A 71,605-nucleotide genomic window follows, 5' to 3' on the forward strand; every position below is an offset into this window, starting at 1 on the left:
CAATCTGCAAGGGGTCGCACTGTCATACTTGAACCCATATAAACCCGGTAGTCCATCGAGTACCACGATGGGTCTCGATAAACGATTTACAACAACCAAGATCGTATAGGATTCAACATACATGCCACATATTTCATAAAGTTCACAGATACCTTTCATCATCAGAGTACGAATAAGAGTTATTACAAACCGAGTTTGATAAATAAAGCGGAAGCAAATAAGTTCGAAGATAAAGTTTCCAACATAGTTTGATATAGTGCCAAGCCAGATCATGGTCCACAAAAGCAAAGATAGGAGTTATTTAAAGAAGCCTGCCCAAGGCTTACTCCTCATCCACAGCGGGATAGAAGCAACTCTTGCAATAACCATGATACACAGTGCCATCTGCAACAATGGGAAAATAAACCCTGAGTACGAGAAGGTACTCAGCTAGACTTACCCATCATGAACCAGAAATAAAATGACTCCAAGGATTATGCAAGGCTGTATAAGTGGACGTAACTTGACAATATTTTGCGTAAAAGGCAATTTACCCGTTGTACAATTATGATTCTTTTATCAAGTTAATTATAACTATCCATTTCTAGATTAGCAACTATCCTGTGCCAAACATGTGGTATAACATTTAGAAGCATACAATAGTAACCATAGCAGGTATTGTAATTCCATTTTCATCCGAACCATCGTGTTTCATAACACAATTACTACGATGTTGGGACTAGCCAAGTTTCTCACTATCCGGGAGAGACGGCGATTCAAATCGATTTCAACCAGCTGGGAATTTATTCCTAACACAAATCCAGGTCTACCAGCCACGATAGCCTTAGGTCACCTTTGGTACAACTCCGGTACACACTTCGCGGGTCCGTACTGTGCCGCACAATCTGGAACACCAGATGCCAGGATGCTCAGGCCAAGCCTACCCTTAGGCTCAGTCTGATCGTTCCCCAGAAGGAGCGCACAACAGAACGATTCCCGGCCTGAGTTGAATTACTCGGCTTCGCGGTCGGAACGAGTTATCCGGCCAGCTAAGTGAGAGGCATGCGTTCAATCTTGTCAGAAGCACCAACAACGGTACGGTCCTTAATCGACACAGACGGGGATAAATCCACACCCAAGACCTCCATGTCTTGTCGCTTCTCTATCGACTTCCCGTCCAGTCTCGATTTACTTTTACCCCATGGTTCTTGTTCCACGATAGCAAATATAGCCAACCGTGCTCCGGTATCCACCTATATCTCGTAGGTGACAGGACATCACCCGACTTCTATCGGTCTAAGCATGGCTAAGCATATATATTCGATCCTAGACCTATACCGGTTAAAGGTGTAACATTTGGACAAGGAATGTACATGCATCAAGTGGTTTCATTCAACTCTTATAACCTAATGCAGCAATCATAAGTACTTAAGTAAACATTTGTAAATTACTGGGAGACTTATAATGCTCCGGGGCTTGCCTCACAGAAAGGAAGTAGGGTGGTGGTCAGGACACTCTGGAAGCTCTTCAGGGTTCTGCTCCACGCCTTCGGGAGCTGCGGCTTGCGGATCCTCCTGCTGATTCCCTTCCTCTGCTTCTTTGAATTCCAGCAACGTGATCTCTTCCTCCAATCCTAGATGCATGAGTATGGCATAAGTATTACGAATGCATGTATGTTAACAAGTGCATCATGTTCATTGAGTAGGTGCATATCTCTTCTCAGTTATTTAATTATCTACTTCCATAATGCATCGATTATACCATAAAATAGCAGCTACTTGTTTCACTCATAACTGGCGTTCTACAAATCCAAATCCAGTGATCTTGGCCTTTCTGGAAAGCTTATCAAATTCTCTACAACTTTGTTATTAACCATTTTTTACAGTCACATCAGTTTCAACATGCAACTCATCAAACTCTAGAATCAGCCCGGAAACTATTTAATATGCAATATAAAGTAATAATACTTCTACTTCATGTAATCATTCAAAATTTGACAACATAAAATCTACCAATAGTTTAAGCATACTAAGTACATTTAATGTAATGTAATGGTGAAGCCTAAACTATTTATTTAATTGCCTTTATTATTTTATTTAGATATCTAGGTTAAATAATAAACATATATCAGATATACTTAATAAATTCTCAAAAATTTACAGTGCCTTACTAATGCTATCAAAGGACTACTATAAAAATTTCATATCATTTTACTAAGTAGAACATTCTATACAAAAATGATAAGGCAGCAAGGCTTGAAATAGCATAAATGGAAAACCCTATTGAAAAGTGTCAAGCAACAGATTTCCTATTTTTCTTAGCATCCATATGGTACTAGGATTACCTCCAACAAATTTCATGAATTTTGGACTCATAAATAATTTATAAAAATTCATGCAAGGATTGACTATTCATAAAAGAAAAATCTATAACTATAAATCTACCCATGCACTGGTCCTAAAATTTTTACCAGAGTTCATATATGACGAGAATAGCTTACCACAAAAATTTCATAATTTTTGGAGCATAGGAACTCTAGATATAAAATAAACAAATTTAAATGCATTCAAAAGCACATTTCAAATCCCTATTTAAATCTCCAAAACTTTCTACTGTAGATGTTAAAAACATATTTTTACTAAATACTACACTTCCTAAGGAACACTACAAAATTTATTTCACAAATTTAGGAGCTACCAAACTGAAGATACAAAATTCACAAAACAAATCAAAATCTGGAATATTTGAACTAGCCCTCAACACTGCTGTCGCTGACCGGTGGGACCCGCTGGTCAGGGGACCCCACGCGTCAGTGACACGAAACAGGGCAGCGGCGCTGCACAGCGCTGGCGCGGCCAGAGCTCGCCGACAGCGAGGTCGCCGATGGTGACATCATCACACGATGATCTACATGACCTAGCGCATCGATTGAGCTACTTGGGTGGCCTTCTCGTCGGAGCTAGCGGCTACGGCGGCTACAATGGCGGCACGGCGGGGCGGAACGACGGCGGCACATCGGAGTAGGCCATGGTGACTCAAATTAACGCGTGGACAAGCATCAGTGGACTACAAGGAAGCTATTGCTCGCGCTATCGTGGCCTACGGTGGTCGGGTTGGGCCTGGCCACGGCGACGGAGGGTGGCGGAGGAGCTCCGGCGAGGCGTTGCACGGCGCTGGGGCTTACCGAACTCAGACAGCGGGCACTGGGAGAAACAATGTGGTGCTAGGGAGACGGTGGAGCTATTGCAGTGATGGAGGAGCAGCGAGGATGAGCTGTCGTCGGCGATGGCGACGGCGGAGGTGCGGGCCAAGCTCGGCTATCGCTGCGGCGAGGAAGACGGAGCAGAAAATGGGAAATGAGGCGTGGGATGGCTCGGGCGGACGCTGGCGGGGTTAAGGCCGCGCCCAGGCGTGTCGTGGCCTACGCGGACAGACCGGCGGCGACGCGCGGCCGTTTCTCCTCCATGCGGCGGCCAAGGCCTGACGGCGGTCGGCCACTGAATTAGTCGATTCAGTCGGTTCAGACGCGAACGGGACGCCTGACAACGTGATTTCAAGTCGACTTATCTGCTAAACCGTGGCTCCAACTCGTAAACCGCCTTAACAAAAATCCTAGCCCTATGTACCAGCTTCAACTCTTGTTCAATAATCATGTTGCAATTCTCAACCGAATTCAAGTTATATTGCCATGAAGGTCAGCTTGTCAGGCTGTCAGTGTTCATGACTTAGCGAAATTTGCTAAGTGCTGAATTCATTGATTTGATGATTTTTGAAATCCAATTTCACACATGTTAGGAGCTGAATCAGTCAAAGACCCAAAAATAAAAGTTGTTCCTTATGTCAAACACTACAACTTTGATTTAGTGAACTCCTCCATGCAAGGTCTCTAACACCTAGTTCCAAATTGGTCAAACATGTCACATTTAAAAGATGAAACACATCAAAGCATGGCTTAATGACCAAACTAGCCCTAGCCCTAAATACCAAAGTTGTTCATGATGATATCCTAAGCATGTTTAATCAATTTGCAAGGTCATTCCATCATTTTATGTAGTGGTCACTCATAGAGCTAGTTAGGGCAATCACATGAAACATGCCTTAAAGGCTTGATTTTGAAAAGTGACTTTCATGAACAATGTTCTAATTGCTAACCCAAGTGTGGTTACATGTTTTTGTGACTCACTTCTACCAAGCACATGTTTTCATTCATGATCATTTGCAGATACACATGGAGACATGAAATAACGAGAAAGATTGCATATGATAATGAAACATGCGATAACAAGTAAATGTTGCAAATGTTTCAATCAGATGTTTCAATTGTAAATGCTTGTTTATGAATGCATGATGATCATGCTCATGTTATGCAATTCAAGTTATGCAAGGCTAACACCTGAGGTGTTACAACAACCAAATTGGACTAATGAATTTGTAAGTGTTTATTTTGTAGTTCAATAGGGTGCAAGACGTGACTTGGACGAAGGCGACGTGGTGATCCGATGATCAACACCTTAAGAAAGACCTTAGAAGTACAAGAGAAGACCCAAGATATCAAGCAAAGTCCAAGCACGAAGATTGGAACCAAGCCGTACGCAAGATCGCGAAGAAACGAGCTCACTGAGGTGACCGAACGCTGGACAAGCGACCGGACGCTAGGTAGAGGACTCGGCAGACAGGCGACCGGACACTGGACCAGACGCTGGCGGCAACCAACCGGACGTAGGACAGCAGCGTCCGATCAAGTACAGTAAGGTTCCAGAGCGGCAAATCTGTGACCGAACGCGTCCGGTGGTAGGCGACCAGATGCTGGCCAGCGTCTGATTAGTATATTGCTGGCTCAACGGTCGGGATGACCAGACGCGTCCGGTCAGGACGATTCAGCGTCCGATCATTAGCAGTTTCATGGGAATTCGACCCCAACGGCTACTTTCTCAGTGGGGCTTATAAATACAACCTCCAACCGGCCATTTGGAGTGTGTGGAGCTGAGGAAACATACCAAGGGTGTTGATACACCATTTTAGTGATCTCCACGGATCAAAAGAGCCTTAAATATATTTTCACTCAGTCCGAGCTAAACATGAGGCAACAGAGATGGCTAGAGCTAATCAAGGATTATAATCTGGAGGTTCATTACCATCCTAGAAAAGCTAATGTGGTAGCTGATGCTTTGAGCCAGAAGTTGTATCAAGTTGAAGAAGCACCCTTGTCTCTCAACCATACTAAGGTGCTAGCCCATATTGTTCTAGTCTTAGATTTACTCGAGCAAATTATTATAGAGCAAAGGCATGATGCTTTAGAAATCCCGCACATCAATAAGTTAATTGCCGAAGGGCGTGGTCCTCATTTTAGTATTGATGAGCAAGGTGTAGTGAGGTTTAAGAATAGATTGGTTGTTCCCTCAAGTGATGAGCTTAGAAGAAAGGTTTTGGATGAAGCTCATCATTCCAAGTTGTCCATCCATCTAGGAAGTAATAAAATGTACCATGATTTGCACCATTTGTATTGGTGGTCAAATATGAAGCAAGATATCACCAAGTACGCTGTGGAGTGTGAGACTTGTGGAAGAGTGAAGGCAGACCATATGCGTACCCCGGGATTTTTGCAGCCCTTGCCTATTCCTGTTTAGAAATAGGAGGAGATTTCCATGGATTTCATTGTGGGTTTACCCCACACGTCCAAGGGCTATAACTCTATTTGGGTCATTGTGGATCGCCTTACCAAGTTTGCTCATTTTCTCCTGGTGGATACTAGATATTCAGCCAAGAAGTATGACAAGTTGTATTTTGACCGGATTGTGACCCTGCATGGAGTTCCTGTTACTATCATCTCTAATAGAGGGTCAGTCTTTGTCTCTCGTTTTTGGGAGCAACTTCAGTAATGTCTTAGTACTAGTCTTCTCAGAAGTTCAGCTTATCATCCACAAACTGACGGTCAGACAGAAAGTGTAAATTAGGTACTTGAGGATATGTTGAGAGCTTGTGTCATTTCCTTTCCTGAGAAGTGGGACGAATGCTTGAACTTAGCTGAGTTTTCTTACAACAATAGCTATCAAGAAAGCATTCGTATGGCACCCTTTAAAGCTCTGTATGGAAAGAAATGTAGGACACCACTTAACTGGGTTGAAGTGGAAGACCATGGATATTTTGGGCCTGATTTTATCAAAGAAGCTCGAGAGCAAGTTAGTATTATTCAGAGCCATTTGAAGGCAGCTCAAAGTCATCAGAAAACTTATACGGACAAGAGAAGAAGGCCCTTGCAATTTGAAGTTGGTGATCATGTGTATCTCAAAGTGTCTCCCATGAGAGGTGTGCATCGATTTGGTGTCATTGGGAAGCTATCCCCTCATTATGTTGGGCCTTATATGGTTTTGGAGAGATGTGGTCATGTTGCTTATCGTCTCTAGCTCCCGGATATTTTGTCAGCGGTGCATAATATCTTCCATGTTTCACAGTTAAAGAAATATTTTGGGGTTCCCGATGAAGCTGTGGAAATTGAAGGACTTTTCCTCCAGCCCGATTTGTCGTATATTGAGCTTCTTGTCAAGATCTTGGGCGAAAAAAGAAAGAGTGACTAGAAACAATGTGGTGAAGTTTTACAAAGTTCAGTGGCAAAATCACTCAGAGGACAAAGCAACGTGGGAGCAAGAAAGCTATATCTTGAAGCATTATCCCCACCTTCTTTCTAGTTGATCGAGGTAATTGTTTAAATCAGAATTTATTTCTTATCTCTTTTCCCACACTAGGCACATAAAATCGCAGGACAAGATTTTGTTTGAGGGGAAGAGCTGTAACACCCTTGGTGTTACACCCTAAATCATTTACTAAAACACATCATGAGCATCATACTTATGGGGTAATGCATGTGATGAAATGAATAGGTGAAGTATTTCAACTAAAATGATCAATAAGAATGCAAAACGAAAAGTTACTCCACGACTCGTACAATTATCAAGTATGGTTGTAAAGCAATTTTTATTGAGTAAAATTACTATAGAACTTATATATGGGGCTTAAATAAAGTTTGGAGTGTGAACTTTGTAGAAGCTGATGAAATACTTGCTGTTGAAAAATAACCTTGCTAGCTAATATTTCTAATAGCTTAGAAATGCAATTTGAAATAGAGTTCAACTCAAAACTTAGAAAAATTTCCAAGTCTGTTGACAGTTAGACATTGCTATGTTTAGCCAACTATTTTGAGGAATTGGGTTAAAGAGCAATGTAGTGTTATAGCTTGATTAAGTAGCCTCATATACTATCTTGAGTGTAGTGAAGATCGTCTATGTTTAGGAGTAACGGTTTGGTCGTGGTAGAAGCTTTAAAATCCATGCACAACACGTTTTCGGTTTGCTTCCCCCGTGTGGACGTGGTCACCGCGCGTCAGTGGTCGATGTCGCCGCGTCGGTGCGCCTCACGCGCGCCCACGTGCTGCCGCGCTGGGCTAGCTATGTGTCGTGGGAATAGTCATGGGCGCTGCCGTGTGAGGCCGCCGTTGCTGCCGCGCGGCTGAAGGGTCGAGATGGCGACTAGAGGGGGGGTGAATAGTCTTTTCTAAAACTTAATCGTGTCAGCTAACTGATACAAATGCGGATTTAAAACTATCGGTCTAGCCAAGACTATACCCCACTATATATGTTCACTAGCACCTTGCAAAGATAACAATTATGCAACAAAGGTGTCAGGCTAGCTAGAGCTCTCCTAACCAATTCTAGGAGCAAGGTCACACAAACCTATGCCGCTAGTACTTTAAGCAACAAGGGAGCTCCTACACATGCTAGTAAGCTAAAGCACAAAGCCAACTAAGCTCACTAGCAAAGCTCAATAACAAGGCAACCAATGCCTAATTAGAGAGCGCAAATACTTAGCTACACAAACTAAGCGATGTGACTAACAAGGTTACTAAAACCAAATTAGCCACACAAGGGAGCTACTTCTATGCTACACAAGCAAGAAGGTAATTAGCAAGCTACACAAGCTATCTAATTACAAGAGCAACTATACAAGCTTAATATGTATAAAAGTAATTGCAAGCTTGTGTAACGGGGATGCAAACCAACGGGAAGAATAAGGTTGACACGATGATTTTTCTCCCGAGGTTCACGTGTTTGCCAACACGCTAGTCTCCATTGTGTCGACCGCTCACTTGGTGGTTCGGCGGCTAATTAGCATCACCCGCTAAGCCCGCACGTCGGGCGCCGCAAGAACCTACCCCTTGAGTAAGGGTAGCTCAATGACACGCTTTACTAGAGTTGCTCTTCGCGGCTCCCGCGGGGCGAGCACAATGCCCCTCACAAGCACTTCTCTAGAGCGCCGCACAAGCTTCTTGCGCGCTTCGACGGAGACCACCACCAAGCCGTCTAGGAGGTGGCAACCTCCAAGAGTAACAAGCACCATCGGCTTGCAACTCGATCACCTAGTGCCACTCGATGCAACCTCACGATGCAATCGCACTAGAATAGCTCACTCACACAATTGGATGATCACTATCAAGTATGTGTGTGATAGAGGGCTCCCAAGCACTCACAAGCATGGACACTAAGTCCCTTGAGGTGCTCAGCACCAGCCATGGCCGAAGGCCACTTCTATTTATAGCCCCAAGGGCTAAACTAGCCGTTACCCCTTCACTGGGCAATGGTCGGGCCGACCGGACGCTCCGGTCGTGTTGACCGGACGCTGGACCTCAGCGTCTGGTCGCTCACAGACGACCACGTGTCCTGATTCCAACGGTCACTTGACCTGACCGAACGCAGCAGCTTCAACTGACCAGACGCTAGACCCTCAACGTCCGGTCATTTCCAGTAAGCTCCCGAGCATGACCGGACGCGTCCGGTCGAACGCGATCGGACGCAGCACCAGTGTCCGGTCACTGTCCAACTACTGCTATACTCCACGTCAGCGCGACCGGACACAGGCAGTCAGCGTCCGGTGCATTTGGATCTAGCGTCCGATCACTTGACCAACGCTGGCATCTCCTCCATTTTCTTCACCCTTGCTCAAGTGTGCTAACCACAAGAATTTGCATCCGGCGCAATAGAAAATAAACATTCCATTTTCCTGAAAGCGCCGAATCCCACCGAGCAAGCTCGGCGGGAGGGAGAGAGGGACCCAAAACCCATCTCACCCCTGCAAACACCACCTCCTTTGTAAATGTGCCAACACCACCAAGTGTACACCATCATGTGTATGTGTGTTAGCATTTTCACAATCATTTCCCAAAGGATGTTAGCCACTCAACTTGCCACGCCACTCGATCCTAGCGACAATGCAAAGTTAGATCACTCGAGTGGCACTAGATGACCGATATGCAAACAAGTTTGCCCCTCTTGATAGTACGGCCATCTATCCTAAACCCGGTCATAAACTTCTCTACACACCTATGACCGGTGAAATGAAATGCCCTAGGTTATACCTTTGCCTTGCGCATTCCATTCCATCTCCTTCAATGTTGATGCAACACATGCACCAACATGATCAACAATGATATGATCCACTTCATATCATCATGTGATCATATTTGTTCATCGATCTTGACTTTACTTGCTCTTCACCGTTGCCATCGTCCATCGGCGCCAAGTCTTGCTCAAGCTTCACCGCCACGCGGTCCATCACTCCAAAGCCTTTGACTTGCCCTTCACGCTTGCAACCGGTCCATCAAGCCAAGTCTTGTCTTGATCTTCTCCACCTTGATCACATGACTCAATGTCATGTCTCATGTGCAATAAGCTCCTTTATCATCACATGTGTGAGCTTTGCAATATCTCCAAGCCATTTTCACTTTCATGGCATATGTTGCTCACACACATGTACCTGTGGACTAATCACATGTGTATCTCACATAAACACAATTAGTCCACCTAAGTTATCACTCAATTACCAAAACCAAACAAGGACCTTTCAGCGGCCGTGCCGCGCTACCGCCCGCCCAGCGTGCTGCCGTGCTGCCAAGTCCGTCGTGCATCACGACACACCTACTGCCGCTGCCGTCGTACCCTCGCTCTCGTGTCTGTGCCCTGGCCCGGTTTGATTCCGTGCACATGGTTGCACCCGTCGTCGTCACACCATTGATGGCGTTGCGGCGCGTGGGCTAGGCCAGCGTGAACACGTGCGTGCTTGTTCGCTAGTGGCTAGACTGGGTCGCTGCGGTTACATCAATCACGTCCCGCCAAGGTGTGTCACAGCAGAGCCTTGGCCGTATTCCACCGTCCTCGCTCTGCCTCCCATCTCTCTGCCACCGCCGTCGCCTTGCGCCCACGTGTGCGCCAGAGGTAGGTCACCTCTATTCAATTCGGCTCGTCCGCACCTCCGCCCTCATGTCTCCTCATCGCCCGACCATGCACCACCTTGATGACGGCCCGACCAGGCACCAATTTGGCGTCTTCCCACTGATGCGCCATTAAGGCCACGCCATGGCCACAACCGAGGGCAGACCTCCCATCCCTCCACTCAAACCCAATTGCCCACGCCAATAGGTGTGCCTTGCATTCCTTTTCATTATGCGTGCCTCATTGCTCAATTGTTGTGGGTTTCGGCTCTTTCTGAATCGACTGATTGGAGGTGGGGATGTTGGAGGTCTAAGCACTACACTAAGTCCAGGATTCAGGTGTGGGGGCTTGGAGTCCAAGTTTGGACGGGGACCTAGACCCCTTGACAAGAGAGTGATGGGTTGGTCCTGCTTGTGCCTAGGGTACAAGCAGGACGTATGTTTCGGGTTACCCAACTGGGTACATTGATTCGCGAATCGTTAGGTAATCTGGTACGACTTATCTACAGTCTAGCACCGTAGTAAGAACTAGAAGATGAAAGATGCTAAAATAGATCTGTTTGCTCAACTCTTGCTTGAAAGCAGAACACGTGCTTACATAGAATGGTTAGATAATTAACTAATCATGACTGTTAATAAGAAACATACATAAGGATTCACTACTAGTATTACTTTTTTTTGCAAAAAGGAAACCCAGCAAACCATAAAGCTTATCATATCCTTTGGAGTCAGGAAATTATTCTCACTAGTCGGGTAAGTCTTGCGAGTACATTGTGTACTCAGGGTTTATTTACCCATGTTGCAGGTGCAGTTTAAAGAGTAGCTGTTGTGTGGAGTATTCTTCTGGTGGGCACAGATGAATCCTTGTATTATACCGTTAGATGTTTATTGTAATTCTACTGTTTAAATTCTGTACTCTAAACTTAGTATTGTAATAATGTATTTCTAAGAACTCTTGTTATATAAAATGGACTAAGTATTGTAAACTCGTTCTCATTATTGGATCCTGGAGGAAAAACGTAGATTATTCGAGTTCTCCCTTGGGGTGTGCTCGACGGAATCCGTTTGATGTAACTTGCTTTTAGGGTGCTTAGTGTCTGGTAGAAGACGAGCGCCTCCGAAGGTGTGTTATTTTGGGCGGTTCTGCCACATCAATATCTACAATTTTTATTTTGGTTATTTCTTCATCCGACAAAGTGATAGTAACATTGATCACAAATTTTGCATATCTCTTTTATAGTTCGTGAAACTATAAGAGAGATATGTAACTTTTGTGAACAATGTATAGTACCACTTTATCAGATGAACAAATGACCAAAATAAAAGTTGTAGATCTTGATGAGTTCTACAACTTTTATGTTGATGACTTTTTCAGCTGAAATCATTTACTCTTTCAAAATATTGTTTCAAGTTGATATTTTTTAAATTCAAATTTTGAAGTCATGAAACAAAGTCATATGAAAAGATGATAAAAAATAAAAGTTGTAGATCTTGAAAATCTATAGAACTTTGTTGTTGACAACTTTTTTATTTTAAATTATTTTGTCAACAAAAACTATGTTTGAATTTCTCAAATTTGAAATTTAAATTTTTCAAACTTCCTCGGATGGAGAAACAACCAAAATGAAAGTTGTAGATCTTGAAAAGCTATAGAACTTTGTAGTTGACAACCTTTTCATTTGAAACCATTTTGTCAAGAAAAACTACGTTTGAATTTCTCAAATTTTAAATTTTAATTTTTCAAACGACATCGGATGGAGAAACAACCAAAATAAAAGTTGTAGATCTCGAAAAGTTATAAAACTTTGTAGTTGACAACTTTTTGATTTGAGATCATCTTGTCAAGAAAAACTAGATTTGAATTTCTTAAATTTGAAATTCAAAATTTTTAAACGACCTCGGATAGAGAAACTACCAAAATGAAATTGTAGATCTCAAAAAGTTATACAACTTTGTAATTTATAACTTTTTTATTTGAATTTATTTAAGGCCTCAAACAATCAAAGTACTAACATTTATGATACAAAATTAGTACCATTAAATTAATTGTGAAATATATTTCGTATTAAACCTAGTTCGAGACATAATTGTTAATTAAATTTATTATAAATTCGATCAAACTTAAGTTAGTTTAACTTGCATAAATTCCATAGTTATATGTTTTTTGGGACGGATGTATTGGATATCTGTGATCATGCATCTGAATGTGTTCATATTTGTTAGTTTCGTCATGTAATAATGCATTGGTCAAGATTTGTATGTTCATTTTTAAGGAAAACTGCTATTTACCGTCGTTGGATTTTCAAGAAGAAATATGTGGAATTTATTGTCAAATGTTTTGTCCAGATTTATTCATACTTGCCATCTTAAGTCTACTTGTCCATTTATTCAGTGAGATTTAGGTCAGGAATTGGGGCTGTCGGGTTGATGAGGTTTTATTTCAGTGGTGGTGATGACGGTGCTTCCCGAACCCCACAAAAGAAGAACAGTAATAGGGTTGACGGGACAAGTCAACCACGCATTTGAGACGGGCATACTCCTCTGTCCAAATTATTTGTCGTTTTTTTTTTCCATGCCACAAGTTTGACTTGATTTATAAAAAATACGTACAACATTTATATCTCAAAATAAATTTATTAAAAAACTAGATTTAAAGGTTCTTCCAATGATACTAATTATGTACCATAAATTTTAATTTTAATATTTTTTAATACATATTTTGTCAAAGTTGTTTCTCGGGAAATGAAAACGATAGATATTTGGGACGGAGGAAGTACTGTACAGCTCTGGAAGTTGCTGAATAAAAAAAAAGATGGGGCAAGGGAGTCTCTATGGAGTTGAAAAGGAAATTAAAAGCATGCGAGAGCATCACAAACGCATGGCAAAGTAAAAAAGCACAAAAAAGAAAAACACCAGCAAAATATGGATGAAGTTGATCATGTTTGGTTAGTTGACTGAAAGCTACGACGTCAATTCCTAGCACAGGAGGGGCCGGAGCCCCTACTGAAGATGGATTAAAAAGAAAACAAACAAGACGTTAAACAAAAGGAGTGGACAACAAACTCTATGCATTATTGATTACCGATCGATATCGACATGACATAATACTGGTGTCCTATTTGTTCATGGCAATATCGTTTTCAATTTCGTTTCCATGAAAAAAATATGAAAATGTAAAATAATTTAAGTTTCTTCCCATCATTTCTGACCGTTTTAATCCCTTTTAAAGGTTCATGATGCGACGTCTTTTGTCAACTGGGGCCTTGTTTAGATGAGCCCCAAATTCCAAGTTTTTTCACTCTCTCTCCATCACATCAATTTTTAGCCGCTTGCATGGAGCATTAAATGTAGGTAAAAAAAATAACTAATTGCACAGTTTAGTTGGAAATCACGAGATGAATCTTTTGAGCTTAGTTGGTCCACGATTGGACAATATTTACCAAATAAGACGAAAGTGCTACTATTCATCGGGTTGAAATTATTTCCAATCTAAACAAGGCCTGGTTTTCCCCAACCATATCCTTGCATATGCTACTGGTATGCACTCAGAAACAAATTGAAGCTAACAAGGTACCTTTCAGCTGTTCAGCATACTACCATACTGACAGAGCACGCAAGAGATGCCGATATGATAGGTCATCTCTCTTGAGCAATCAGACCCAGCAGAGGCAAACGTTCGGCTCTCAGATTCTCATCCCCAGCTGCCCAACGATGATGCGTTGCCAACTCGCACCAATAGACGCGTTCGGTGTTCCTCCATTACTCCAAGAAACAGGTTGGGAGAATGCAGGAGGAGGTTTGCAAAGCTGGTCGAAGTAGAGCTCCAGGCAGCGTTCAGGAAAAGCAATGCTTATAGTTAAGCATGTTTGGATACTAATCACTAGCTAGCTAAGAATTAGTTTAAATTAGCTCTAGTGCATCCAAACATAAGAGTTAATAGGTGGGCTAATTTTTTAGACAAGTCTTCAACTAGTTGTTAGACTAACTAGCCAACCTTAGTAATTTGAGCTACTTCCTTCATTCCTAATTATAAGTCATTCTAAGAATCTCGGAGAGTCAAAGTATCTCAAATTTGACCAAAATTATAGAGAGAATTACAAAGATTTATGACATCAAATATGTATACTATAGAAATATGATTAATGAAGAATCTGACGATACTTATGTGGTATCATAAATGTTGTTATGTTATTATATAAATTTGGTCAAACTTGAGATGTTTCGACTCTCCAAGATTCTTAAAATGACTTATAATTTGATATGGATAGAGTAATTTTTAGCCCAATTAGTAACTAACCCTTGCTCATCTAAATATGCCCTTAGACAAATTACTCTTATGTAGTTACCAAATGTTTTAGTTGTTTTTCTTAGGACATTTTTGATAAGCCAAGGCTAGTTACTAGTTGGGCTAAAAACTAACACAAACACAAATTGGTTGGGGGTTGGCTAGCTAATTAGCTAACTATTTGAAGGCTTGGTTAAAAAATAGCCTATCTATTAACCTAGTAATTTTAGCTAATGTTTAGCTACCTAGTAATTAACTCTTGTATCTAAATAGACCCTTAGTTTATCAAAACCAAAATAAAAAACACGCGAGACAATTTTATTTTACCTATTTTACTACTTAGACCCCATTTGGAGCACACGAACTTCACGGGAATCAACAGGAAACAGGGGGGGGGGGGGGGGGGGGGGGGGAATCCAGCATTCCAAAGAAGGGAGATATGCAGTCAACACATAGTCACACTGATGCCATTTCTGAGAAATCACCAGGCAAGTATAACAACAATCGCCTGCATGTAATCCAATAACATTTTAACCCAATTGAGAACAAAAGAAAAACCCAGTCCAATCGTGAGTAAAATGGCATTTAATAAGAGAAATATATATATAGTTCCTTTTGCATCTGGGATAGATTGTTTACACAGATTAAATTAAATACACTAACACACTAAATAAAAAAACGTAGCCTTGGCATATATTTACAAAGATAGCATGGATGGATCCAACAATGAAGTTCTACAGTGGAATGCTTCCATCAGTAGTGACTTCTGTGCGTGTACCGCAGCCGCTGCCGCCTGCTTGGCACCACCGACGGATTTAGGCTCCTGCCAGTCCCTGAATCTCGGGCACCAGCATAGGACCTACGATGTCCACGATAGTTGCTGCGGTGTCCAGACTGATGATTTGAGAAGCCCCGTTGCAGTAGACTCCGTGTGCTTGACCGACGACCCGCCTGCCAACCTGAATGCAAGGTTCGCCTACTGCCTAATGAAAGCCTGGGTGAAACTCTGTTGTTCTGTGGCAGCCTTGCCAAATTACGCCTTTCATTTGACCAAATGCTAGGTGACCCTAGCGCTTCATTTGGCCAAACCCTTGGGGAATCAAGTATATTATCTGGTGATTCAACATGGTCTGAGTACCATTCACTACTTTCATCGCCGGAGTCTATGTCTGGGGACATATCATCTCTAGTCTCAATAACATAGTCACCAACTATTATTGCCCCAGGTACCTGGGACCTGATTGCACTGATGACATCGCCGACCTCCTGCTCATGCTCAAGGCGATCCCAAGTTCTTTTTCTTGACAGATCTACATGAGCAGGCTTTGTAAGCACGTGTGCAGTCCTTGCATGTTCACGCAGTTGCTCATAGTTTCCAGTAAATTTGCAGGAATCATGAGAGCAAGTTCTCAACTTATTGTCTAGATACTGTCTCACATCTCCAGCAGGAATCCAGCCAGATACAGATCCTCTACAGAGAGGACATTTCATTTCAGCAGAACTTTGCATGGCATCATGGCATTCCCCCAATACAATACTTCCTTCAACAGGTAAGGTTGAGTTTTCAAATTCTTGATAGTTAGTGAAATCAGATTCAGGTCTAGATATGTCATCTGGATTTGGACCACTGTTTACATTGGTATGATAAGATCCTTCATTATCAACATGTCTTCTGAGTCTTGGGCTCCGTGAACGTCTAGAAATCATATTATAGTGAGCTCTTGGTTGGACAGTTCTGATATTGGAGTTTGAAAGCACCGAATAGGTTGAGTGTGAAGCACGGACCTTACTATCACCATTCATTTTTCTGAACCGGTCAAGGCAATTAGAGTGTCGATGGCTTGTGTTACAAATGTAACATCTGCAGCCATTCTTGTATGAACTGCATATAAGTAAAACGGCATTGTGGGGTTGCTCCATACAAATAGGGCAAGAAAGCCTGTCCCATTCCATATGCAGAGCAGTGCGTGATGTGACTGTAGATTTGTTACTTTTCTTACTTGTCATCTTGAAACCAACTGTGTTAAATTGACTTAACCGTTAGAATTGTTGAAAAAAGTAAGTTGTTGTGTCAAGTTAAAAAGTTAAGCAGTTTAGGCAAAAAGAAATTGTGAAAACATAATTTTCTGTACTCATCAAAAACAGATAAATTTTTCTATATAAACACAAAAGCAAGTGCCCAGACCAAGAAAGAAGATAAGTCAATACTAAGTATCAAGTATTCCACTGTGAAGCTTATTAAATTAATATTTGAGATCATTTAAGGGACAATTTTGGTTTCCAACAGATATTTTAGTTTCAAAAAGAGGGCATTCTGGTTCAAAGGATCTCCCACCTTGAAAACATATACCAGCCATATATTTCTAAAAAGGTAGTAGGGCATAAACATTCAGATAAGTATCAAAGCCCAACGAAAGTTGAAGAGAATATGCACAACTCGATATAACAAATACAATATTAAAACAAATCATGAGTTACTGGCTGTGAATCACAATATATATTGTTCCAAAAGACATAATGGCAACATTAAATAAGGCTCCTCTACAAGGCAAATATAGTACTTCTACCCAAGGAAATGTCATTCCCTGAAAGTTCACATTAGCTTCCCAATGGCATGTTAGAAATGATAAAGTAGGTTGACTATAAAAAGTGGCCTAACTGAGCACATCTTATATAACAAAAAGAAGCAAATGGCACGTCAGGAAAAACCTATGAGACCTGAAGCACATAATTAATATGTTCATTTGATATTTACACAAAAAGTTGGTACTAACCTACAAGAAGCAGTTGTATGTACTGAATACTTCAAGTGGATCAAGATCTGGGATCATATGTCACAGTTAACCCTGAAATCATTAGTAGAGTACTATATGTCAGCAAAAGCTAGAACATGAAAAAACAGATTGCATGAACTTTATTTCACTCAATTCTAACACTAGTACTATATAATTGACAGAATAACATGAACAGCCAAAAGTCATTGGAGAGTCTACTACAAAAGTCAAAAACGCATTGATCATTTTCACAAAATCAGGAAACCACACTTCACCATATCAAGGGTTTTCATGTGTCAACAATTGACCCATAATTCTATCAGTGGAACCCCATAACATTTTGCTTCTAGTATTGCCATGCCTCTCATCTCATTTGCAGATATAAAATTAATCAGTTGACAGTTGTCAGAAAAGGCATCACATAGGCTGTAAAAGGATCCCTTAAGCCCGCAAAGAAAATGAAACACAGGCTAATTCGCATATTGGCGACGGAAATTGCATCCTATTTAACACCAAGTTTTTTGGACATACTAAACAGGAAGTTAGTGCCAAGATGCGTATGCGGTGAATGAACACCAATTAAGTACATTTGGCTTGGTCCTAAATTATTCCAGGTTCGCGGGCCGATGATGAACAATCGCCGGCACCCCAAAAGTCGACGCCCTCAGACCGTCGTCAGAACCAACGAACTCGCAATCCCCCCAACTACCACGGCAAGGATCACGAACCGGATCGGCACCAACCCAGCAGCGCCTGCCTCCCCGAATCGAAACCCTACGCATCCACCCAAATCGAGAAGGGGCACGCCACCACCAGGGGTAAGATGAACAACCCCGATCGCAGCGGCGTACGCAGCACTTACCGCCACCATCCCCCCACGCAATCGATCTACCGACACGGACGGAAGCCGCGGCGGAATCGAGCAAAGACAAGAGACGAGAGAGGCGCCTAAATCGACGGACGGCGAACTGAAAAACAGAGACAAAAAGGTGGAATTTTTACGGGGGGTTTGACGAGCGAGCGGCTGCGCCGGATCGGACGGGGCTCCTCCCCCGCACACAGTTGCCTTTTCTCGGAAGGCTTTCCGATTTCTTTTGCTTTCTTTGCTCGCGGAACGGGGGCGCGCCTGGCCGCCTGCTCCTGCGCTTATATTGGTGGGTGATCGCTAGGCGTGCGTCGTCGTGGTCCCCGGCCGGTCTCGGTCGCCAGCCGTGCTCTCTTCTTTTTCCGTCTCCGTCGGGCCCGGGCCAGGGCCCGGCCCGTCCTCCTCGCGTCGGTCCAGTGGGCCCCACATGCCAGTGAGCGCGGTCCATGGCCGGCTGCTACGGTTTGTGTTTTTCAATTTTGTAGAAAAAAAAAACGTACGGGAGGGACGACTTCAGAGTTCAAATCCGGAACTTTGGCGTGCACACAGACAGCAGACCGTTCCAAACAAGAAAACATGCATAGACAATGCTTGCTTGCTTTTCTTTTCTATACGTACTGGTTCATTCAAATGAGTTATTTCTTTTAACCTTGATGAAACGCTTAGAACGATATCTATCTTATATTAACATCTACATGTGTTCAAATAAATGCAATATCAAAACATATTGCATGAAGGCTTGAATAGAAGTAATTTGATATTGCAAATGTCCATGTCCTTTTCTTCAATAAATTTGGTTAAAGTTAAAAAGATTGACTTAGAGCAAAGTCAAAGTGAAGTTTGATTTGAACGAAGAATTGTGCCCATGCAAAAATGTATATCGGGAGCTTAAATGTAAATAAATGAATCTAAGGCTCGATGTGATGTCTATATACAAAGTATTCCTCTGTTTTTTCATGTCCTAAATCAAACATTTGTATCTTTTAACCATTAATTATTTTTTAAAAAAATTATATAGTTAACAACATAAAATTTATGTTTTTTTTACCTAGTATGAAAAATACTTTCATAATATATAATTCACATGTTGTGAAACTATATATATTTTTTGAAATCGATGGTCAAACCAGATATGACATGCAAAAAGACGGAACCCCTTGAAATTCACGAGCTAGCCGCTCCCACAAGCTGCAGCCATGCTTAGATCGTAGGTTTGCATTACGTATATTGAATTATTGATGGACCCGTTCTTTTCTTGATTTCTTCGTTGGATTCCCTATTACAGCTGGTCGCCTTTCATACCCCACCTTTGATATTACTGGGTCATGCATACTGTCATACTGACATTGCTCCACGAAGGTTTGACCAGATATTTTCTCCACGCGGGCACACGGTAAAGGTGACAACTGACAATTTTACTGGCTGGAGGCAAACAAAATACTAGCACCATGTCAGTTGTTCACAGAGGAGCTCAACTAGAAGATCACATACACAATCGACAGCTATATGAACATCTCGATTGACCAAATCTCCACATGCAACATCGACAGCGGGGACAGCTATAAACATTTGAACTTGTCATGTCGTATTCAATATTCGCTACAGTGCTACTCCGAAACGTATATATATTTGTAAAATGTAATTGGAGTCAGCCAACCGATTGCTTTGTAAAATATGCACATGTAAATTCAGCAGCAATCGGCTTCAGATCAAATAATTGGGTGGACAAAAGTTTGGATGAAATTCCGTAACAAACCAAAGGCCAGCGGTTACCGATCCCGCTTAATTCTGTAATATATATACAGTTGTGAGGAGCCGAAGTCTCAAGTTACCGTATTGTATGCACACTGACCACAAGCTATATACATATATATATATATATTCAAAAACTTAGTATATGAATAATTAGTAGCCCTACCTACATTCTTTAATCTTTATATAGGATGAAACGACTGGCGACAGATGTTGGTACTTCCCCTTCTTTAGAATGTGGTGCAACTTGTTCCAATGATGCCACAAAATCAAAGCAGGTGCTTGGAAATGCAGGGTTAGGATGCCATGCCAAAACACCTCTTTACAGGGAGAAGCAGCGGTCGCATGAATGTTGACTGTGGTGCCGTTTGCGTCGTCTCGGAATCCCTTTTCTGTGGAAGATGTTTTAAAAAGGATTTTACAGCCCCATCAACACCATCTTCTGATTCGATTGCCTTTGCTAGCTCAACAGCTCGTTCCTTTACCTGCAGTCAAACATAGCGAAACAACTCAATACGAATTGCAACTTATTGCTTTCACATTTTTAGAAACATAGACACTAAAGATTGCAGGTAATATCTGCATTATTTTCAAACACCTCCTTTATATACAACAACAAAGCCTTTAAGTCCCAAACAAGTTGGGGTAGGCTAGAGTTGAAACCCAGCAGAAGCAATTTTTCTTTCGGGTTTCATCTCCATTAGAATGGTTAGATTTAACGTTGGCTCGCCACGCCTATCACAACCCTCCTCTTTTACCAGGGTTTGGGACCTGCTATGTTGAGACAACATAGGCGGAGTTTACCTTTGGATCAATCATAAATTTGATTGCATCAATCAGTGAATGCAATTGTAATTGCTCCACAGGTATAGGTGGCGCCCCCAATCCTCTGGCATGCACCATGCTGCCCCAAAAGAATTGATCGCCAAAGAATGGTATGATGGTAGTGGGGCACTACAAAATTTAGCGGTAAACACATCAGTCGGAAAACACACACACATAAATAGGAAGAGAGGAGGGAATACCCCAGCCTTAAGACCAGCAGCAGTAGTGCCAGCACCACCATGGTGTACCTGAAAAGGACAAAGGCCATATTACAAGTCGTTAATTCCAAGATAACGTAAGAGTTCTTTTCTATATGAAGTTCCTCTATTAACAGCCAGTTTGTCTCCTTACGTTGATCGACTGCCATTCCTGGGTCTGAACTGTTTTTACATAGCACAGCAATATCACACTCTCAGAACAAAAATAGAAGAAACCAAACTCAACAATGAAGATCAGTGCACTATCGCCAGTGTTCAGACACAGCACATAACACAGCCAGAGCTATTGTCAGAGGTAGAGCTAACAAAGGAAATGTCAAGCACTTCCATTGTCACAGCCTCACCAGGCATGACTTCTTTCAGTCTCTCACAAGTCCGCAAAAATACAAGGAACCACTTGCATTTCACTACCTCTGTTCAATAACATGATCAGAATCCCATTGATTCTGTACGTATTCCTAATCTTTGCGTATTTATTTATTCAACTCCATTAGTTCCAAATCCAAATTCTTCTATATTTTGATTAGAATCCCAATTATGAATTCCAGGACAACACAGCCTAACATGCAATGAGGAATGCAACTATACACATGATTTGCAATCAGCAAAGCTCATCTCTAATTCTTCTCAAACTTCATCTGCATAAGCTTTCCTCCATGTTAAACCATCATACTTGATTTTTGGCATATAAGCATCTGAGAAAGAAAAACAGGTCTTACCACAGCTTTGCATTGCAAAAAGAGCCAATCATGTGGAACATTATCAAGTACATACACAAATTCCTTCGATTCTTCCACTGCAAATAAAACAGTTAGACATGCACATGCTATTATTATTTTTGACATGCAAAGCCTCTGAAAGTGAAGAACATGGTAACATATCAAAAGTTAAAGAACTCTTATAACTTACAATTTCCAAGCCCGCCCCAACCCTTGTTAATGATACCTCTCTGTCCAGTAATTTCAAGTGCTTGGACAATGATTCTTGTTAACTTATCTGGTTCTGGAATTGGCTGGAAATAGGAGTCATCAGTAATAAACTAAAACAGAAGACAAACAAAAAAAATGTGTAGCAGCTACTTATCAGGAAGGCCAAAATGTCACAAAATAATTAAAACACAGCTGTAGGGAGATTTTATCTTGATATCAGTGATAAATTATTGCAGATAGGAATTGTACAGCAACAACTGTAGGCCAAAATGGTCGAGGCAACATTTAGCCTCAACAACTTTGTAGATGAGATTTGACTTATAGTAGTGGAACCAAAATGTAAGCATGTTTGAGATCCTTGCTATAAGATAAGAAAGCCTCATAGAGTATTGAAATGTCTTCTAATGTCAAACTTCATCTGAACATTTCAAAGAAATTCAGCTTAAGGTTCAAGTTCATGTCAACTACTCAAAGAAACTAAGCCCATGCTTTTGTTGGGCAAATTAAGGTTATTTTTTTTCTCAAACAACGGAGGAGAGCTGCGTGTCATTTCATTAAGAGGAAAAAACAAGGGAGAGGCTGACCCTACACGCCGAACACCCATATACAAGATCATTTGCGCCACACCCTAGTTTACACATGACCACGACCCAGCAAATTACTCCTAATAAGTTTATAACATAGTAAGTTTTGAGTCAATTTCTAATATACAGAAAATAAGGACTTTCATTGCAGACTAAAACTGAGCTATGCTTTTGTGAGGCAATTAATTTTAACCAGTGCCATAACTGGACAGAATAATCTTTGAACTATAAAATGTCACTGTAAATCATACAGTTATCAGAAATACCAACTATAAGGCCGAGTGACTGACATATGATCCTACCATCCTTGATCCCAAAATGAGTCATACAATTGCATTTCCAAACCTCAACACCAAGTTCCATTTTTATGGTTCACTGGAGTGCTCATGGGCACATCTTTATTTCACAAAAAATTATTACATGTCAGTTCCATCTAATAACAAACCTACAAACTCTATTTTCCATTTTTTCCACACGAACACAATAGAGAACGAAGAATGGACCAACATAGAATAAACAGTATATATACGGCATTTAGCCAGATATAAATGTAACACAATTTAAAGCATAATCGTGGCTTACATGTAGAAAGAAAAGTAAACGCATCAAAATACATTAGTTCTGAGCACTAAATAAAACTTACAAGGCTACCAAATCCAATATAAATAGGACTGTCACCACTCCCTAACCACCTCAAAAGGGGCTCGGGAGGCTCATAATTTGAAGCAAGATCAAGGAAACAAAATCCAACAACATCAATTTTAGGTCCCCAGTCTGTAAAAGAGGCACAGATTAATTTTTCAGCAATAAAAAAATCAGTTATTAACATCAGTAATAGTAACTATGACTCAGCGAAGTTTAGTTCCCGAAATTGACAGAAGTATTCAGATATTTAAGGAAGCACATTAAATACAAATAAATAGTGACCATGCTTTGCTTTGATTTCCAAAATTGTATGACTAGTTTATGCACAATAATCTTGATGAAGTAAAAGAAAAGGTACCAAGGCATTTTCAAAATCCTGTTAACTTTGATTGGGGTATTACAAGGCATGAGGTACCGACCTTTTGGTTTGGGGACAAGGTAAGGACTCCAGATATATGCATGAGGAATATCATTCGAATAAGCATGTGTACCACTTAGGTATGTAACTGGTCTCAATTTCAGCTTCCGTTTTCGGAGATCATTTATCATATCCCTTATGCCAAGCCAGACAAAAGAGTCAACAATCTGGTATGAAAGCTGCAACCCAAAGTAATAGTCAAACGGGTGCCACATGATAGTCTTTGATATGTAATGGAACTGTTTCACAAGAAACAGTGAGGAAGTTTCCTTTAAAGATAGAATGTCTACTTGTTGTATTATCATATTTGTCAAATATTTTTTTGATATTAGGTATTATGAGGAAGTTTCACATTTAAAGTAATAGTCTTTACAACTAATAGACATTCTATCTTCTGATGATTACTTCATGCAACAACAATCAACTTACTCTATATCCAGCAGGTTGCTTCACATGAGAGAAAGGATGCGGAAATTCACAGGTAGGCCTGGCAATAAAATAAAAATCATCACTGATGCGCTTGAAGTTAAAATCTAGGCCATATTGGTCCATGCGAGAGAGAGAGAGAGAGAGAGAGAGAGATCTTACGTCCACGGCATTGTGAAAATTATGTGAATCGGTATATTGAGAGCCTCTGCCACATGTACATGTCCTGTATAGGCACTCATTTAGGTCAGCAGTTGAACTAAGATAACAAACAAAATGCGGTAAGTGTAAAGGCTATTCCTTCAGAGCCAAAAGAATGCCTTATAATTTACTTATTAGAAGTTTAACAAATCAAACAGAAATGTAAAATAAAGTAGGAATAATAAGAGGATTACCATATGCTGCTGGATTAGCTATTATGGCGTCCGCACTAAAAGAAACACCAGTATCAATGTCCGGATCCTTGCAAGCAGGAAGCAAGGAGAATATGATGTCCCTAATCTGCTTGCGCTGGATAGGAATTTCTGATGGAGTTGCAGGCAAGAATCCTTTGTTCTTAACCATGTCTGCTCAAATTACCAACCCTGTACTGTTATGCAAGATATATTTATAGCAAACTCCAAGGTGAAAGCACAAAAACAATCAAGCATTACACTCACATACATCCAGCAAGAATTTTTGGATCTCCACCAAGGGGATAAAACTCCAACCCAGTAGTCATCACGAAGTCCTTGAAGTTGGCATGGGTTGCTAATCTAACACGATGACCGTAGTCCTGCTAACAGAAGTAATTGTTACTCATCTTGAACAAAACATAAAACAATTAGCATGTTGCAGTTCCATTTGGTGAAAAATTCAACAATTGGTATACTGGCTCCCTTATGCTGTGCTGGACCCTCAAATATTTGCTGCCAGCCAGTTATAACATGCACATAGCAATAACATTCTACAGCCTATTTTATCATGACATGCTCTTAATGCTTCGTTAGCTTATCGTAAATAAATTGGTCCACATGCTGATCCTCTACAGGCACATTTCACAATCTTTTAACTAACCACCATGAAAAAATCTAAATAATAGCGAAAGGATCATATCGTATCAAAAGAATTCGATAACATGCTCACCTGCAAACGTTTTCCTATAGCTATGAATGGCTGCACATCCCCTCTTGTACCAACAATCAGCATAGCAATTTGCATTGGTGGCCTGTGCTGAAGATCTGAAGAGTCCAATGGTTCACCACCAAAGGCCACATTGTGGTGATCCCCTGAAGGAAGATCAAGTGATGCAGCTTCAATATTAGTGGGGATATCGACAACTACAGTTCCATCATCTTTTAGTGTAGCCATTCGACTGAACAATTTTAGCTGCAATAAATTCAAAACAAGATGCAACAGGTAGAAACTGTCATTTAATTAAAAAATTGTAGAAAGGAATAAAAGTACACACATAACTAACTGATAGTGAATTGCAAATTCGCGAGCTTTGTGTTGTGTGAGTGTGGGGCGTGTGCTGTGTTTGTGAGGATTTGATGGGGCTTGTTTTTTATTAACCTTTTTTCTTCTTAATATAATGACATGCAGCTCTAAGCTGGTTTGAGGGGGGAAAAAATGGTGTTAGAAACTCGGCGATGATTACAGCTATCCGCTGCTAATTTTTCTACATTCATGGCTATGTAATACAATACATTAGCAGTGCAACCATTAAATGTAGAATATGTTCCCTTAGAAAAACATTTTGCATGTAAACAGTGGCAAAAGACAAAAGCTACATATTTTTTGTCAAAAGCATGAATAATGAACCACAATAGCATGGGCGAGCAAACATGATAGTTTAGATTACCTTCTTTTTAATAGATATCTTCTTATCAAGTACGGAAGATGCTTTTTTGCTATCTTCAGGTCTTGTTCTTTCAGAACCCGACACCTCTGAGGGCGTCTCAGAGCATTCAGTATTGTCCATTTCGCTGGAGCTTATACCCTCATCTTGTGGGAAACAATTGTTGGACACTAGAAGTACAAAATTTCAAACAATTACATAAGAATAAAGTCAAGTTTCAGCGAAGCAGTGAAATGAATAAATACAACCAGCTCACCAGACAAAACAAATCAATAAAAAAACTTCAACAACTCTAGGAGCTAACATACTGTTTGCCCTAATCTCTTTCCATTGCAATAAACAACTATTGATCTATCAAATTATGCATTATTCGAGATGGGATAGAATCATAAAAATCATGACATAAAGCAAGCAACAGAATAGGTTTATGAAGAATCACATAACTAAGAATTAGAAGGTTAATCTATTAAACCACGAGGAAATCAAAACCACAACTAACAAGCAGTAACAAACATTGCAAGGCAAAACTTCAATAAATCCTAACAACTGCCTAGTGGAACACTTAGTTTTAGTCACTAGAAAATATAATAGAATAATGGCCATAGCAAGAGGAAAAGGTGACATTTTAGTCTTGGGTAAAGTCAAATTTTCAACCTCCAACAACATGCACGGAGTTCGATTTTCAACATTGAACTATGAATTGTCAAAGCGGCCAAATTTCATCCTCTGGTTAGTTTCAAAGATGGTCTTCTATTTTCTAAAAAAATAAAAATCCAATTTAATCTCTAAAAAATCATAATTAATTTATTTTAAATAAAAAAATCTAAAATTACTACCAATTTTCTTCTAAAAATGGTATCTATCTGTTGCTACTCTATTTTTAGTTATTTTAATCTGATTTATTTCAAATAAATAATGAGGACGACTATGAGCAATAAAGCAATAGGAACATATAAATACATAAGTTATCAATAACTCCAAATAGAGCAGCAACATATATAACATTTTTAAAAAAAAAATGGTACTAGTTTCACACTTTTCTGATTTAAAATAAATTAGTAATGATTTTTTAGAGATTAAACCAGATTTTATTATTTTTAGAAAATAGAAAACCTCCTTTAAAAACCGCTAGAGGACTAAATTTATCCGGAGAGGCCGTCTAGGACCAGACTGCCGTATAAGTTGGAGATTAAAAAATAGATTTTACCTTTCTACTAGTCTTTGAAGACAAAATGTCAAAGTCTCAAGCACTGTGCAGTCAAAGGAACCAGGGGACCACGGATCAGGCAGGAAAATTCCCTTAGTCCCCAAATCCGTCCACTTCTACTAGTTTGCTGACCCAAACTGAAATTACACCGGAACACAAGAAAATCAAAACATTGGCCCGCCTCAACCTCCCCTCTTCTTCGAATCAGGACGACTATCCCACCAGAATTCACCAGAAAGCTAGCAATGAGCCTGCTGCCTGCATATATAAACCCTAACGCCTCCCTCGAAATCGGCCACTAGAAGTCTAGAACCAACCTTGGACGCGACAATGCCACACCGCGACGCCATCGCTACCAAGTCCTAAGACCAACGCGGATAAAATCGCTTCGTAGAATACCGCTACGATGGAGGACACGACACGGAACGGAACCAGATTGGCTATGAATTTGACGATGGAGGAAGAAACAAGAAACTCCTATAATCATGGGTCGGACTATCGGAAAAGGGACCAAAGGGGCTCACCGGACGAGGAACCGATGTCCTCAGCGCCGGCGCCGGCGACACGGCCGCTGCTGGCTTCCTTCATCGGCCGCGGGAAAGGCTTCTAGAAGTTTCCTTCCCTCCCTCCCTCCCGAGGGGGAAGGCCTCCTCTAGAAGACCAGAACCACAAAGCGGGCACGCCACGAGAGTCGAGGTCGTCGGAGGCTCGGAGCCAGAGGAGAGAGAAACGGGGAACGCGGACGGAGGCTTCTCAAGGCCATTGGGCAATTGGGTAGGGGACACGTGGCGGAATCTGGAAGCGAAGACGTGCGCACCAGGTGCGGACGGACGGTCCGGATGCGTGGTGTACCAGGTCTGCGGGTGATCGAATTGCCGTTGAAAGCGGTTGAGCGACCTTCTGTTGTCCAGAGGCGGAAGACCATACATAGCGCTGGGCTGCTGCTATACGCACCGTCTCTAACCACTTATTTTCACCACGCTATTTTTTTACAACATTTTTCACCTCTCTCTCTCACCATATTTGTCGTTTGGACCTACACCCAGATACACGATCGAATCTCATCAGGACACACGTAACATCTAGATACGTAAAATGTGCTCTGAATCTGGATAGCGCTGATCTCAGGTACATCCCATCCCGTTCCATATCGTCCTCCCAACCAAACAGCGCTGATTTCGGGTCCATCCCATCCCGTCCCACATCGTCCTCACAACCAAACGCATGTCATCCCGTCCCACATCGTCCTCACAACAAAACACGGTAAGGGCTGCAGCAGCATGCGGGTGCACTGTGACACCATGGGTGCAACACTCTGGGCGACCACGGCTACCTTCGCCATAGCCTAGGAAGAAGATGACCTCACCTTGGGCCAGCGCACGCCTGCCGTAGGTCGGAGCCAGGCCCTAGGCTGGGTCGTTGCCCTTGGCCGCTCTCGCTCCTCCGCGCTCGCCAGGAATGTGTCACCAATGTGTTTGAGTAATTGAGTTGCAGCCCGCCAGCCTCGAGAGGCATGTTGCACGGACGCGGCACGAGTAGGAGTGGACGAGCACGATCGACAGGCCATGTGGACGAGCACGAGTGCATGCGTGTGCCCACGGTGGTAGAAAGCTCGAGCACAGCACGCGAGGTCGATAGGCAGTGTGTGAGCCCGGTACACCTTTTTAGAGCTTTTAGAAGAGAACACTCACTCCTACATGTCATGGCCAGATTTACAACATTGAGGAAAACATATCATCGAGAAACTTATCGAGAACTTAGCCAACTATAGGAAACAAATCAAGTACACTCCCCTCGTCCAAAAATATCAGCAAATCTCGTTTTTCAACGAGTAAACCTTTTTAGAATTAACTAGAATTATAGAAAATATCATCAATATTGTTATGAAAATATATTTTATTACTAATATAATAATACTTATTATGTATTATACATATTAGCCTACCTTTGTGTAGGCAAAATTGAAAAAGTTTGACTTATAAAAAATAACGAGATGTGCAATTATTCTAGGTTAAAAAGTGATATTTACAAATATTTTGGGATAAAGGGGCAGTGGCTAATTAGTTTTGTATCGTCGCAATATACGGAACTACTAACGCCCGGACATCCTAACGGACGCCCACGTTCGGACGCTCACGGCTGTTGGGCTGTTGCGCTGCTCGCCTGCCTACTTGCTCGCCTGCCTGCCCGCTAGCTCGCCCGCGCCGCTCAGTGGGGACCACCCTCGCCTGCCTTGCTTCTCACGCGCACATGGGGACTGCCTACGGCCGCGGGACCACCTCCGCCTGTGCTCGCTTCTTGCGCCTGCTCGCAACATGTGCAATTTTGATAAGCTTTTGCAACATCCAGTTGAAACACATGCAACATACATCAGAAACAGCTGAAACACTTGCAACATACGTCAGAAACAGCTGAAACACTTGCAACATAGGTGTGAAACACATAAAAACACTTGAAAACCATTGCAAACATATGCAACATCCAGATAAAATATGTGCGACATATGTGTGAAACATATACAACATCCAGATAACACACACTTGCAACATACGTTTGGGAACAGAAGCTTGCAATATACGTGTGCAACCATTGCAACATATGCAACTGATCTACTTTTGCAACATCCATTTGAAACACTTGAAACATACATCTGAAACAATTGAACCACTTGAAATATAGGCTTGCAACATGACTGAAAATACCTGAAACACTTCAACACAACGTCATCGGCGGCCATGGCCTACCTGATGGGGAACTACAATAGCCAGCAAACTCCGATCAGGAGGACGTCAAGAACAACGGCTCAACCTACACCTCGCCACCGGACTTCCCTTTATGCCGTGGTGTCTTCGGCTGGCTGCAAGAGACGATGTCTAGGTCGACGACGACCTCCTACTGGTGACATCGGGTTGGTGGTGGCCCGGTGACGCCGTGGCCACGTGACCGGCGAGGTGGAGTGGAGTGCGTAGGGGATGTGGCGTGTGCGCAGCCGGCGATGGGGTGCAACATGATATAGGGAAGCACAGGGCACGGTGAGAGGAGGCGCGGCGGGATGGAGTGGGGCGAGCAGATGCTAGTAAAGACGAGGCAGGCAGGAGGTGGTGTTGGTGGAGGCTAAGAAATGAGTGAATAAGAATTAACATAGAGAATGAGTAGTTGAGGTGAGCCTGGAATCCGTCGGACGCTCGGGTTGCAGCGTTTCCGCGCAACATTCTCTCGGTTGTTTTCAGGGAAAAATAGAGAAAAGACTAAATGGTGCTAATTACCTCCACTAATGCCAGGCAAATACAGTTGCCTGTACCAGGCTAGTACCTCCATTAAGCTGGCAACCAGCGCTAATTACCAACCAGGCCAGGTTAAAATTTCTAACTGCTGCTTTAGTTGCACAAATTAAAAAGGGGAAAACAAAAGGAAAGGACATGTAAAGAGGGCGAAGTAAAACAGCGCTCAAATGAAAAAAAAAAAAACTTTTTTTGAAAAACACAGAACAGACAATTCCAGAACACATATTTCCATATAATAATTTAACTATACAAGTTATTCACATTTCTCTGCAGAACCAAATCCAATCAAATTTGGATAAAAGAATGATTTTCAACGGATTTCTAGCTGCTACCGTTATACAACGAAAATACGAGGATTTCAGTCTAAGTGTGCTGCACACACGCGTCTCAGGAGGCAGAACAAAAAACCTATCCCAACCGCAACTAACAACTTACAACTTGCCTATTCCCAACCGAGCCAACTGAAACTTGAGACAGCAAACAAACCTATAAGGACAAAAAATAATTACATAGCACAAGGAGAAGGGAAACCCGGTTGAATTTTACATCTGATGGAAGAATCTAGATGTATCTGCGTATGCCCGTGCAGCAACGTAGGCCTAGCCCTTCCAGGGCTCAGCTCTTCAAGAATTGAAAGGCAGGAATTGCAGTAAGCTCTTGTGGTGGGGCAACATTCTGAAATTCTTTGGCATCCATAGAATCTGCTATCTCTTCAAGTGATATGGGCATGCTACAGAAAGTAAAATGTCAAGGATTAAGCACATCCTCGGAATCATGCAAGCAACATAATAATAAAAAAAAGGCGTACCCAGTGCAGAGAGCTCCCGCTCTGTGCGGGGTCTGGGGAAGGGTGTTAGTGGCAAGCCTTACCCTCGCCTGTGCAATGCGAGGAGACCGCGACTCAAACCCAGGACCTTCCGGTCACAGGCGGTAAGACTCTACCGCTTGCACCAAGCAACATAATAATGGCGCATTAAATCCTCTACACACCTAATTTCATCATCCAGTAGAAAGGTGTTCTCCAGAGTGTCCTGGCTTGATTCCTTGGTCATCAATGTTCGCATCTCCTCAAGGACCTACAGTCAAGTAGCAAATCAATCAGCACCCACTAGGCTGCTACTAGTTGGCTGCTCTATATGCTATGAATAGGAAAAATGTCAAATTCAAAGAGCAGAAACAAGGGTACAAGAGAAACGGTGAAATTTGGACGAAATAACATTTAACCGAACATAAGTGGTATGACTTATATTCGAAACTGTACCATTCCATATTACATGAACTTAGAATCCAAATAAATTTCCCATAAAACTGCTTGCAGAAATTGTGCTTATGGCATTCCATTTGCATCCAGGGTGGAATGAAACTGACTATAACTATTAACTTTTAGCATAAGAAAATGATTTTCCCTTGTTACCTCTTCTGACACGCTCTCTGAATTATATTTGTCATCCCAGTACTGAGTGCATATTTTGTAAAGCTGCTGCACGCTTAGTACCTGCAAAATACCAGAATAGATTTAGTGTGAGTGAATAAGAACATGGGTTGTGTGTGTGACAGAGAGCTCTTACTGGGCAGAGATCATTGACAATCTCATCATATGAAATCCTGAACTTTTTGAATATGACCTAGACAACATAAATATATCAGTATTGTTGTATTGAGAATTCATATATCAGTATTGGCATAATGAGAATTCAAATTGCATATTCTTTAAGGAGACACAAAATATAACCATCAGCTGCAATAAATGCCTGTGTCAAATTTACCAAGCGGAAAATATTAATTAGGGACCGTCTTCTTTTTCTTGAACATGTGGGAGAAGTGCAGGCCATTATATGTTAGGGACTGACTTAACGTTACTGTCAAGGGCAACATCCCAAAAGTGGTCTATACTGCCCAATAGGAAGTGGTATGAGTTTGGTATGTACAGGTTCAAACTATTCCAGTAGCAATATAGATTTGGAAAGAACATGCTCTATTTACAAAGTAGAAGCTGTAAATCAGCTCGCAGAGGAGCCTACCATCCCCCCCCCCCAAAAAAAAAGAAGAAGAAGCTGATTACTCCTTGTTCGGGATCGGGACACAGTGGAAAGAAAGCAGTGGCTGAAGGGATTGAACCAAATCAGGAGATTGCATGCAAGGACCATCCCTCAAAGCTAAATAAATATTTTACACCTAACTAAATCAAACTAACAATCTATCCCTGACAACATCCAACTAATGTATCATGGATTCATGGTCGCCAGACCAGGTGTGATGCTCTGCTGCTAACAGCTACACACATACAGTGCCTGCAAACATGACCAGAAAAAGCATCCACAACAGAACATTGGTGTCTTTCCTTTTTCTCCAATTAAAAAAAAAGATCCACTCTAGAAAGCTATTATACTCACTTCCCTCTATTCAGGTATGATGTAAAAATGTGACACCTTCAACAATCTGGAAACACCAACCATGACTAAGTCAATACTATATCTTGCTACTTATTTAACAATTTCACAGTTCACACTATCTAACCATGTTTTATACGATTTGGACAGTCTATAAGCATAGGTCTGAACAAACTGTTCAGGTGAGCTGTCCAAGATAGTAAAGACTGGAACTAAAATAAAAGTCACATACCAAGAAGTCGACAGCTTGCCTGATATGCTTGAGTTCATCCAACGCAGATCCTGCATACTGTTAGCATATAACAGTTAGGTGGGAGCAAAATAAACAAAATGCATATTTAATGTTTATATTTGCATTTCCATATTGAGCCATGAGAAATACAATGATATAATAGTCCTGTAAAATGATGGCAAGAACGCAAGATTAGAGAGGGAAAATAGAGGGGTTTTACAAGATGAGCATATATCGCACCCAAGAGATGCAAGTATAATGGACAATTTTGCTCCACCTCACAAGAGAACCCCCTCTATTGCATTAAATTCTGCAAATAAATATGTATCTAGGGTACATATGAATTCAAAACTCATTTTAACTTTTAACATTATGGCTTATGCAACTACAGAAAAAAGATATCAACAACGTGCATCTGAGGAAATTGTTACAGAAAAGCTCAGGTTGCAGCAACTGCACATGTATGATTACCTCTGGCTTGACTTCTCCACACCACACCTCTAGTTGTGCCAATCCTTGTTTCACATATTCTCCATTACTGAAAGAGCAGCATTCATGACGTACAAGAAGGCTGCAGAACAGTGTTGTGACATAGTAAGCAATCTATGCATTGGAGAAAAATGGCAAAGCACTAGATGGCTGAAGTCAGCATATAACTTACTTACCTATTGAAAAGTTGTGCATTGATAAATGAGAAAACCTGGGTAAATATCTTCCGGATAAAAATAGATGGGACCTAGAAGTTCAGCAGATGTTTAGAACAATACCCAGAGTTATAGGGAAGATATGTCAAATAAGTTGAAGCTTACACAGTTGTCTTGCAAAATTTTCAGGAGTTCACTCAAATTGTCGACTATCGCCTGCCAATAACTACCTTGAGTCGAAAATGAACGTCCCCTTGGCAAACTTGATGACCCAAAAGAACGGCCTCTCACCATACTAGCTTTCACAGTTCTTGGGACCTGCACTCACAACGTGATCCAAAAGTTTAACTAATGAAGACACTAAAAACATAGCAACAGCTCATCCTCTGAAGGTATTGGAGGAAGGGCAGCTATGGCGTTTAGTGGGAACTTGAGGTTTGGTGCAGCTTGATGTAGCTGCCAATTTTGACTCGGTAGCTCGGTAGATGTAGTTAATAGTCAAAGGAGTGCATGTAATGTAGGTGTGGGGTTTTTTTTAACAGCTCTCCTATGTATGCGAGGAAAAAAAAAAACTAAAAGCACAGCAAGTACTTGCAGGTGAAGGCACTGAAAGTCTTTGTTTTAAAAAAAGCAGAAGAGCTGTTTTCATTGTATTAGAGAGGTGGGGTGGTCCCCAACAGGATCCTCACTCATACAGGAACCAAATATGAGTGAGGCTATTACACAGACTCAAGACTCTGCACATAGCGAACAACACGACTTGACCTAGCCCAACTGTCCTAGGTTGCAAACTTAAGACCTAGCCCATGCAGTTAAGGCACTGAAAGTCAGAAACTGGAAAATAATTGGGAGCAGTAAATGTTAGCCTAGTCAAAAGGAAAGAAAGAAAATGGGACTTTCCCCCCCTCAAATACGGAGGAGAGCTGTTTCATTCAAGAAGAAAATAAGAACCACGTACAAACCCAGCAATACACCACACCACTCAACCAATTATAACACGTGCGCAACTGCCTCAAACTACGACAACTCAACGTCCCAACCTAAACAAACTCAGGACCTAGATAGAGGCCAAGAGTAATTCAAATAGCCGTGCTTTGCTCCAGCAGCGAACCACAAAGCACCTTCCTATACAATATCCCTTACAACTCTATGTATGTCAAGTGAGACCGAGTTGAAGATGCAATCGTTACAATGCTTCCAAATCTCCTTAGCAACAAGGATGATCAGAGAATTGGGGACTTTCCAAAACAAAGATGTACATCCTAAAGAACATTCTTATATTAGCCTAGAGGGAGTGTGCAATCTGTTAAGTGTATGAAGGCCAGAAAACCTTTGCTCTTCAGTATGTGCCCTACTGCCCTCTGAGTTGCAGTTGGCCAACTTTTTCACTTAAGCACAGACTCAAGAGCAGCATCGGCTTCACTTGATCAAACTCAATGCTTCAGATCTTCCACTTCCATATTGAGTGGGGGGGGGGGGGGGGGGGGGGGGGGGGGGGGGGGGTGTTGCTAAGTGTATGAAGGCCTATCTACTATAGGCCCATATGGCCCATGAGTCTCTCTGTATATATAGCTATCTCCATTAATGGAGTGATCTTCTCAAATCCCCAAGGTTACTAACACAAACGATTGACACAAGGTTACCAATGAAGATCACATGGTAAGTAAGATACCTGAATAGCATATGCCAACAATGAAGAAAGATCTTCCTTCACATTGTCTCCTATCATACCGTATAAGCCTTCCACAAATGCTGTAAGTTGCTGCTTAAAAAGAAAAGCAGGATACTTCGCCTCGATTTGGCGCACAAGGTCCATATCAACTGTGATGTTTGAAGAGCGGAATACCTGTAAAAATGACATCAGCAGATGCGGTCATCAAGTGCCAACCTTATATAATGAGAATAACAAAACTATGGCATGTTCAGATTCAGAACACATCCTGTCCAGATGGCACTATGAAGAATTTGGATCATAAACAACAAAATATGCACCAGAGCGAAGTGTTCCAAATTATTGTACCTTGTACCCCACTTACTCCATGTTCAATGAAAACCTTTTATTTTTACGTAAAAATGTACTCAAAATTACAATATTGATTCTTGTCAAGAGGACAGGCATGCGTTTGAGAAAAGAGGAGACCATGTGAGTCAACTAATTGATTAAACGTACCATCCTCCCAAGGAATGATGATTGAGTCTGTGGCCTTTTCTGTGGACTAGTTCCTGTTGAGCCAGCAGCTTTTAGGCTCTTTTGAAGCATGATCAATAAAGTTGATGAATTTGATAGCCAGTATGCAAGATCCTCATTGCTATCGTGTTTCTGAAATACAAACAACATCAATCGTTGAAGAATAAATTTACTGAGATATAACTTGGAAAAAATGTTTGTGGAACATGGATCCTTGTAAAAAACATATAGAACACAAAGCACAGGATACCTGCATCGCAGAACCAAAGATTTGAATAATCCGATCAAAAACACTTGTTTTCTCTGTTTCAAAGATCTTCCAATGAACAAGACACTTATATATGGTTATTGCAGCAATCGGCTTTCCTTCACTAAAGCCAATATTTTCACTAACACAGTTTATAAGTGCATCAACACTCTCCTGCAAAAAGTATATGGTTCAAGGGAGCTTCACATGTTATATCGTCCTATAAACACACTAAATGGTTTAAAACATACAGATATGAAAGTTTTAACATACATGCTGCCTCTCAAAAAAGGATGCTCTAGGCTGTCCAAAGCTCCCATAATCTTTGGGAGCAGGAGGAGTTCCATGAGGTGTCTGGAGAGAGTGATAAATTTTAGATTCAAACATAACAGAACTGGTAGTTGGCAATTGAATATATTATATGCTTCTGACCTTTTGTTCATCAATGCGTGGACTGCCATTAGTCAAATTCTGCAAAGGTAGAAAGACATTGAAACATTTCAACAATGAAAATGTGTAGTTTATAAAATATTAACAAGTAAAATATGCAGAAGTAGAAATACAAAAAAGAAAACACCAACAGGTGAACATTTGTACTAAAATGTTTGTATGACTCAAGGAATGGAGAGACCGCATACAGATTTCGGAGATGCGTTTTCAGGTATTGTTCTAACAGGAGTACGCAAAAGCGCCTGCTGCCGAAGTAGTTGATTTTCTGCTTCCATAGTAGTTACCTTTTCTTGAAAACTGCCACCATGCAGAACAGACAATTTTCAATGCAATCCGTAAAACATGTACATGATGCATCAGCATAAAAAAAGATTACATATGTAGACAACGCCAACCTTAGCATTGTGTTGGTCAGTTCATTTATCTTTGACTCGGCATCTGTAGCTTTCTTCAGCAACTCTTCCCTTGCTTTCTTCATGTCTTCAAACTTCTTTTCTGTTTCATCAATTTTGGTCTCAAGAGAGCCCACTAAAGCCTAAAAGTTTAAAACAACAGGGCCATGTCACCATCTTTTGTAGTAATATAAAGGAAAGATAGGAAAGAGGTAAATGAAAGGAAAATAAATGAATTTATAGGCCAGATGATATCACAAGCTTCAGTGAAAGAACTAAGATAGATCAAGAGGCACTTCCAATCAGCATTTGTTAGCTTTCCTGAAAGCAAGGGCTACAAGGAAAAGATGAGCATTTCACCATGACCATTTGCTAGAATTCACCAGGTAAGATTGGGAAGTTTCTCCAAGGCGATACGATGGTTGAATGGTGGTTGTTTTTATATTGGTGTCGAAACCATGTTGGGAAACCAAAATAAAATAGTAGATTAGTAAAAAAAATCACAGATAAGCACCTGGAGATGACTATAGTGGATTCAAAATCCAAAAATACAATTTATCAATTTAATGGTCAACACAGACCATGCTTATGTTTTGAGTTACAGACAACTAAAGTTACTAGGCTAATTCGCATCAACAATATTTAAGCACAGGCTTTGGAGACCCGCCGTTGGGTCTCAGACATTAAAGGTACACTCTCTGTCCCAGGCCTGAGTATCTCCTGCTATGGGATTGGGTTGATAGTATGTTGCTGCAAGAGGAGGTTGAAGATCAGCACCGATGGAAGCTCACCAGGTCTGGTATTTATTCTAGCAAATCAGCCTATAATGCTTACTTTTGTGGCTCCATTCACTTTGCTCCATGGAAAAGAATTTGGAAGAGCTGGGCTCCTCAAAACTGCAAGTTCTTCATCTGGCTTGCAATCAACAACAGATGCTGGACTGGTGATCGTCTAGCAAAGAGAGGACTCCCTCATCCAGCGTCCTGTCGTCTTTGCGATCAGGCAGGAGAGGTCCATCCAGCATTTCTTGATATCTTGTGTCTTTGCTAGACAGGTCTGGTTTATTATTTTTCAGAGATTGGGGTTGAGCTCCATCAGCCCGGTTTCTACTAGCAAATTTTCAAGTTGGTGGTACCAGGCAATCAAGGTACCTAAGGGGATGTAAAAAGGGCTTGATACACTCATTTCCCTGGCGGCCTGGGAAATTTGGAAGCACAGAAATGGGTGTGTCTTTAATGGTGCAAGTCCAAGCATCACAATTTATTGCAGACAATGACAAATGAATGCATCCTATAGTGCTCTGCTGGTGCAAAAGGACTCCAGGAGCTATTGGCTGGGTCGCTTGTTGTGGGTTAAATTTTTCCCTAAGTTTTTGTTGGTACGCCCTTTTTTTTTGTTGGTACTCTTTGTCACTTTGCCTGTGCTACACTAGTTTCTTTGGCCTTGTGTCCCATAGTCACAGGTCTTGTTAGTTGTGGAAGGCTAGTTGCTCTGGTCTAGTGTTTCCCTTTGGGGAGGGGGATTCTTCTCCCTCTGTACTTTTTCTTCTTATTTTTCTCTCTTAATTAATGAAATGATGCGCAAATCTCTTGCATGTTCGAGAGAAAAATATTTAAGCACAATTCCACGACTTGTAGCAACATGGTTATGTTCAAACAATATGGTTTCATATGGTTCAAGCCTCCATAAGCACCTGCAAAAATAAATTATTCCCATTCGAGACTAAAGTTTCCTGGTCTGCTCAAGGCAGCAGCACCATCAACCAAATGGAGGATTAGCATGCTTCGGAGCACAGCTCATTAGCATTTCTCATAGTAGGATACTAAATATTGCAGTCTACAAAGTGTACTTCAATTCTCATCAAATAAGTTTTCCTTTAACTCCTTAGCACAAATTTATGATGTAGCATTATGCAACATGCATTTCACTCAATTTGAAGGTTCTCAATAATATATTACACTAGCAGATGAACAAATCTGATGCAATGAACAGCAAACTCATTCACCATACATACCTTAAGGTTCTCATTCTCAGCAGTGAGTTTATCAATAAGAGTTGTATCAACTTGGACCTCTGGTACTAACGAAGCTTTCTCCAGCGCTTCTTTTGCAATTTCCCGTTCCCTTTTCAACAGATCTTTGGTCTCCTTGGACTGTAATTGCAGTTCCTGCAATTGTTGTTGCAACTTCCGATTTTCTTGTGTCTTGGCTTCTTCCATGTCAGTCTGCAGGCAGGGAAAACATACATAAGGTACTTACAGAGGCATTAGATGACTAGAGCTAATATGAATGTTTTTAGGGCGTGTTTGGTTTCCTGTATCTACACCAGCCAGGCTCCATGGACACAGGTGTGCTGTGTTTGGTTGCCTGGGCGATGGTTTGGGCCTGTCCCGCGGCGTGCAGAAGGGACCAGCGAGCCTGGCTCTCCAGGAACGAGAATGAGACCCATTTCTCCAGAGCCAGGCTCACGGGATGCAATGTATTAGCAGGTTAATGATGAATTAGCATAATTTAAGGCATATTAATGTATTTCAAAGTAAATTAAGGCTTAATATGTTGAAAATAAGTACTCCCTCCATTCCAAATTGTAAGCCGTTCTGGCTTTTCTAGATACATGGCTTTTACTATGCATCTAGACATAATGTATATCTAGGTGCATGGCAAAAGCTATGTATCTAGAAAAGCCAGAACGACTTACAATTTGGAACGGAGGGAGTACTACACAATCGATTCAAGCAAAATAAATATTATCTTAATATGTGTTTTTTTTGTTTCAACGCAATATAACATATATCGATGCAGCCAACCAAACAAGTGCATGCCTGGTCTTCTAGATTCAGTGAACCAAACAACAGGTGGTTGCATGCCTTTGGCCTGTCCCTGCGCAGTCTGGCTGGTAGATACCAGCCAGGCTCTCCTCAGTGGTGAACCAAACAGGCCCTTATTGACCTAGGTTGTGCCAACAGTTACAGTCCATGTTACAAAGTTACATATCTGTTTTAAATTAACCTTGCTTAAACGGATAAAGTTTACCACAAAACTGGGAGGTACTACTATATTGTACTAGTAATACTGAAATTCAGACAATAGATAGCTAATTTGCAGTGAACAATTACAATAGGCATGTAAGATGATCGACCATCTCCATTAAATACCGTGCACTTCCTAACTCATTGATACATTGTTTATATATTCAGTAAACAAAATGGGCTAGGATGAGACAATTGGATCAAGCCAATCCAATCCACTTGCATCCTTAGATAACAATCAACTTCAAACTGGCTGGAACTGGAAAAGAACTAGTTGGCTTTAGAAGCTAACTGTATACAATAGAATGATAAATAATAAAAAAATTAAGATAACCACAGTTTGCAAAAAACCACTTAAGTGCATTCATGTGCTCTAGCAACTGCATATTTTGGACCCATTCAGAAAAGTTGGGTCTATAGGTCATAATACATATGTTGTGTGGTCAGCAGGGGTGGAGTTTCCTTGGTTGGTCAATTTTTTTTAATGTCCCTTCCATGCAAATACAGAAAGCAAGAGCATCTGCCAAATAAAGTAAACTAAAACTTTACCCTCATGCGTTTCTCTAGTTGCAGCCGCCACGTGAGCTCCTCAACTTGCTTCTCTAATTTATTCTTGGCAGCTTGGAGAGCACCGGTTTCTTTAGCAGCCTGAAAATACAAAAAAGAAAGGTGAAGTTAGTAGATAATGTAGTTTAAACAATGATTAGTTTACATAACTCTAACTCAGTTCCCATTGTTGATCCAGGCTCCAGAGTACCAGAAGTGTAATGGCTAGACTTATGGCCATTAGGTGCAATTGCAGATGAGTTGGCCCATAAGGACCATAAGCTTTTACTGACCATAACTCCATAAGGAGTTGGCCTATAAATCAAGTTTGGCCCATGAAGACATGGCCTCATTTTCATGTGTATATATACCCAGTTGTCAATCGATAACGTAATGATGTGTACACCTTTTTTGATAATTCATCAGACATCTCTTATGCATAGACATTGGAATTAAAAGAAATACTGCAAAAGCGCACCAATAACTAATAAAGTAAAATATAGTCAGGTCATTTACAACAGAGCTTCTTACCATTTTAAGTTTCCGAAGCTCTTTTCTGGCCACTCTTCCTCTCCAAGCACATTGGGTAGCAATGGCTGCCTTCTTCAAGCTCATGAATCGAGAGCGTGCTACATAACTACGCCAGAAACTCTGTGGAGGACAAATCAGTAAAAGTGAGGTTGATGTATTGGACCATAAATGAAGTAAAAGAGTGATTAGTAAAATATGGATACAGATGCACAGGCTTGAACAGGCGTCTGATTGAATAACGATACTTGAAGAAATAAAGCTACTGGAGATTAAAAAGAAAGTCATCTGGAATTCTTAACTTGGTAATTTCTTTGTGGCATAGAGGAAAGTAATAAAACATGTACTTAAAAATTATTATAATCATAATAAGTGTAAATACAAACTTATTCAGGAAATGGAGGCGCAGAAAAAGATATAACAATCCCTAGGTAAACATGACTTTAGTCAATAATTGAATATGGATATGAAAACATAAGCAAACATAATCATATTTTGACTGCCCTAGTAGCATGATCCAAACCATTTATTTATACAAAAAATGATAAGACTTTGAATGGATGACTGAAAATTAGATGCTTTCAATTTAAAGAAACTAAAAAGAAGACCTGAGATCATACCTGAATGATCACCGCAGCATTTGTTTGCTGATGGAACTGGAGTTCCTTGCGAGCAGCCATACCACGTAGACCAGATTGGATAGTAGTTGATGCAGTACAGAGATTTCTGTAGTTCTTCCTTGCAAAGTGCATACGGTAGCAGGTTTGTATGGTCAATGAAGCAGCCTCCCTGTGGAGATCTTCGTAATAATGTCTTGCAATTTGTCCTTCAGTTATCACAGTTCAGCAATCATTATCTCCACTTCAAAATCAGAGATATTACTAAAACATTTTTTTTATCTTCAGTACTATTTAAGATGTACCTCTGCAAATAGCTTGGAGCTGAGTAGCAGATATTCGCAGTTGAATAAAATTTTTGCGAGCCAAGTATGACCGTACTTTTCTCTGGATTTTACTAGCAGAACGGCCCAAGACCTCAGTTCTCAGAGCATCTAATTCAGCCATTTGACCAGCACGCAAAAACAATTTAGTTTTCCCTATCTGTAAATTACAAAGATTAATTCAAATTAGCATATTAAAGCTAGAACTACAGAAGCAGCAACTTGTCCAGATGAGGATGGAGATATTGCATTGCACTTAATGTTTCTCTTATTAACAATTCCCATGATGCAACGACAAAATATATACAAGGTTGTCCTCGACTTTATTTTTGAGGAATTGCAAATATTTTTCTCATGACATCAAGACAACATGTCCATTGTTTGGGTTGAAATTGACCCAATCTCCTAAGCCATCGAACCATAAAACTAAAGTAGAACTAACCTCCACACGGGATTTTTCTGGGAGCAACATAAAGGCTGAGGCAAGAAAGTATATACCATTCAACTAGAACTGCTTACTGGAGTGCCCTTTTAGGGCCTGTTTGGAACACATAAATTTTACAGGAATCATGAAGGAATTTCACATGAATCAGTTTAATTTCGCAGGAAAAACGCAGGAACAAGAAAAAAAATCCTATTCCAAACAGGGCCTTAGCATTTACAAGATTACGAGAATACAGGAAATATGTTGAATCACAATAAAGGGAAACAGTAGAGAAGCCAAAGAAAGACCAAAATAGTACTATTGGATAAAGTTGATTGATTTAAACACATCAAAACTACTAATTTCAGTCACTTGTACTGACCTGATAGCCTGTGAGATTGACTTTCTCAAGAAGCATGTTTGTAGCAGTAACTTCATCATAACTGCCAATGTAACAGTAAGTACAAACTGTAAGATCAAAATGGAAACCAAAATGCAAAAGACCAGATCAAGGTATTAAGAATACCTTTCACCAAGAACTTCAGGTAGTAAAACACCAAAACGGTCAACAAATTCGTCAAATCTCCTCCTTGTTGGATATCCTAGACAGCTTATTCTTATTGCCTCTAATACTCCCTGTTTACAAGATTAGGTAATGTATCAGTTTAGCATCTCTATCTTCAACAGCTAGTTCATAAAAAAACTGCATTAAGAGCAAGATTTAAAAGCATAAAAATCCCTGGGCATACCACTATCATGTGTACCGCAGAAAGTCGATATTTTATAACATACCCCCTCAGTCCCAGAAAGAGTGCACTTCTAGCTACAGCGCTAAGTCAAGACCATCTTCATTTGACCAGTTTTATACAAAAAAAATACTAATATTTATTATATCAAATAAGTGTCATTAGATTCATCATGGAATGTATTTTTATAGTATACCTATTTGGAACCATGATTGCTGACACTACTTTCTATAAATTTAGTCAAACTTGAAATACTTTTGACAAATCTAATGTGCACTCTTTTTGGGACAGTAGTACCTGTATGCTGTATACTGTTTTATCCACATGATTGTCTTTTGTCCTTAGATCAGTTCAAATGAACAAACGTTTAGCACCCTCCATATATGGTTAAATAGGGAAGAAGGGCAGATGGTTCAAAATAATTTTGATTTACAAGAATAAGCCTGTCCTTATTTTTCTATTCAACCATTCTATATCTGTCAAAACATGTATTTCCAGTGAAAATACTTGTGACAATGTCTTACCCCACATCGAAGTTGCTGGAGAACATTACTGTTCTCAAAAATCGCTGGCTTGAGAACATTATTGGGCTTTATGCAGCGGATGTAATGTGGCTCTGTTGCACTCAGAGTTTCCAGCAAAGCTTGTAATTGTTGCTGTAATATTATCAGAAACGATAAGTTTCCTGATAACAAAGCTATAAAAGATGGGACAAGCAACATTCTGTTTTACCTTAAAGCTTGAACCTATCGATGTAAATTTCGTAGATTTAGCTGATTCTTCAGAAGGTGGAAAAAGACTGGAAACAAACGAACATCTCGAAGCATGTAACAAAACTTGATGCTCATTCACAGCATAATCAATGTTCTTATCCAAGAACAGATCTGTTTGATACGTAACCTGCATAAGCAGAAAACGGTGTTTATAATATTGTGCCACATACTCGGATACTCCATTCAATTATAGAAAGATATGATGGCACCACAGAACTAATTCATCTCCAGGTTAAATGTATGCATCATGTGCAGTAAGTGATTTTGTTGCCAGCGACAGGAACAAAGCATAAGCTGAAAAGTTGCTTATTGACGTGTTAGAAAAGGGGAATTATTCTAAACTTACATCCTTTATCTACATGTAAGTTGGGTTTATCATTTATGCACTAGTATACCTAAAAAATTCAGTGCATTTACATTACAAAACATGTATCTGCAAAAATATCTCCATATGTGCAGTTGTGCACTATGTGAAAAAGAAAAAGAAAATACAGACGTCCCGCCTCCCCCCAGCCCCTCGCCGGCGCCCGCCCCGGGTCCGGCGACCACCTCCACGACTGCCAGCGCTCCTTCCTCCTCTCCTCAGGCGTCGGTTTCCACCTCCACCTTGTCCCCTCACGCGGCGTCGTTCGTCCCTCGTGGCCGCTCCAAGCGGGAGCGGTGGAACGACAACTACCCGTCGGCGTCAAGTTCCGATGGTTCCCCTCGCTCCTACCGCGATATCGTGCTGTCCTCCACGGGACCTGCTTCCTCGGCGGCGTCAGCGGCGGCTGGCGCGCCCAAGGCGGTTGGGGCGTCCGCGGCGGCTGCTGCGCAGCGGGGCGCGGCGGTTGGTGCTTCTAGAGGCCCCACGGCGGTTCTCCAGAGGGCCCCTCCTCCTCGGCGCCATGCCTACGCCCAGCCCCGTCGTGCTGCAGCTCCCGATGCAGAGGGATGGCAAAAGTTCGAGTCCCGCGCCGCCCGACGCCGGCGGCGGCGCGTGGTTCGCCCCCGTCGTCAAGTTCCGGCCGATCTCGCTGGTCTGTGCTTCAACTGCTTCTCGCAGGCGCACAGCGCGGCCCAGTGCCGCCAGAAGACTAGATGCTTCCATTGCAAGGCCCTGGGACACCGATCTTACGTGTGCCCCGGCGCCACTAGTTGCGGCGAGGCGGCCCCTCGCCGACGGCCGGCACCGCGCGTCCCGGTCTGGCGGCGGATCACCCCGGCTCCGGGGTAAGCTGCCGCCCTCGTCTCGCATCCGCCCGAGGACTTGGTGCGCCTTGGGGCGGGGCACCACCCTGGGTCTGGGCGTCGTTGGCGGGCGGCCCCTCGTCGACGGCCGGCTCTGCGCGTCCCGGTTTGGCGGCGGATCACCCCGGCTCCAGGGTCAGCTGACGCCATCGTCTTGCATCCGCCCGAGGACTTGGTGCGCCATGAGGCGGAACACCACCCTGGGTCTAGGCGTCGTCGGCGGCGTCGCCGGCCGCGTAACCGTCGCCCATCGAGTACGGCTCGTCCGGTGTCCCCGCCAGCTGATGGTTCCCAGCAAATGGTCCTCCCTCCGGAGGCATCAAGGGCCGTGTTCATCTCTGTCATCGGTGAGGCGGCGGCGGTTGAGGAGCTGGCTGCGGTGATCGCCTTGAGGCTGGGTGTTGAAGATGACCCGCTGGCCCTTCGTCGTGCCTCCCCGGCTAGCTTTCTGCTAGTCCTCCCTGACGGGGCCGCGGTGGCGCGCCGTGTCCGGTCTCTTTCCCCGCAGTTAAATTCGGGTCCGGCGGGCGGTGCTGATGCTTTCCGCGGCGGTTCGGGGCGGCGGCCGGTCTGGGTGCGGTTGGGCCCCACGGCTTCTTGCGACTCCTACGTGGAAGCTACTCCTTCGGCAGCAGCCTCCACTCCAGCCGTTGGAACAGAGGAGCCGCGTCTTAACTCGCGGGGGAATCGCGACGTGCGCGACGTGCCATTAATTGAAGCCCTTGAATCGACCTCAACGCCCAAGGTCGGCGCGGCAACGTCTACTGCCCACCGGATACGCCTTAATGAAGAAGTTTCGCGGCCAATCGGCAAGCAGGGATTGGGGGACGAGTTGACTCCCTCGATGAAGGGCTCGGCGGCTGATTTGATGACTGAATTGGTCCAGCCTAGCCCGGCAAATGTTGCTCCTCCTGGGCTGATGGATGGGGCTGGTCCTGGACCTGATGAGGCGCAAGGCCCAATCGCTGACAACTTCGTCATGGGCCATGGTGAGGCAACGGAGGGGAATCCCCTAATCTTGCCGGCCTCACCATGCTTACCGCCGCACCCCACCTCAGGCTTGGCCACTGAAGAAAATCCCCCAAGGTCGCCGGCTGTTCTTGGCTCCCCATGGACCTCTCCCCCACCGGAGTTCAGGTCTCTGAGTTCGCCTCCGGGTTTGGGCAAACGCTCTGCGAACCCGCTACAAGTCTACTCGCGTCGCCGCTCTCGCCCGCGCGGGGCTGCTCTTCCAGAGAGCTCCACGTTGGCGCCGACGATAGAGCTGGAGGCCGAGGTCTCCGCCAAATCTCCGTGTATACCGGCGGGGGATGTGGCAGCTCCGGCTCCGTCCCCAGCCGCGACGCCTTTGAACCACGACACCTTCATCAGCAACCTCTCCCGTCGGACAGCAGGCCTGCTGCCAGTCCCCACCATCAGCAAACGTCGCGCAAAAGCTCTGCCACCTGGTGAGACTCCACGGCGTAGTCGACGTCTTGCGGGGGCAGTGGCTGAGTTCCAACCGGTGGACTGGGCAAGGCGGTCGAAAATGAAGGTTATGCGCTCGCTGGAAATCATTAGTGAGCAGAATGGTGTCTGTCAGCAGGCTGAAGAGGAGTATTGTAAGCTTTTTGAAAACCCACTTCCTGACGTCCATCTGATTGGTTTGGCTGCCCTGTTCAACTGGTCCATCCCCGAGTTCTGTGAGGATGATGATCAAGTTGGTGAAGATGTAGTAGCCACATAAGCTGCTCTGGTCTGTGCTCTTGGTCGTTTTTTTCACAATCTTGTAATGGATCCAGCTAAAATTTTAATTTGGAATGTAAGGGGCCTCAATTCTACAGCAAGGCAAGATTCTCTCCGCACTCTTGTGGAAGCTTCCCGGTCAGATATTGTGTGCATCCAGGAAACAAAAATCTCTACGTCAGCCAGGCGAGTGATCCTGTCTGCTCTGGGGACTGATTTCTCAGAGTTTGCTGAGCTCCCCTCTGTAGGTGCTAGCGGTGGTATTCTTGTTGCTTGGCGTCGTCATCTTGGTACTGCAGGGGCCTGCCATGTGAATAACAACAGCGTAACTGTTCAACTATGCCCGGTTAATGGTGTTTCCTGGTGGTTAACCTGTGTGTATGGTCCTCAGGGCATGGATGAGAAAATCCAGTTTCTACAGGAACTGAGAGATATCAGAGGGGGCTGTCCTGATCCATGGGTTCTTGTTGGCGATTTCAACTTGATTTACAAAGAGGAAGACAAGAATAATGATAACTATAACCGAGCAATGATGGGTCGTTTCAGACGTTTAATTAATGATCTTGCTATCAAGGAAATTCCTCTACATGGTCGGAAGTATACATGGTCAAATCAGCAAAATAATCCTACTTTGGTAAAGCTGGACAGGGTGTTTTGTTCAGTGGACTGGGAGGATCTTTTCCCAAACTGTCTGCTGCAAAGCATGGCTTCGGAGGACTCAGACCATTGCCCTCTTTTGTTTGGACTTCAGGATAATAAATCAGGTCGCAGACGCTTTCATTTTGAAGCTTTTTGGACTAAGCTTGAGGGGTTTCAGGAAACTATAGCAGCTGCTTGGGCCTCAGTGCCGGCTGGTCCTTGTCCTTTCTCCACCTTGAACCTCAAGTTCAAAGCTGCCACTAAAGCTTTACAGAGTTGGAGTGATAAATCAGTGGGTCACGTTAATTCTCAGCTAGCCCTTGCCCGTGAAATCCTCCATCAGCTGGAGATCGCCCAGGACAGTCGCACCCTCTCACCAAGAGAAGACTGGCTGAAAAACAATCTTAAGAAGCATTGCCTTGCTCTTGCATCCCTCAAACGGACAATTGCCCGTCTTCGCTCAAGAATTGATTGGGTACGTGATGGGGACGCCAACACAAAGTTTTTCCAACTCCATGCCCGTCACCGCAAGAGGAAGAACTTCATAGGCAAGCTGGTTTCAGGTGACCAGATCTACACCAAACATGAAGACAAAGCAAGATTGTTAGATGAATTCTATGAGGGCTTGCTTGGGACAAGCCTGGACAGAGCGCGTACTATCAACCTTGATGCGCTTGGGATCCTCTCCCATGATTTGGCTGATCTTGAGCTCCCTTTTACTGAAGAAGAGGTGTGGAAAACAATTAAGCAGCTGCCTCCGGACAAAGCGCCCGGTCCAGATGGTTTGACTGGCAGATTTTACAAGGCTTGCTGGCCGGTTATAAAGAAAGATATTATGGCTGCAGTTTCTGCTGTATGGTGTAGGAGATTTGCTGGTTTTGAGGTGCTTAATGCAGCTTACATCACTCTTCTACCCAAAAAGGAGGAAGCTGAGCAGCCACAAGACTTTCGGCCTATCAGCTTGGTACATAGTTTTGCTAAGTTGATCACTAAAATGTTGGCGAATCGACTTGCATGTCGGCTGCAGCAGATGGTGTCTCCCAATCAAAGTGCTTTTATTAAAGGGCGTTTCATACAGGACAACTTCATGCTCATTCAGCAAACGGCAAGATTTCTCAATCAACAAAAGCAGCCTAGAATCCTTCTAAAATTAGACATCTCAAAGGCATTTGATTCAGTTTCTTGGCCCTTTTTGCTTGAGGTTCTGCAGCACTTAGGCTTTGGCCAAATCTGGAGGGACATAATCAGCGGGTTACTCTCCTCCTCTTCTACTCAAGTAATTTTGAATGGAATACCTGGGGAGCGTATTTCTCACCGGAGAGGACTAAGGCAAGGTGATCCGTTATCACCCATGCTTTTTATTCTTGTTATGGATGTGTTGGGACATATGGTAGCCAAGGCAGCCGCTGCTGTTTTGTTGCAGCCACTATCATCTCGTACTCTTCAACATCGTATATCTCTCTATGCCGATGATGTGGTTCTTTTTCTCCGGCCGGAGGCAACGGATATTGCTGTCATAATGAACATCCTCCAACTTTTTGGTGATGCTTCAGGTCTCAAAACCAATTTGCAGAAAAGCAATGTGTTATCAATCAGGTGTGGGCATACAGAACTGGCCTTGGTACAGCAACTTCTCCCCTGTGCGCTCATGGATTTTCCCTGCAAATATTTGGGGTTGCCTCTCTCTCTCAAGAAGTTAACTAAGGAACAGATCCAACCTATTATAGATAGAATAGCTGATCGGCTTCCGGGATGGAAAGCAGACCTCATGACACGGGCAGGACGAAGGATTCAGGTGCAGTTTGTCCTCACAGCCATGCTTATTTATTTGGCAATGGCAGTTGATTTCCCACCATGGGCAATTAAAGCCGTGGACAAACTGCGGAGAAGTTTTCTTTGGAGGGGCCGCAAAGATGCTCGTGGAGGACACTGTCTTGTGGCTTGGGGAAAGGTTACCCGTCCACTTGAACTAGGTGGGCTTGGCATTTCTGACCTCAAGCATCTTTGTTGGGCACTAAGGATGAGATGGGTTTGGTTGAAAAAAACTGAACCTCAGCGCCCATGGGCAGCCCTTCCTATTCAGATCCCGGGCCAAGTTTATGCCTTCTTCTCGATAGCCGTTATATCGGAAGTGGGCAATGGGAATCACACTTTGTTCTGGACTGATCGTTGGATCCATGGACAGTGTATCGCTGACCTTGCACCGAGACTACTCGAAGCCATCCCGAAGAGAAGGGTGAAGCAACGTACGGTACAGGAAGCTCTTACTGGTCGCAGCTGGGTTTTGGATATTAAGGGAGCCCGCACTGTAGGTGTTATTGTCGACTTCCTCCATCTCTGGGATTTGCTGTACAATTTTGAGTTAGAGCCTCATGTTGAAGATGTCCACATATGGCGTTTCTCTGCTAGTGGGAAATACTCAGCCAAGTCTGCCTATGAGGGTTTCTTCCAGGGATCTACTGAGTTTGGTCCATACGAGAGGATTTGGAGAACCTGGGCACCGCCCAAATGTCGTTTTTTTCTTTGGTTAGTGGCCCACAATCGGTGCTGGACAGCAGATCGCCTTGCGTGTCGTGGGCTGCCTCATCCTGTGCACTGCCCTCTCTGTGATCAGGAGGATGAGACTATCAACCACCTCCTAGTCTCCTGTGTCTTTGCTAGACAATTTTGGTATCTCCTTTTGAGACAGGTCGGCCTACACTCCTTGTCACCACAGCCTTCTGATTCTTCCTTTGATATATGGTGGGAAAAGGCTATTCGAGCAACAAGTGGATTAATGCAAAAAGGTCTCAACTCTCTTATTGTGCTTGGTGCTTGGACTCTTTGGAATCACCGGAATCGTTGCGTTTTTGATGGAATTACCCCCAACCTTGGTCGGGCTCTCTCCCTTGCTGGAGATGAGCGCCGGTTGTGGAGTGTAGCAGGAGCCCAGGGTCTGTCATCTTTGACAGCCCCTCTCTTTGGTAGTTAGCTTAGTCATAGTGTTTGGTCGCCTTCTGTCCTTGCCAGGCGCGAATGTTATTTGTGTGGGGTTGTGTGTGGTGTGTGTTGTAGGGCTCTAGCCCCTTTCTTTCTTCTTAATATAATGATGCGCAGCTCTCCTGCGTTTTCGAAAAAAAAAAAAAAATTGATCACTTGCTCACTAGCTGTGTTTGCAAGGCAATTCTGGTTCTCCCTCCTAATTTGCTTTGGGCTGCAAAGCTCTAGCGCCGACGATCAATGATGCTTCTTTTGAGGACTAGTGGTATAGAGCTGACGAGATGGTCGATGGACAATTGCAACGAAGCATCAACTCCCTCATTATCCTAGAGGCTTGGACACTTTGGAAACATAGGAACAAATGTGAGGACGAGGCCCAACTTTGGGCATTGGCTGGAGCGCGAGGGATCTCTTTCTTGTCGGACCTTGTTCCTAGGGGCTAGGTCGTTCCAGGTCGTGTGTACTTATAGCAAAAAGATGCATATGAAATGTTGTGATCCTTTGGGTGTGTGGGTGTTGGTGTAACCGGGGTTGTTTACCCTTTATCCTTCTTATTTAATAAATGATATGCAGCTCTCATGTGTGTTCGAGGAAAAAAATGTCTTGATAGTTTGTTTATTTGAACTTGTAGGTGTTAATATATTTTTTCAACAAACTTGGTCAAATTTAGAGAAATTTGACTTAGGGCAAAGCTAAAGTGACCTATAATTTGGAACAGAGAATACAATCTAATATAATGTACGTAATCATATGTCACACTGTCACAAAATCCACAATGAATGCATCTTACATTTTGTGAAGAATGTAAGAATTATTCTTTCAAAGGATAGTAGGGCAGACAGAACAAGTATGTTCCTTACATTTCCAGCATAGTGGTGAATAGTGAAATCAGACCGTGAGAACTTTGGCCTACTGAAGTGTGGGTTCCCCTTAAATTTTTGATACAGCTTTTCAGCAAATATTTCATGGGTTGAATTTCGCAACATGCTGAAGCACAAAACAAGACAATGTTAGAAAGGCTCAGAACTACAAACAAGATATTCATGGTTTACTTACCAAGTTTCATCCAGTAGAGCAATTATACCCCCTGGTTTCTGTAATGAAAGAAAGATGTCAAAAATGCAATCTCACAGTATAGCCAAACTACAATGGAAATTTTTAACTAACATCTCTAGATGGTTAAAAAATTTGCACATTGAACTCAGACCCGTCCAGTTTGTTCAATAATTATTGGTATCAGATAATTCCACATTCAATCCTAGGTTACATGAGTCTACAATAGTAATTAAAGAAGGCAATAACTAGCTGAAGGCAGGTCAAAGAAAATGTCACAGATTCACACTGGTGCAAAAACGATCATACCAATGCAGAAAATAAATATATATGGATAATAAAAGAAAGCATTGCAAAGAACACTGTATGTTGTTCACCTTCTCAATAAGATCAAGAATCTCTTGGTTATCTACAAACTGGATATAACTCCAATCAATTTCTTCCCTTGTATATTCTTCTTGTTCCATCTTAAACACATGCTGCTCATGGAACAGATAAAAGAATGATTACACATAATGACACAAAACAAATTTTATTTGACGATGCTAAAACATAGAATGCAGAACATTCTCAAGAACTGAGACTTTCATTCTCTAACCTGATTAAAGTGTTGTTGCAGCTTCTCGTTAGTTAAGTTGATGCAAAACTGCTCGAAACTGAGGCATGTCATAATATCACCATATAACAATTGTTATGTTTCGTATCATCAAAAGATAACAAGATGGTTTCATGTCATACACAACATTCGCTAAGTAGAGTTATGGAAGATTTAAGGCTCTTAATAAGGAGAGTATATAACTTCGTTATTACTATGCATCACCGTAACCAGTGCAGCCATTAGCTGCAGAAACTACATGCTGCACCCTCTAAAAAGAAGAGCACATATTCCAGCCAAATTTTGAACCCAGAGTCCCCATTCATGTCAACAACAACATGATGTTGGTTTCCCTTAAGGTTTTCTTTTGTGCGGCAAGTGTTGTGAGTCAAGACCATAGCTACATATCCCTTTTATTCTTTTGAATCTTCACAATTACCAAACTTTCAATATGTGAATTTGATTTAGCATGTTGGGCCTGTAGTCACATATATGAATTACTCTTTGGTCAAATAAGCTATATTTTCCGCTTTACAAAAGAGCAACTTAAGCGATGAATCTTTTTAAAGCAACATGGAGGATCTTTTCCCCTAATAAAGCCTATTGCTATATAAAAAGTGAAATTCAACATGCATATTGAATGATTGTCACAATATGCACTCTGCTTTTTATTCATATATTTGGAGTTCCCTCAAAATGTTGCAACACCAAAGAGCCACTCCAAAAAAAAAGTAGATTAGGAGAAAAGCTCCTAAGATATGCTGATACTACTACACTTTTAGTTAAAAGGCAGAAAAAATATGTTACGTTCTAAGCACATGAAGGCCATTGTTTTAACTGGCATTGTATGACCTATATGTTACATAATCAACAATTTCCATTTTGAACTAATTCAAAAGACTTGAGATGTGTGATGAAACAAATAATCCAAATACAAGCCATTTGATTTAACTTCAAAATAGATGGAATGGCTTTGTATTGCAGCAAACATAGTTTGAACATGTCACCAATATCCACTATCCAATAAAAAAACTGCTGCTGTGACTGTATTACACTATATTAAGACATTGATAAAGATAAACAGAAGATTAAACGCAAAGGCATACCAGTTAAGCACCTGTTTGTCTTGAAACTCTCAAAACCATATATATCCAGTACACCAATCAGAAGCTTTGAACTTAGATCTTGTCCTATTGAAGTATTTATCTTATTTACAAGCCTGAAAGAAACAGCAACATAAGTGAATTATCTTTTTATGTTACCGAAGTAACATACTATAAAGCAACAATAATCAACTGCTTGACAATGTGAGAACTTACCAATCAAACAAACGAGAGTAAACAATTCTGGCCAATGCATCTCTACTGAGAGCTGCTGCTCGTGCATCTAAATTTTTCACAATACTTTCACCACGTGTTACCATAACTCGCTTACACAAAGATTCCTCAAGAGCCTTCTCATCACACCTGAAATGTTGTCAAATGCATGTCATGCATAAGATGACAAGCTAATATTACGGAGGGAGCACAAGAAAGGACTAATACATGAAAAGCTCTGCAGCTGTCCTAAGATGGAACTGGGACTTGTCATGTTTGGGTACAGAAGAATCCGCTTCACTCCCTTCTGAAAATTCCACATTGCCCAAATGAAGAATAGCAGCGACAACTCTAAATATTGCATCCTGCACGAAATGGCAATAGAAGTTATAAGCAAATATCTTCAGATAAAATAAATTAATTTCAACCGTACACATGTACATACCTGTTCATCAGAACTGATGCCCACAATGTCCATTGCCCTCCTAGTTATGATATATTCTGAAGCATCATCCATCCCATCAAGCTTAATGCAACTAGACTGGTTAAGATAGTGAAATGATGCGGCATCTGCCAGTTTATATCTCTCACGGTCCTGCAACAGCAACATTTTAACACAGATCAAAAGTTGAAGACACAGTTGATGGCAAAATCTACATCATCAAAAGAAAAGTAGTACTACAATGTAGTAGGCTGGGAACACAGTTGCCCCATATATTATATTGTTTACAAAGTTGTAGTTTAGAATTTGGTTTGTAGCCATGTTGAATTTTTTACCTCAGGTGGTGCAGCACATAGCATGTAAAAGCAGTGATAATTCCTTTCTGGATCAGATATTTGACAGACACGAGACCTTTCTAGGAGGTAAGTCCTTATGGCAGCTCCTGAGATCCTCCCATTCTTGTCAAACTGAATCTCAACAAATTTGCCAAAACGACTGCGTAATAAGATAAAAGAAAGCGAAAAAGTATGAGGAAAATATAAAAAAGATTGTGCTAAATGAGCAAATGCCAACTGTTGGAAACAGAAAAAAGCAAATAATAACCATGTTTTTTTAAGTTCATTACCTTGAATTATTATTCCTGACTGTTTTTGCATTTCCAAATGCCTCAAGAACAGGATTGGACTGCATCAATCAAATAGATAGATTAGATAGTATAAGACACACAAATGACATTAAGATTGGTGAAATGTGAGTTTGATGCAATCCTGCAGAACGATCAGCTTGCTCCCTTACAAACATTCCAAGATGCCAGTTCATAATCCATACATCCACTATTTTGGGTTGCTAATATTCCCAAGAGCAAGAAGAGAAATTGGAGCCCTCACCTCCAGTACTTGTTGTTGCACTGACCTTCCCCCAGATTGAGCTTTACCACCCATAAATGCAAGATACTGCATAAGACTTTTAGTGCTTTCTGTCTTACCAGCTCCACTTTCACCACTCACTAATATGGCTTGGCTTTTACCATAATTCATCATAAGCCTGCATGGTTGATATGTCAGATACATGCAACACGATAAATGCATAAAATATTCGAGTTTTCCTTGGGGGGTTGAAACACACCTATATGCACGATCTGCAATGGCAAAAGGATGGGGGCTCAGCTCGCCAAATTCTGCGCCTTTATAGATTCCCATCATGTGATTGTTATAAAGGTGGGGAAGTCTTTGAAATGGATTAACAGCTATTAAAATGTTGCCAGTATAAGTCTGGAAAGGACAGACATCTTTAAGCGGTTAAATCAGACCACAAGGTTGTTCGGTACACTAGAGCATATTATAAAATATAAACAGATGCAATGTTGCAGAATTCCAAACTCCTCTAATATAGAAACTAGAAACAGTAAACACCTTAACACCAAATAAAATAAGAACAGCAATGAAACATAAACACTATACAGACAGGACCCAGGAGGTGTAATTTGAACGAGTAACTCTACTATCATCCTAGAGAGCATATAAGAACTGAAAAGTCAGATAACCAAGAACTCACAGGACTGGATCCAAGTATGCATCAGTAAAAAGAATAAAAGAAAAGTGCTGATATGTTGAACAACTCAACTTACATATATTTCATTCATTGCATATCTAGACTTTAAGTTCTGTAGAACTCCTGGTTCATTAAGATAAGCTAGCCTCGTCATATCCTCAACGCCACAGCGCTTCGCTTCTGCATCCTTAGGATACACACTTGAGACATTGGCAGTAACCTGTAACCAAAATATGTTTATTTATTTTTATTTATCATTATCCATATACTTCAATAAATTAATTTACTATTAGAAGCTATAGCGGTATAGTCTGACACTCATGAATTAACAAATTCAGACTTAAAAACAATTAACCTGAGGCATAAAAAAGAATTTTAGGAGAAAAGTGCTGCAACAGCCTCAGTAAAGCATGAATAGAAAGTGACAAACCATCAGGACGAGATAAACTAACAAAATGTCACTTTTGGCAGAAAATAAAAAGAGAAACCTATCATGGAACTAATAACTGACCTTCTTCCCAGAAGTGCAGTTTATAATTAATTCATCTCCTTGGACCTCCTCCACCAGCCCATCAATCCAAGCCACCTCAGCATCCTCAACCCAAACATGAGAACCCACTGTAAAGTGGACTTTGGATGCCTGCAACAGAATATGCACAAGAACACAACTAATGTCAGTTAACCAGTCATTACAGTAAACTAACAAGTACGAAGGACGATGAGTGAAGAAAGAATAGTAACAACTACAATATCTCAATCCAAAATTACAATGAGGAGACACATTTATTGACAAAATAATAGTTGAGAAGTTCCTGAATATCAGATCATTCCATTGTGTTTGAACTTACAACTGGCATATGAGGATCCACATCTGGGTGACAACAGGACACATAACCTAAGTTTCTTGCCCACATTTAAACTAAAAGCGTGAAAAGAAGTATATATAAAGCATCCATAGACATTGTCCCATGATTTAGGTGCCCATTTTTGCACACTGATTGAAGAAATAATGAACCAAACAGAGAATAAAGGTCCTAATTATTCTTAATTAATGCTAGCCCAGCAGTATCACAAAAACCTTGATCATGTTCCATGAGATGATCAGAGTGTCTCAGTGAGAAGAACAAGATAGAATCTACCATAAGACGGTATGAGGGGCTGAGGCAGAGACCCCAACCTCACCACATTGCACAATCACGGCCAGACGAAGGAAGGAACAACGAAAGGCTGCCCCGATTCATATCCTGGGTACACCATTCCCCGAAATTATGCCCGGTTCAATAAGACGTGTATATCTCAATGTCAATGATCGCACGATACAACTGCTTGAACTCTCCAAACGCCGTGGAAACACCCCGAACCGAGCCGGCATTTAGGCGCCCTCATCAAGCGGGACAGTCCCCAACACGCTACTACCCAAACAAAGCACAAGTAACAATAACAAGCACAGATAAATCCGATGAAAAGCAAATCGCAGCACGTACCATTCCGTCGGCGGGGCCGGATCAAGGCCGGCGGCGCCGAGGGCGAAGAAGCGGCTCCGCTAGCGCGATCGCCGCTACCGCCCTCCCGCCGCCGCGAGGGGGGAGTTAGCGCCGGAGTGGCCGACGCGCGAGCCCACTGCGGGATCCGCGCTGCCGCCGCGGGGGCGGGTGGAGTCCGCGGGATCGCGACGTGAAGCGTGCTGCTAGATTTGGATTAGGACCTGCGTTTCGTGTTTGTTTGTTTTTTCTTCTTCCAGGGAGGAAGGCGCCTAGCGACTAGCGAGCCGCGAGGAGGCGAGAGCGAGGACCGAGTCGGCGGGGAGGGGGGAGGGGGGAGGGAGAAGTTGGGGACGAGTGGGAACTCGAGTGGCCAGATTAAACAAAACACAAAAGCGAGGAGAGAGAGGGGGGAAACTCGCGCGCTGTTGCAGCTCGGCTTGGCTGTCAGTGTCAGCGCCGCCGCCGCGGCTGAAAGGTGGGGTCTCAACAGCCAGGATCGACGGAGGAGACGTGCGCGACGACCTGTTGCGGCATTGTCAGGTCAGTCCGTTAATTTTTAATTTCCAATTCCTAATTTAAATCACTAGAGTATTGAAGCCTATTTTTTAATTTAGTAGTTGTATAAAAAAAGGCTTTTACCTGTGTGCTATTATAAAAAAAGTCATTAAAAAAGTTAAGTTCTTAGGTGACACTGCTATGAACTCTTTTACCATTCACATCATTAGGTCTGAATATATAATTAATTTTTTAGCATCTTAACGATCTAAAATGAAAAAAATCAAAACTAGAAAGTTGTAGATCAGTTATATAAAAATTACTACCTCCGGTCCATTTTATCTGGCACACACATATATCAAGATTTAAATTTTAAAAACTTTAATAATTAAGCTAATAATTTTTAACTATTATAATGCAAACTTTATATGATTAGATTTGTAAGGAATTATACTATCTAATAATTATAAGTTTATAATCATAAATAATATAATATAAAGCAAAATGAATGGTCAAAGTGTAATCTAGGAGACCGTGTCATTCTAACTTGCGTTAGATAAAATGGACTAGAGGGAGTATCTTCATTTGATTCCGTTTAAAAAATGTGATTTTCTAAGACATATTAATCATATCAAATTATATATTTTTTATATGAAATTAAATGAAGATAATTTTTATACAAAAATTGTAGATATTGTTGAGATCTACTACTTTCTAGTTTTGAGCTTTTTCATTTAAGGTCGTTAAGATGCTAACAAAATTATTTGCATATTCAGACTGGAGGGTATTTTTGACTTTTTACACCCGTGGTTTAACACCGTTAAAGCTAAATCTGACGGAAGTGGTGTGGAGGGCATAAGAGTTCAGAGCAGAAAGAGTTCAGAGCAGTGGCACGTGTGAAAACTTAACTTTTTAGTTGTTTGTGTGTAATTACCAACTTTTACAATAGTACACATGTAAAACCCTTTATAAAAAAACTAGCTTAAAGTACTGTCTTAGTCCCATTTGGGTCTACGGGACTAAAGTTTAGCCTGTCATATCAAATGTTTGAATGGTTTTTAGTATTAAACATAGGTTAATTATAAAACTAATGACATAAATAAGGGCTATTTAGTGAAACAAATCTATTAAGTCTAATTAGTCCATGATTTGATAATATTATGCTACATTAAACATGTGCTAATGATGGATTGATTAGGCTTAATAGATTTATTTCGCGAATTAGCCACGACTTCTGCAATTAGTTTTATAATTATTTCATACTTCATCCTCCTAATTAGCATCCACACATTCGATGTCACAAGGGCCTAAAATTTGCAGAGACGGCCCTGTCTAGCCCCCATGTGTCAGGGGCATAATGCAAATATGCAAAAAAACATGACCTTCTTCCTCTCGACTAAATCGCACGCAGGAGGCCCGCAGCCACAATCGGAGCTCGCGACCTCAGCAGGCGTGGCCCTCATAGGCGGGGCTCAGCCATGGCGGGCGGGACTTCGATGAGCGCGACAACAGGGCTCGGTTGGCCGGGCACACGGCAACAGGGCGCACGGTAGTGGGCACGTAGCAGCCATGGTGGGTGAAGCGTAGCAGTCGAGGACGGAGCCCGCGGGATGGGCGCGACGGTGAAAGCCAGTTAATTGATGAAACCTATTGGACTAATCCTTGATCTAAGTGTGTAGACTAGATAGGATGGTCCAAGGCCAAGTGTTGGAGCAAGGTGAAGTCCATGGTGATGATGGTGGACATGAGATGATGATCAACCTCTAAACTTGGAAAAGAAGAAAGAGAAAAACAAAATAGGCTTATGGCAAAGGTATATTTGATAGGGCCATTTTGTTGTGTCACTCAAGACACCTATGGGTTTTAGGATTGAGATCGATTCTGACTAAGAGAGGTAGTCTCGACGCAAATACGATTGTCTAAGTGCCACTAGTGAATTAACACTTGCTTTGCATAGGACCTAGTAGTGCTACATCCCTGTAAACATGTTTGTGAAAGCTAACTCACTGCACAAGTGATGCTTGGTGGAGTTAACAACATTGCACAAGGGATTACGTTGGAGAGTGAGGGGTCACTACCATACCGGACGCTGTCCATGGGAGGACCCGTGCGCGTTCGGTAGAAAATAACCCTAGCTTGGCCAGGGACGCTGGCTTGACCGAACTCTGTGACGAACACATCGGGCGAGTCTGGTCCTGGGCTCTAGGCGCAACAAGATATGAAAGTGCAACAAGCCTTAATTGTGGGTTTTTGGTGATAATGACCACCAATTAGAGAACTAATGAGATTTATCGAGATGACAAGCAGGGAATTTAATATTCAAGGATGCTACACGGAACGGAGGAGCCCCCAATTATAAATGTAGATGGCTTTCAACAACTTCAAAAGAGGTTTAAGATGCTTTTATATCTTGAATTGAGTATAGGGAAAGCCGTACATCAAGGATAACTAATGCTTAAGCCTAATATGATGCTAGCCATAGTGCTCAAACAACCACAATGCATCCTTAGATGCATAGCCAAGATTAGTTACACTTCACTTTTACCCTTGCTGTCTTGCGTGGTGCGAGCTCCGACTTACCTGAACCCCTTGGGTGCGAGCTCCGACTAGCTCGACCCTTTGGTCGTGGGCTCCGTGTTCGCTCGACCCTTTGGTCGCGGGCTCCATCTCGCCTGACCCTAAGGTCACGAGCTCCATCTCGCCTGATCCCAAGGTCGCGGGCTCTGGCTCGCCCGGACCCTTTGGTTGCGGCCTCTTCTTGCCCGACCTCTTAGGTGCAGTGCCCATTTAGGGCTGGGGGTATATATACATTTCCCTTTCTTCGCCAATGGCTATCTACGATTTAAAGTGACCATTGGGGGCTGGGGGTATATATAGCTTTCCTCCCCTTCCTCCCAACGGTAAACTGAATGAACCAACCCTGCTCTCTTCTTTCTCACTTTAGCACGTCCAAAATAGAGCAGGAGCTCTCTCCTCACTCCATTGTTTGACCTAAAGCCCCCAAGCAAATCCATTGATTTCCCCATCAATCCTTGTGGGAGAAAGGGTCCACAACTTGATTAGAGAGCAACTCTATTGATTCCTAAACTCTAAAGAGCACTTAGTTCACGTTTTTAGATGGTGGTTGTGGTTTGTTACTCTTGGAGCTTGGCTCCTAGCCGGCTAGAGCGTCGCCCGTGGAGCATGCCAACTTTTGTGGCAGCCTCGAGAGGTTTGTAACCACCTCTTGCAGCAAGTAAAATCACCCCTCATCTCAAGAGTTCACTCTCTTGACTTAAGAACGAGGTAGGGTTACAAATCCCTAAGCCTTAGTGGTATACCTCAACAACATGGACTTAGGCAAGCCTTGGTGGCGAGCTAAACCAAGGGATAAATCCTTGTGTCATCTTGTGCTTGTGTTGCTACACTTGTGTTCTTATTGTTGTTGAGGTGATTTCTAGTATTGAGGCCGATCTACTTGTGTGTGGTGTTCCAACCACTTTCAGTTGTCGATCTGTGATCTACCACCCTACAGGAAGCTAAGAAATTTACCCTATCTAAATTTTGTTGGGTAGATTTGAACTATGAACTAATCTCTCTTGTAGGTGTAGCAGTGATGAGGGAGAATTTGATTTTGGTTTAAGTTTGAATTTTTATAGGCCTATTTACCCCTCCTCTAGGCGTACCAAAGATCCTACAAGTGGTATCAGAGCAGGTTACCTCGTGTGCGCTTCACCACGTGAGGTATGGAGCCCGAGGGAGGATCCGGTGTGTGAAGCCCATCAATGTCAATCCGGAGAACGTTGGACTGCATGACACCGACAGCAGTGAGCTTAGCGCCTCTACAGCAAACAACTCCACGCTCCTGCAGCTAGAGGCAAACAATGCTAAAAAGCTCAAAATGAAGAAGAAAGAAGAAGAAAAAGAGTAACTAGAAAAGAGAAGAGAGAAGCAAGAGAGAAGAAGAAGAAGGAGCAGCAACGGTTAGAAGAGAAGAAAGCAAGAAAAGAAGAAAGAAGACTCAAGAGAGAAGATAGAAGAAAAAGAAGAGAAGCAGAAAGAGAAGGAACAAGAAGCAAAAGCCTCCAATGCATCTTCAAGTGAGCTATCTAGCAGCTCCGAAGATAGTGATAATGATGAGTCCTATTGAGTGCATAGCAGAAGGACAAGAAAGGAAAGGGCAAGAAGAATGACGCCAATAAATATGCCACCATATCCTTTAACTATTCTTCTATGTCTATGACTAACTATGATTGCAAGTCTTTCATCAATGTACCTACGGGCAAGTTACCTCATTTCGATGGGACTAACTTTGCCAAGTGTGAAAGGATCAAGATGACCAAGAGGGGGGTGAATTGGGATAATTCTAAATTCTTTGCAATAATTAAGTCCTACACTTAGCCCACTTCACCCCTTGTGCCTAGAATGTGATTCTATTGATATACCGCACAAAAGTTTTTCACCCTAAGTTCCAATCCTACTCTAGCATGGCAATTCTAGGAATGTAAAGACATGAAATGAATTGCTCAAATGTAAATGCTTAAAGTAAAGAGAGGGAGAGGAACGCGGCGATGTTTTGCCGAGGTATCAGAGAGTCGCCACTCCCTACTAGTCCTCGTTGGAGCACTCGCGCAAGGGTGTAGCTCCCCCTTGATCCCACAAGGATCAAGTGCTTTCTATGGGCTAATTCTTCGACACTTCGTCGCGGTGAATCACCCACAACCGCTCACAACTTGAGTTGGGTCATCCACAAGCTCCGACGGATGATCACCGAACTCCCAATCATCACCGAGCCATCTAGGTGATGGCGATCACCAAGAGTAACAAGCACAAACTCTCACTTGACCACAAGAAGCCTAATGAGAAGGGGTGGATACACACTTGCTACTCTCCTTGCACTAATGAGGCCTTAATCTTAGATTCTCAAATCTCAATCACCTCACTTGGCTCTTGCTCTCCTTTGCACTCTCAAGGGTGTTTCTCAGCTGAACAAATAGACAAGAGACCTCCCCTTGGACAAGTGGAGTAAGTATTTATACCTACTCATTCAAAACATAACATTTGGAGGCTGAGTCATCACTCTGCGGGGTGACCGGACGCTCCGATCAGGGTGACCGGACGCTCCGGTCAGTTATCCCCGCCACTATGTTAGAAAGAGCTATTAAATTCTGACCGAACTCTGACCTACATCCGGTCAGCACTAATCGGACACGTCCGGTCAAGAAAAATGCTCTCTAGAACCTTACTGATATTGACCGAACGCTGGCATCCAGAGTCCAGTCACTTTGCTGTTCAGCATCCGGTCAGTTACCGGATCTTGATCAGCGTCTGATCAGCACTGATCGGACGCATCCGATCAGAAAACTCCCTCTCTGGAACCTCTCTTGAGTTGACCGGGCGCATGCACCCAGCGTCTGGTCACTTTTCACTCAGCGTCCGGTCGCAACCAGACAACTCCAGTTGATCAAATGAACTAACTGGACTCACTATTCAGCATCCGACCACTACTAGACCAGCGTTTGGTCAGTCATTTGACCCTCTATTCACTTCCAACTCAAAATCCTTTGTGAATGAACTTTGCTCCAATTGATTTTAGGGCTACTCCTGGGCTACCTAGTGCTAGATTTGACAAGTGTGCACTACACCTAACCCACTAGACTCACCTAGGTCAAGCTACTAGTCTATACCCCCCTTAATAGTATGGCCAGAGGAAAAACAAAGTCCTAAACTACTCAAAGTGTCTCTTCAACACCAAACGACACTTAGAACTAGTACATCCTTAACCTTGTCATCCATCCTTTGAAAACCAAAATGATTTCCATCGACGGGTGCATGACAACCATGATTGCCCAATCAATTGCCATTACCATGACCTAACTTAAATTGCCTCTGCAAAACACACATTAGTCATAGTAATCTCATGTCATCATTAATCATCAAAACCCAACTAGGGGCCTAGATGCTTTCAATCTTCCCCTTTTTGCTGATTGATGACAACACAACCTCGAGTATGTAAAAGATATGAATGAGGTTTTCAACATGCTTGATTCATATAAGCTTTTGATAATAAGAACAAAAGGGTTAGACATGCTTATATGACTCAAGCCAACATGGTGTACTCAAAGGATATGAATTAAGCAAGAGTACATGAAGTAAAGCTCATTTGAATTGGAGTAAAATGCGGAAGCAAAGCAAATGAGCATAACCAAGTGACATGATATATATATAAATCAATGTAGAGAGCACACATGTCATATAAGTATCACAATCACAAGTATGTAATGCAATGCATGAAGGTAAACATGAATGCATAATGTATCACACATAAAGAGACAAAAGAAATGAATCATATTCTCCCCCTAGATGTAACGCTCCCCCTAGATCTAACATACTCGATCCCTCTCCCCCTTTGGTGTCAAGCACCAAAACCTAGGGGTCGGATGATGGGACAGGAGCAGTCGAGTCAGGCATTGAGGTGTGGTGAGAAATCTAGAACTGAGCAGCAGCATCCTCTAACCCTGAGCTCTGAGCAGTCTGACCCTCTATCGTTGGAAGTGAAGGTGAAATAGTCTGGGTCTGCTTAGGAACCAACATGGCCTGTGACTCTAGAAGTATCACTATAGGAAGTGGAGCCACATCTGACACTGTTGTTGTCGCTAAAACTGGCTCGAATGATGCAACAGACGATGGGATCGTCTCTGTAGTACTGGTAACTAGAGCAACTATGGTAGTGATAGGGACTCGCAACTCTAACGGTGTTAGCTGCCCTATAAGCTCACTGAAAGTAGCACCGAGGCTCGTGGAGACTGGGGTGTCAGTCACTAGCATTGAGGAACTGTGAGACGGAGTGAAACCCATAATAATGGGAGTGAAGTGAGGACTGTGGGGGGTACGACCTCGGATACCCATGACAGACCACATGGGCTACGCCCTAGGGGTGGCCCAGCCCACAAGACAAAGCCTTGCAGAGCATGATGAAAGCATCTAGGCCCCTAGTTAGGTTTCGATGATTAATGACAATACGTGATTACTGTGACTAATGTGTGTTTTGCAGAAACAATTAAGTTAGGTCATGATAATGGAGATCGAATGGGAAATCAAGGTTGTCATGCCCCTACGATGGAAATCATTTCGATTTTCAAAGGATGAACTAGTTCTAAGTGTTGATTGGAGTTGGAGAGACACTTAGAGTAGTTTAGGACTTTGTTTTTCCTTTGGCCGTACTATTAAGGGAGGTATGAACGAGTAGCTTGACCTAGGTGAGTCTAGTAAGTTAGGTGTGGTGCACACTTGTTAAAACTAGCACTAGGTAGCTCCACAATAGCCCTTTGACCCAATGGAGCAAACTTTATTCACATATGATCGAGAGTTAGAAGTGAATGGAGGGTTAAATACTGACCGGACGCTGGCTCCGGTGTGACTGGACGCTAGCTCAGGGTCCGGTCAGTTCATTTGACCAAGGTGAAAGCATCTAGAAGTGACCAGACGCTACGAGGTCATGTCACTAGACACTGAGGGCCAGCGTCTAGTCAACTCTAGTAAGGTCCCAAAGAGGGAGAATCCTGATCGGATGCGTCCGGTCAATGCTGACTGGACGCTGATCAGGTTTTGGCTACTGATCGAACGCTGCTCAGCAAGTGACCGGACGCTGGGGGTCCAGAGTTCGGTTGATATCAGTAAGGTTCTAGTGAAGGGAAAACGTGACCAGACGCGTCCGATCAACACTTAACCACTGGAGTTCGGGGTGTACTGACCGGTGCATCCGGTCAACATGATCGGAGCGTCCGGTCACCCCGCAGAGGCACATAACGGTTTGTTTTTTAGCCGGTGTTATAAATACAACCTCCACTCATGTGTGGGTGTACTTTTGCTCATTCCAATAGCTAAGAAACACCTTAGAGAGTGCCAATAAGAGCAAGGTTCTAGTGAGGTGATTGAGATTTGAGAATCCAAAAGAGAGCCCTCATTAGTGAAGATCAAGAGTAGCAAAGTGTGCATCCACCTTCTTATTAGGCTTGTCGTGGTCAAGTGAGAGTTCATGCTTGTTACTCTTGGTGATCGCCATCACCTAGATGGCTTGGTGGTGATCACCCGGCTAAAAGGTCCTAATATGGCTAGAGGGGGGTGAATAGCCTATTTAAAAATCTACAAATTAACTAGAGCAATTTGATTAGTATGACAAATAGCGTAATGCAAACTTGCTCTAGCTCTACTAGGGTTGCAATCCACCTATCCAACAATTCTAGTTGCAATGATTACTTAGGCACACAGCTTGCTAGTCTAAAGAGCTCAACTAGATGAATGTAAATAACAAAGCAAGCTCTCAATTCTAATTACACTAAAGAGCTTGTATCAACTAGTTTGCAAGAATGTAAACAAGCAAGTAGGGTGATTATACCATCGTGAAGGGGATGAACCAATCACAAGATGAATATATATAGCCAATCACCGGGAGAATGCCAAAGGCAAGAGACGATCGATTTTCTCCCGAGGTTCACGTGTTTGCCAACACACTACGTCCCTGTTGTGTCGACCAACACTTGGTGGTTCGGCGGCTAAGAGGTGTTTCACAAACCTCGTCCACACGATAGGACACCGCAAGAACCGACCCACAAGTGAGGTAACTCAATGACACGAGCAATTTACTAGAGTTACCTTTCGGCACTCTGCCAGGGAAGGTACAACTCCCCTCACAATCACCGAAGGCGGCCACAAACAATCACCGACTCATGCCGATCCTCCACCGCTGCTCCAACCGTCTAGGTGGTGGCAACCACCAAGAGAAACAAGCAAAATCCGCAGCGCAACATGAATACCAAGTGCCACTAGATGCAAACACTCAAGCAATGCACTTGGATTCTCTCCTAATCTCACAATGATGATGGATCAATGATGGAGATGAGTGGGAGAACTTTGGCTAAGCTCACAAGGATGCTATGTCAATGAAAATGTGCAAGAGTTTTCCCTTGAGCCGGCCATGGGGCTATAAATAGAGCCCCCATCAAATAGAGCCGTTATATCCCTTCACTGGGTAAAACGCGCTCTGACCGGACGCTCCGGTCATACTGACCAGACACTGGCCCTCAGCGTCCGGTCGCCCGATGGACGCCACGCGTCATCAGCTTCAAATGTTGTTCGTTAGATTTCAACGGCTGCGAAGCTGACCGGACGCTCCAGTAAAACTGACCGGACGCTGAAGCCCCAGCGTCCGGTCATTTCTAGTAAGCTTCCCGAGGCATATTTTTTTGACCGGACGCATCCGGTCCACCTTGACCAGACACAGACCAGCGTCCGGTGCAATACCCTAGCCACTGTGTCGTCTGACAGCTCGACCGAACGTAGCCTTTCAGCGTCCGGCAGCTGAGTGACCCAGCGTCCGGTCAGTAGACCGACGCCAGCATCATTTCGACCAACTCCATTTCAACTCTAACTTCTTTACCCTTGCTCAAATGTGCCAACCACCAAGAATTTTGCATCCGGCGCAATAGAAAATAGGCATTTCATTTTCCTGAAAGCGCTGAATCCCACCGAGCTTGCGAGGCGGGAGGGAGAGAGGGACCCCAAACCCATCTCAACCCTACAAACACCACCTCCTTTGTAGATGTGCCAACACCACCAAGTGTATCACCTTGTGCACAAGTGTTGGCATGTTTTCACAAACATTTTCAAGGGTGTTAGCACTCCACTAGATCCTAAATGCATATGCAATGAGTTAGAGCATCTAGTGGCCCTTTGATAACCACATTCTGATATGAGTTTCACTCCTCTTAATAGTACGGCTATCTATCCTAAATGTGATCACACTCACTAAGTGTCTTGATCACTAAAACAAAATGGCTCCTACATTTTATACCTTTGCCTTGAGCCTTTTGTTTTTCTCTTTCTTCTTTTCCAAGTTTAAGCATTTGACCATCACTATTGTCATGATCTTTGTCATTGCTTCATCACTTGGAGTAGTGCTACCTATCTCATAATCATCTTGATAAACTAGGTTAGCACTTAGGGTTTCATTAATTAACCACAACCAAACTAGAGCTTTCACCGGCAGAGCTTGTGGGTGACCCAACTCAAGTTGTGAGCGGTTGTGGGTGATTTACCATGACGGAGTGTCGAAGAATCAATCCGTAGAGAGCATTTGATCCTTGTGCAGATCAAGGGTGAGCTACACCCTTGCATGGGTGCTCCAACGAGGACTAGTGGGGAGTGGTGACTCTCTGATACCTCGGTAAAACATTGCCGCGTTCCTCCTTCTCAATTTACTTTGAGCATTTACTTTGAGCAATTCAATTCTTATCTTTACATTCATAGAATTGCCATGCTAGAGTAGGATTGGAACTTAGGTTGCAGGTCTTTTGTTTGGTAGAACAATTAGAAACACTTTCTAGGCACAAGGGGTTAATTGGGCTAACCATAGGATTTAATTATTGCAAAGAAATTTAGAATTAACCCAATTCACCCCCCCTCTTGGGCATCTTGATCCTTTCAATTGGTATCGGAGCCTTGTGCTCACATATTTAGGCTTAACCGCCTAGAGCAAGATGTCTCATGGGGATGGACCTCCTCCTATCTTTAAGGGAGATGATTTTCCTTATTGGAAAATTCGCATGGAGGCGTATCTAGAAGCTCTAGATGTTGGTATACTTAGAGCCACCTCACAAGGCTTCCTAAAACCTCAGGATGCTACTCACCTACAAGGCGATGAGGTGAATTATGAGAAGTGGAATGCAAAGGCTCGAAACACCATCTTTAGAGGCCTTTGTAAAGATGTGTTTAATCGGGTGAGGAACCATAAAGACGCCCATGCACTATGGTCGGATATTTGTGCACTCTATGAGGGAACTAAGAGTGAGCGTGAGGAACGCTATCATCTTGTCATGAAAAAGCTCAACTCCTTTGAAATGCTTTCTGAAGAATGTGCTAATGAAATGTATTCACGTTTGAATGTTCTTGTAGAGGAAGTCAATGGGCTTGGACTCACTCAAATGCAACCTTCCGATATTGTAAGAAAGATCTTGAGTGTCCTCCCCATTGACAAATATGGACATATTGTGACCATGCTACATCAAGGTAATCTTTCCACCGCTACACCGACACAAATCTTGGGAAAGATCAATGCTCATGAGATGTACATGCACATCACGCCACAAGATGGCTCATCCTCTACCAAGAAGAAAGATAAGGACTTAGCATTCAAAGCTAGTCAAGAGAAGGGCAAAGCAAGACTTGAGTATGAGAGCTCAAGTGATGATGAAGTTGATGATGAAAGTCTTGCTCTCATGGTGAAGAAGACCGCCAAGATGCTAAAGAAGCTCAACAAGAGTGGCATCAAGTTTGATGGCAAGAAGAAGAAGTTCTTCACTAGCTCTAGAAGGAAGCCAATCTTCGAGATGGATTGCTTCAATTGTGGAGAACTTGGTCATCTAGCACACCAATGCACTAAGCCCAAGAAAGACAAGTTCAAGAACAAATATAAGGGCAAGAAAGATGACTCAAGTAATGAAGAAGAAGAAGAACAAGCCATACAAGAAGAGAGATGGCAAGAAAAGGGACTTCCACAAGAAGAAGAAAAGTGGAAAGGCATACATTGTCAGTGATTGGCTCATGGACATTGATTCATCTAGTGCCTCATTCGATGATGATAGTGATAACGAGAAGGTGTCCGCAATTGTTATCAACTCTTCATCATCTTCATCACCACCACCGCCATCATCCTCTACACACCTATGCCTTATGGCCAAGGGTGACCGCAAGGTATCAAACAATGATGATAGTAGTGATGATGAGCATGCTAGTGATGATGATAGCGATAGTGATGATGATGAATATGAATCACCTTCTTATGATGATCTTACAAGATTGCTAAAACAATACACTAAGATCATTATAAAAACTAGAGCTAAAAATGAAAAGCTAGAAGCTAAAAATGACTCTCTTTTAGCCAAATGTGATATAGCGGAAAAGACTAGTATTGAGCTTAAAGAAGCAAATGATACTATAACATCCAAACTCAAGGAGCTCAAATTTTCTAAGAAAGAGCTTAAAGAAAAACATGATAAACTTGAGAGGACACATAATGAGCTCATCACTAGCCACAACAAGCTAAGAGAAGAATATACTACTCTTAAGGTTAATCATGATAATCTTGTTATTGCTCAAGAATTCTTATCCAATGAGCCACATGATGCTACTAACGATGTTGTTAAGATTGATATAGCTACATCATATGATGACTTGATTATTGAGAGCATTAAGCAAAGTTCTAGTAGCAAGGGCAAGCAAGTGGTTGAGGCCGATGATTATGATGAGTTTGTCAAGCTCGAGAATGACAATGCAAAGCTCAAGAAAGATCTTGAAGAGATCAAAAGCCACAACACCATTGTGCTAAAAACCCTTGATCATGATGGTGAGTTGATGCTTGAAAATGAGAAGCTCAAAGAAGAAAACAAGAAGCTCAAGGAAGAGAAGAACAATGATGCTCTTAAGGAAGAAAACAAGAAGCTTAAGTTGGAGAAAGAGCATCTTAATATAGGATTGAGCAAGTTCACTAGAGGCAAGCATCTTCAAAGTGAGCTACTTATGAACACTGTCATGAAGATGGATAGAAGTGGCATTGGGTACTTGGCAAATCAAGAGAAGAAGGCTCAAGCTCAACAACAACATAAGTCCAAGCCAAAGCCAAAGAGATGTTTTGAGTGTGGACAAAAAGGCCACTTTGCTCATGAGTGCCAAACTCCACCACCACAACCCTTGCCCAAGCATGCTAGACCTTTTGCCTTCAATGCTCACTACATGCTTAGAAAGGATTCTAGTGGAAAGATGAAAGTGATGTTCTTAGGTCCTCCCAACAAGAATAGGCCTAAGAAAATTTAGGTTGCAAAGTCACTTGTTGAGAAGGTGAAGGGCCCTCAATAAGTTTGGGTTCCTAAAGCTTGATCTCTTGTATGTAGGTGAACTGTAAGACCGGTGAAAGTTATTGGGTTATTGATAGTGGTTGCACACAATATATGACCGGTGATCCTCGTATGTTCACCTCACTAGATGAAGAAGTAGATGGACAAGAAAGAATCACATTTGGAGATAACTCAAAGGGCAAGGTCAAAGGATTGGGCAAAGTGTCAATATCAAATGATCATTCCATCTCCAATGTGCTATATGTTGCTTCATTGAGTTTTAACTTGCTATCCGTTGGACAATTATGTGATCTTGGCTTCCAATGCTTATTTACCGAGAAGGAGGTTGTTGTATCCAAGAAGGATAATGATCATGTGATATTCAAAGGATTTAGATACAACAACCTATATCTAGTGGACTTTACCTCTGAAGATGCAAACTTGAAGACATGTCTATTCACCAAAACGACACTTGGGTGGCTATGGTATAGAAGCTCACTCAAGAAGCTAATGAAGAATGATTTGGTGAGAGGGTTGAAGGATGTGAAGTTTGAGAAGGACAAGCTTTGTAGTGCATGTCAAGCCGGCAAGCAAGTTGCAAATACCCATCCAACAAAAGCTTTCATGTCAACCGCAAGAGTGCTAGAACTCCTTCATATGGATTTATTTGGACCAACAACATACAAGAGTTTGGGAGGAAATCTTTATTATCTTGTGATTGTTGATGATTATTCAAGGTATACATGGGTATTCTTCCTTCATGATAAATCCGAAGTTGCATCTTGCTTCAAGAAGTTTGCCAAGAGAGCACAAAATGAATTTGAAGTGAAGCTTAAGAAGATAAGAAGTGACAATGGGAAGGAGTTTGACAACACAAACATAGAAGCTTATTGTGATGAAGTTGGAATCAAACATGAGGTCTCCGCAACATATACTCCTCAACAAAATGGTGTAGTTGAGAGGAAGAACCGGACATTGATCGCTCTTGCAAGAACAATGCTTGATGAGTACAACACCCCTGAAGCTCTATGGGCGGAAGCTATCAACACCGCATGCTATGCATCCAACCGTCTATTCCTTCAAAAGTTCCTTGGCAAGACACCTTATGAGTTGCTCAATGGAAAGAAGCCGAACGTCTCCTTCTTTAGGGTGTTTGGTTGCAAATGCTACATCTACAAGGAGCGGCAACACCTAGGGAAGTTTTAAAGATGTTATGATATTGGTTTTCTTGTTGGTTACTCATCAAAGTCCAAAGCATATAGAGTATTTAATCATGCCACCGGCTTGGTTGAAGAAACATATGATGTAGAATTTGATGAATCTAACGGCTCCCAAGGAGCACATGAGAATCTTGATGATGTAGGTGATGAACCATTGAGGGAGGCTATGAAGAACATTCCGGTTGGAGAC

The 71,605-nt window shown here is 42.3% G+C and overlaps 3 protein-coding genes across 8 annotated transcripts; all 3 read right to left on the reverse strand.

The window, feature by feature from the left end:
* Positions 1-15,091: 15,091 nt before the first annotated feature.
* LOC136541646 (uncharacterized) lies at positions 15,092-20,145 on the reverse strand. Of its 4 annotated transcripts, XM_066533640.1 has the most exons (4): positions 18,299-18,493; positions 17,297-17,368; positions 16,308-16,404; positions 15,092-16,218 (listed from the first exon to the last, which is right to left on the reverse strand). In XM_066533640.1, the coding sequence occupies exons 3-4, from the start codon at positions 16,319-16,321 to the stop codon at positions 15,276-15,278; spliced, it is 957 nt and encodes a 318-aa protein (XP_066389737.1). In that variant the 5' UTR covers positions 16,322-16,404; positions 17,297-17,368; positions 18,299-18,493; the 3' UTR covers positions 15,092-15,275. The 4 variants fall into 4 exon arrangements, with proteins under 4 accessions (XP_066389737.1, XP_066389735.1, XP_066389736.1 ...); XM_066533638.1 differs by lacking the exon at positions 18,299-18,493 and adding an exon at positions 20,084-20,145 and having other exon boundaries at positions 15,092-16,540; XM_066533639.1 differs by having other exon boundaries at positions 15,092-16,404.
* A 64-nt stretch (positions 20,146-20,209) lies between these two features.
* On the reverse strand, positions 20,210-27,731 carry LOC136541645 (sterol 3-beta-glucosyltransferase UGT80A2-like). 3 transcript variants are annotated; one of them, XM_066533634.1, is made up of 14 exons: positions 27,530-27,725; positions 25,802-25,968; positions 25,084-25,326; positions 24,622-24,733; positions 24,354-24,524; positions 24,121-24,184; positions 23,962-24,019; positions 23,534-23,711; positions 23,113-23,243; positions 21,866-21,968; positions 21,676-21,752; positions 20,939-20,986; positions 20,718-20,867; positions 20,210-20,398 (listed from the first exon to the last, which is right to left on the reverse strand). In XM_066533634.1, exons 1-14 carry the CDS (start codon positions 27,591-27,593, stop codon positions 20,210-20,212), a joined length of 1,755 nt encoding a protein of 584 aa, XP_066389731.1. In that variant the 5' UTR covers positions 27,594-27,725. The 3 variants fall into 3 exon arrangements, 2 of the variants coding, with proteins under 2 accessions (XP_066389731.1, XP_066389732.1); XM_066533635.1 differs by lacking the exon at positions 27,530-27,725 and adding an exon at positions 27,006-27,434; XR_010780428.1 differs by lacking the exon at positions 20,210-20,398 and having other exon boundaries at positions 20,776-20,867; positions 21,090-21,752; positions 27,530-27,731.
* A 2,775-nt stretch (positions 27,732-30,506) lies between these two features.
* Positions 30,507-57,141, reverse strand: LOC136541647 (myosin-6-like). Its single transcript, XM_066533641.1, has 39 exons — positions 56,832-57,141; positions 55,859-55,987; positions 55,424-55,567; positions 54,922-55,067; positions 54,684-54,840; positions 54,422-54,480; positions 54,132-54,291; positions 53,800-53,949; positions 53,583-53,719; positions 53,358-53,504; positions 53,156-53,257; positions 52,042-52,099; positions 51,821-51,922; positions 51,447-51,484; positions 51,251-51,377; positions 43,777-43,944; positions 43,569-43,700; positions 42,825-42,934; positions 42,681-42,741; positions 41,857-42,034; positions 41,555-41,760; positions 40,938-41,057; positions 40,410-40,508; positions 38,847-39,056; positions 36,836-36,975; positions 36,629-36,737; positions 36,423-36,461; positions 36,264-36,344; positions 35,994-36,164; positions 35,726-35,875; positions 35,228-35,401; positions 33,721-33,873; positions 33,577-33,647; positions 33,383-33,482; positions 32,912-32,968; positions 31,858-31,914; positions 31,704-31,784; positions 31,280-31,365; positions 30,507-31,019 (listed from the first exon to the last, which is right to left on the reverse strand). The coding sequence occupies exons 1-39, from the start codon at positions 56,832-56,834 to the stop codon at positions 30,905-30,907; spliced, it is 4,527 nt and encodes a 1,508-aa protein (XP_066389738.1). The 5' UTR covers positions 56,835-57,141; the 3' UTR covers positions 30,507-30,904.
* Positions 57,142-71,605: the final 14,464 nt, after the last annotated feature.

Source organism: Miscanthus floridulus, chromosome 3, assembly GCF_019320115.1.
Source record: "Miscanthus floridulus cultivar M001 chromosome 3, ASM1932011v1, whole genome shotgun sequence".
NCBI classification, from domain to species: domain Eukaryota; kingdom Viridiplantae; phylum Streptophyta; class Magnoliopsida; order Poales; family Poaceae; genus Miscanthus; species Miscanthus floridulus.

What these genes read in the sequence shown, in the direction of transcription:
- LOC136541646 (XM_066533638.1), bottom strand. Translation starts at nt 16,529, where the DNA reads ATGACAAGTAAGAAAAGTAACAAATCTACAGTCACATCACGCACTGCT.
- LOC136541645 (XM_066533634.1), bottom strand. Translation starts at nt 27,593, where the DNA reads ATGAAGGAAGCCAGCAGCGGCCGTGTCGCCGGCGCCGGCGCTGAGGAC. An exon ending in CTGCTGGTCTTAAGGCTGGG is followed by an intron (nt 20,868 to 20,938) that starts GTATTCCCTCCT and finishes TAAATTTTGTAG; the next exon opens with TGCCCCACTACCATCATACC. An exon ending in AATTTATGATTGATCCAAAG is followed by an intron (nt 20,399 to 20,717) that starts GTAAACTCCGCC and finishes GTTTGACTGCAG; the next exon opens with GTAAAGGAACGAGCTGTTGA.
- LOC136541647 (XM_066533641.1), bottom strand. An exon ending in GCTCTACTGGATGAAACTTG is followed by an intron (nt 51,378 to 51,446) that starts GTAAGTAAACCA and finishes TTTGTGCTTCAG; the next exon opens with CATGTTGCGAAATTCAACCC. An exon ending in CTACTGGATGATGAAATTAG is followed by an intron (nt 31,020 to 31,279) that starts GTGTGTAGAGGA and finishes TACTTTCTGTAG; the next exon opens with CATGCCCATATCACTTGAAG.